The 68,916-nt window shown below is 51.7% G+C and overlaps 4 protein-coding genes across 5 annotated transcripts; all 4 read left to right on the top strand.

The window, feature by feature from the left end:
* Window positions 1–9,753: 9,753 nt before the first annotated feature.
* Window positions 9,754–20,456, top strand: LOC125919073 (keratin, type II cytoskeletal 75). The gene is made up of 9 exons (XM_049625516.1): window positions 9,754–10,317; window positions 10,833–11,047; window positions 12,170–12,230; window positions 12,586–12,681; window positions 13,527–13,691; window positions 15,578–15,703; window positions 15,846–16,066; window positions 17,414–17,448; window positions 19,836–20,456. The coding sequence occupies exons 1-9, from the start codon at window positions 9,820–9,822 to the stop codon at window positions 20,072–20,074; spliced, it is 1,656 nt and encodes a 551-aa protein (XP_049481473.1). The 5' UTR covers window positions 9,754–9,819; the 3' UTR covers window positions 20,075–20,456.
* A 1,635-nt stretch (window positions 20,457–22,091) lies between these two features.
* Window positions 22,092–34,724, top strand: LOC125919075 (keratin, type II cytoskeletal 5-like). Its single transcript, XM_049625521.1, has 9 exons — window positions 22,092–22,680; window positions 24,484–24,692; window positions 27,418–27,478; window positions 28,554–28,649; window positions 30,692–30,856; window positions 31,624–31,749; window positions 32,425–32,645; window positions 33,207–33,241; window positions 34,522–34,724. The coding sequence occupies exons 1-9, from the start codon at window positions 22,201–22,203 to the stop codon at window positions 34,722–34,724; spliced, it is 1,596 nt and encodes a 531-aa protein (XP_049481478.1). The 5' UTR covers window positions 22,092–22,200.
* Window positions 34,725–38,415: 3,691 nt separating this feature from the next.
* On the top strand, window positions 38,416–49,630 carry KRT82 (keratin 82). The gene is made up of 9 exons (XM_049625525.1): window positions 38,416–38,820; window positions 40,790–40,998; window positions 43,275–43,335; window positions 44,017–44,112; window positions 44,470–44,634; window positions 46,399–46,524; window positions 48,081–48,301; window positions 48,516–48,547; window positions 49,095–49,630. The coding sequence occupies exons 1-9, from the start codon at window positions 38,416–38,418 to the stop codon at window positions 49,334–49,336; spliced, it is 1,557 nt and encodes a 518-aa protein (XP_049481482.1). The 3' UTR covers window positions 49,337–49,630.
* Window positions 49,631–58,282: 8,652 nt separating this feature from the next.
* KRT84 (keratin 84) lies at window positions 58,283–65,649 on the top strand. Of its 2 annotated transcripts, XM_049625515.1 has the most exons (10): window positions 58,283–58,484; window positions 58,620–58,834; window positions 60,010–60,218; window positions 60,823–60,883; window positions 61,368–61,463; window positions 62,394–62,558; window positions 62,730–62,855; window positions 62,960–63,180; window positions 63,632–63,663; window positions 65,306–65,649. In XM_049625515.1, exons 1-10 carry the CDS (start codon window positions 58,283–58,285, stop codon window positions 65,647–65,649), a joined length of 1,671 nt encoding a protein of 556 aa, XP_049481472.1. The 2 variants fall into 2 exon arrangements, with proteins under 2 accessions (XP_049481472.1, XP_049481471.1); XM_049625514.1 differs by having other exon boundaries at window positions 58,283–58,834.
* The last annotated feature ends 3,267 nt before the right edge of the window (window positions 65,650–68,916 follow it).

Here is a 68,916-nt window from a genome sequence, read left to right as displayed (position 1 = left end):
TTTATTTATTATGTATATGATTTATTAAAAAATGTTAACATGGAGGGCACCTGGGTGGCCCCAGTTGGTTAAGCATCCAACTCTTGATTTTAGCGTGGGTCACAATCTCATGGTTCATGAGATCGAGCTCCGCATCGGGCTCTGTACTGACAGCACAGAGCCTGCTTCGGATTCTCTTTCCTCCTCTCTCTGCCTCTCCCCCCACTCTCTCTCTGTCTCTCAAAATAAATAAAACACATTAAAAAAAGATGTTAATGTGGAAAAAAGGATGAAAGCAAGTAAGTTAAAATAATAATAGTGATCGATTCTAAAAAGTGGGAATTTGGTAATTGCTCTTTTCCTTTTTGTGCTTTTCTGCTACATGAAGATAAACATCCTCATTCCCACTCACACATATTTTTTAAATAAAGTAAAAATTAAATTTTACTTTATTTAAAAGTGAAAAATACCATTTTTATTAGATGCTTAATTTATACATTTTCTCTTCTGGTCATTGGTCTCTTTGTATGACCACACCACTGTAATTACTAACGCTTCCTATTCCATGATGCTTTCTAACCCAGCAATTTCTACTCTTTGTGTATTGTTTGCTTTTAATGTTTTCTGGTTATTCTTGAGCATTTTGTTTTATTGTAACTGTTACTGTCAGGTATCCCTAGGTACCTCCAAGTTTTTGTGATGAATGAGAACCCTTTCTTTTCTGTCATATTTTCTAATTACTGAAAGGCAGTGCATGAGAATTACTGATTTCTTTACTCACTTACATCACTAAACTTTATCCTGGTTATAGTGATGACATTAAATGAGTAAGAAGTAGAACCAGCATCCAAGGAACGACCTGCCCCCTTTCGGAACCTGTCTCTTCGCTGGTGTTAGGGAGGTACGTGCAGTCTTGCCCAGGACTCCAGCTCCATCAGTTCCCCCTCTGGCCACAGGGACAGGTGCAGGAAAGGAGGAACTGACCTGGCATTCCCCCACCACTCCAGCCCTTCCTTGCTTTGCTCGCCCTCTGGTGGGGGTGCCACTACCCTGGGGTGCTGCCTCACCTAGTTGGGGCATCTGCCCCCATCTACCATATGATGACATCAGCTAGTGACATATTCACAGGCTGAGGGCAAACACCAAGCAGTGCTGCCCTTGAGCTTGAGAATCCCAGCCCACATTGGAAGGAAGAGGAATGACTGCTTTTGCCCAAGCTGGCAAGCTTACTGGTCTCTCCTCCCCCAGCTCTGGACTCCATCCAAGCTTTATTTTGCCTTGTCTTTTCCTGAGAGCCCTTACGAGTCTCTAAAGCATTATGTCCTCTACTCAGACTTTTCATTCATTCTTTAGTGATGAGGGAGTGATGAGTGGAATGTGACTGTCTTTAGCCAGTGTTACCCTTGCCTCAGATAGTGTCTTCCAAACCGTATATATGTCCCATGTGACTCAGCAACCCAGCAAAGTTACCCAGCCATACAGTTTAAGATGATCTGTGGCATAGCTGGGTTGTAGACGCTGCAAATAATTTTTAAAAAGGCGGATACACATTAAGTTCATGTTGGATTCAATGGAATTGTGTGCTTACCTTTCAAAAAAGCCCCTCTTACTCAGAAGAGAGAGAACACCTCCCCCCCCACACACACACACACGTGCACACATGCACACACACACACACACACAAACCAGAAGGCAAGGACAATATGTGCAAAGTATGAAGGTGTGTGAGCCATGGCAGATCCACTTTGGAGAGGCCAAGTGGAGGTCGGTTCCTTCAAGGGGGAATTTTTAAAGATGTAGGAAAATCATATTTTAAAACTAAATCCTTAAATACCATGATGTCTAAAGAACCTTATCAGGGTACAGAGTATAGGTACTCATCTTATAGAGACATCAAATGCTTCGAAAACTAAACAAAACAAACAAAATTCCATTTGTTGCAGAATCACACCTTCTAAATCATTCCAGAAAGAATCTACAGAAACCTCACCCCTTCTCTGGAGAGAGGATTTCCCTGTTTACCATCAAAGCACAGAGGCCCTTTGATTCTGAGTTGAATTCTTCGCACTGAGGTTTAAGTGTATTCACTGGTGGCTCAAACAACAACCAAGAAACTGACTGGTCTCCTACCCTGATGTCCTTCCCTGCTCCCCACACCTCCCATTTCCCAATTCCCTGCTCATATTCATTAGACTCTGGGCTCACTCCAAGTTGGTCAACTCTTGCTTAATAAACCAGTCCTCACGGGGGAAGGGGAGGAGGGAATGAAAAGCACTTTGACACATTCCTTTAAAGGAGTTAGTGTCTCTCATTGGCCCCATGGGAGCATATCCAGAATACCTACTGGAGGAAATCACTTGGAGGCCACTGAGACACCTGCCTGTGAGGTCACACCCCTTTTCAGTCCTTTTCCAGGAAGGGAGGTGACAGCAGTGTCCTGGCTGCATCACACACGGTGCTGGCCCATTCAGTGGAACCTGCTTCATCCCATTGGATTCCAGAAATCTGCCTGGTTTTGCACCCAAGAAGCCCCTCTGCAAAGCTACATATCAATCCATTGCTCTTTGAGTGCACACAAAGAGAGCCAGCTAATTCAGAGTCCTCCGCTGAGTGGCTCCTCAAAGAGATGAATTCTTTTGTAATAATGAGTCATTAATTGGGCCTAAATTTTCACCCCCTGTCTCTGGGCTTTTGAATGTTTACCCCTCTTAAAACAGAGCACAGAGAGATACCCACTCTCCAGTTTACCTTGAGTCAATCACTCCCAGGTTAATGGCTCTCGGTTTCCCGACATCATCATTGTCACTGTCCTCATCATCCGTGTGTGCTCACGTGGGGCCCACAGGTCAGCTGGATGTCAGGCAGCCCAGCATGACACACATCATGAGGCAGGGACACCTAGGCCACAGATGGATGCACCATGGGCCCGGCCCTCCAGAGGATGGTGGAAAACACAGTCCCACATCCAGAAGCTCCTGCCCATGGAAAGTCCCAGGTAAATGATGCATCAGAGATGTCTCAGACAGGAACACAGCTTTACAGACAAGGTGGGTGTGTGTTCAACAGATAAATGCAATCCCACCTTAAGTATCCATGGATGGATTCACTCTGTGATTTATCCATGAGAAATGTTAAACCAAGCCAGTTCCCTCAGCCTCTCCCTTCGTGCTCAGGCTGTATCCTCATGTGTGTGTGCCAGAAACGTGGCCTTTGGAGCCAACAGGGAGAGTAAGGCACATGTGAAACCCTCAAGGTCCATCCTGCGATCGATCAGGACACTCACTGTCTGGACCGCATTTTTTTAAATATAATTTAATGTCAACTTGGCTAACATACAAAGTGTACAGTATACTCTTGGTTTTGGGGGTAGATTCCCGTGATTCATCACTTACATACAACACCCAGTGCTCATCCCAACAAGTGCCCTCCTCAATGCCCATCAGCCATCTTCCCCTCTCCCCCACCCCCCATCAACCCTCAGTTTATTCTCAGTTTTTAAGAGTCTTCTATGGTTTGCTTCCCTCCCTCTCTGTCTGTAACTATTTTTCCCATCCCCTTCCCCCACGGACTGCATATTTTAAATTCTGTTATATGGCATCTAAGACGACTTTCACTGTGCCATATGTGTCCATCTTACCTTTCTCACAGCCCGAATTAAAATATTGTCTCCTGGTTTTGCAAGTTATCCCAAGAGGTCAAAATTTTATTTAAAAAATATAAACAGGGGCGCCTGGGTGGCTCAGTCGGTTAAGCCTCCGACTTCAGCTCAGGTCACGATCTCACGGTCGTGCGTTCGAGCCCCACGTCGGGCTCTGGGCTGATGGCTCAGAGCCTGGAGCCTGCTTCCGATTCTGTGTCTCCCTGTCTCTCTTCCCCTCCCCCGTTCATGCTCTGTCTCTCTCTGTCTCAAAAATAAATAAACGTTAAAAAAAAATTTTAAAAAATATAAACAGAATGAAGATATTGTCTCCTGGTTTTGCAAGTTATCCCAAGAGGCTAAAATTTTATTTAAAAAATATAAACAGATTGAAGATATTGTCTCCTGGTTTTGCAAGTTATTCCAAGAGGGTAAAACTTTATAAAACAATATAAAAAGAATGATCTTCCTTGAAGCCCAGCAGGCCCCTGGGGGTGAGAAGCATACAGAACAAGGACTGTATGTTTGGCACACAGGGAGCATTGTGGCCCAAGCTCTGTGCGGGGGGCAGGAGACAACAGTCTCAGCTCCAGCTTTACTCTCAATTCTTTATGGGACTCTGGGCCTCACTCTCCTTATCCAGAAATAGAGAACCTCTTTAAGGTGCACTTTGTGAGCTTTTCTGGAGCTGAAGGTGAAGAGCAAGGGCCTGGGATCTCAACCCCAGATCACACCTGGCCTCTGAGGAGGACGTGTCCCTACCAGGTGTCTCTGAGCTCCCCATGCACATGCTGCACCTACTCGTATGCATATGGTAACCCTCTGTCATAATGGTTTATTTCCCTGAAACAGTGCTGATGATGGCGCCTCCTTCACGGTCCTTTTCCAGGACCTCACACATCGTGGGTCCCCATGAAGATTTGTTGAATGAATAAATGAGCAAATGAACAGATGTATGTTGTATGAAGTCTCCAGTCAGCAGTGCCTCCCAGGGATCACTCGGGGTAAGAGAATGACACTAGAAAGCAAGAAGGAGGGAAGAGCTTCTGTAATGTCCAAGTTTATGAGATACAAAGGTGATGCCAAGCCCGGTATGGCTTCTGGCTGCTACTGCCCAGCAGATTACACACACCCCAGACCTCAATGGGCACCCCCGAGCCCTGGAAGGAGCCAGAGGATGGTGTCAACAGCCTCCCGCCATGCACCAGTATCACCCAGACCACCCAGCCTATGTCCACAGGCCAAGGCTGCAAGCCATGTCCATCTTGCCGGGGTCTCTAGGTATCGAGTTCTCTGTTCACAGAGGCCCAGGAAGAGCTACAGGGGTATTCCTTTTGTCCCCCACTTTCCTCTCGCAATAGTGTCCCTGTTTGGAGGCTCCTCTTCAGCACCAGCCAGAGAGACTTGGTGAAGCACCCTGATCCTGGGAACAAATGAAGCCATTAAAGTGGTCGGAGGCAGCTGGCCAAGACACACCTGAAGCCGTTCTTGTCTAAATCCCTTCACCTGCTTTCTGCGGGGTCCCACGGCGGGGGGGTGGGGGCCCTTGAGACGCTGGCATCACACCACTCCCTCCCTCCAGGAGGGGCCCCAAGTATGCTTCCCAGGCAACAGGTGATTTTTGCACTGGCTATGATGTGAGGGAAGCTCCAGGCAAATGTGAGCGTCCAAAGGAATCAGAATTCCAGCCTGGGTACCAAATGGCTGCATGGCTTTTGACAGTTCTTGCCCTGGGTTTCCTTCCTCATCTCTAAGGTTCCTTCAGGCCTCAAATGCCTGACTCTGCCCCTTCATGTCACTTCTCTACCCAGATGCACCCAACTGCCGCCATGTTGCATCTAGACCGTTGTTTTGTGAACATTCTTAAGACATGTGGGTCCATGTGTCCATGCTTTGCATGTCTGTTGGATGTGCCTGAAGAACTTGATTGTGGAGGGAAGGGGGCTGATCCATCTTCTCTCAGCCACAAGCTTGAATGAAAAGAACACCCCATTTTCTTGCTAAAATTGACAGAAGGGGACTTGAGGGCTGCCTGCCCACCTGCACAAGGCTATGCATCTGCCCATCAAACCACAGCCTGGTTATGTTGGCAGAAGGGAGCAGGTCAAATGAGGTTTTGTCCCAAGTGGATGTCCCAAGTCATGAATCTTGGTGATTTCTTAAGATTGACTGCCACATGCAGTGCCCTTTGGAGAGCAATTATTGCCACTGAATGCAGGAGCAAAGGGAGCCGTGGGGTGGAGGGTCTGACCACCTTAGAGGCAGGTCAGGTGGTGCCTCTTAGAGGTACCAAACATGAAGGAAGTCAGCTGCCCTGGCATGCATGAATAGCTAAGGTGGGAAAGTGTTCCTGCTTGCTTTGTCTCAGGCACTGCGACAACAGAATTATCTTTTCTCCTCTCAGCCCCTGGGGGCTGTAACTGGCAGAGCCACCTGTGACTGCCCCTGCAGCCTCAGCTCCCCTCTCTGCCTCAGTGTATACTCCAGGAAGAAGCGATTGTGCCTGCTTTGTTCACTGATGTACCTCCCATGCATCCGGCACGTAGTAGGTACAGGGAGCATCTGGCACGTGGTAGGGACTAATAAATAGTCATTAACTAAAGGTGAGACTCCCCAAGATAGTGGGAGTGGTCCATCCCAGTGTATTGAGCCATGGGGGCTGGGTGGCTTGGGGCCTGGGTCCTCTGATACTGTACGTAGGGACTTGGCTCTGTGCATCAAAACAGTCTGCCCTAAGGAATGACTTAATCCTCTCTGTCCCCATGCAGCCTGCCCTTCTCTGACCTTGGCCTGGTTGGAAGCCAAAGCTCCTTGGGGTGCCCCTCTCCCCACTCCTTTGGCCTTGGGAGGCGTGCCTCCATGTCTTCCTCTCCTTCTCTACCCAACTCCACAGCCCAGGTTGCCACCCCAGCCCAGTTTCCTTGAAATTCACCACAGCCAAGGGCCTCCGTGTCACCCAGGGGATGGGAGAGACCACCCTGAGCAGGATGGGCAGGGAACAGGGAAATCAAAGAGTTTGGCCTCCCAACCTGGGGCACCAGAGCACACACCATAGCTCTTGATCCAGCACTCCCAAAACTTCAAGAAAATTCCTCCGGACAGACCCAGTAACATTGAGTTGGAGAGACCCTGGAGAATCACAGAACAGAGACAAATATGTAGCTCTTCTCTAAACTAGAGAACCTAGGGGAGCCTGGGCAGTTCAGCGTCTGACTCTTGATTTCGGCTCAGGTCATAGTCTCATGGTCATGAGATCAAGCCCTGTGTCGGGCTCTGTGCTGACAGAGTGGAGCCTGCTTGGGATTCTCTCTACCCCCCCCCACCCCTCTCTTTCAAAATAAACTTTAAAAAATAAAAATAAAAATAAAAAAACTAGACAACCTAGCTTGGGTGAACTTCTGCCACATTCCATTTAGGGTGCTAGGAGGCAAGTTGGGGAGAAAGAAAAATACCCTTAACCCTCAGAGGTAAACCAGCCCCCAGATCACCAGAAAACCATAGCAGTGGAAAAATACACTGACCTGCAAGCCAAGCACAGAAGGTCTCAGGAAACAGGCATAAAGGGGTCAGTACTTGGGTGCAGTTTATCTGAGAAGCCTTCTTGGGGGTGAGTTTTGGGTGGAATTATAAACGAAGTGAAAATCAAAACAGAAAACTTCCCTTGGCAGAAAGGAAAGAAGACGGTATTAATAGTCTCAAGTTCTGAGGCTTTAAAGGGGACGGTGACGCAGGCCGTCAGGGAGTCCGGGGTGTCCTAGGTATTCATGTCAATGTTGTTCACTGGGGAAAAATGTCACACTGAAGGTCAAAGGTCATAGACAAGGGAGTGAACCAGGAAGAGAAGTGAAAGACTTATCCATTTCCTTCTATGTCACCAAAGTCAGTGAGCGAGACAGTCCAGCTCTGGAAACAACAGTCCGAGTAGAAAAATTAGAGAGAGGAGGAAGAGAAAGAAGTGGGCAGCCCTGGATGAGAGGCAAATGGAAACAAAATGTGAGGGCAATGCCTGGGAATAGGGCTCCCAGGAGAGAGCATGGGGAAGAAAGGAATGATCCAGGAAGGAAGGCAGATAGGAGTCAGCTCCCACACAGGAAGCGTGATGGGAAAAAGCGGTGGTGGGACCCGTTCCCATGGGCATGGGCTAGGCACTCCCTAAGCCCTGACCCTCCACCGGCCTTTGTTCCATGGAAAGCTCTAGCTCTGAAGGGCTTACTCAGCACAGGTCAGGAAACAAATGCCTCTTCTCTGGGAGAAAAATTATCATGCAATGAATACAGAAAACAAAGACAATTATTTTTTCCGCCCCAGATGCGTGCACCACCCGGCTGGGACCTAGGCACACTGGCAACCAGGTGAGAGAGCGCCTATGCTCCTCTTGCCCTGTATCAACAAAAGCTATGATTCATAGGTTCCCTGTGGAAACTGAGACTCTCAAACAATCTCTCGATGGAGGCGAGCCTCCCCCCCACCCCTCCCGCCTCAGCCCCAAGGAGGAAATAGCTCAGAGAACAGAGAGCCACCGCTCCAAGTGCCAAGCTGCCATTCCAGGCAGGTGAGAGTCTGCCAAGCCATCATCCCATGCGTGTCTCTGGAAGGACACCTGTGTGGGAAGATCATGGAATCTGGATCTGCTTCTCCATAGCTAGGCACCACAGGTTCTGCTCGATTTACCATTCAGGGGCTCAGTTTCAAGCAGACTGAATGCATTTCGGTTCCTCTCTCGCTGTGCTATCTCTCAAAACCACTTCAAGTAGCAAGAAGCCAGCAAGATCAAAGAAAATCGAACAGTTTCTCTGTCTGGCTTCCCCCTGCGGTAGAGGCAGGGAGATGAGGCACAGGAAAGGAGGAGATAAGGAGCTTGGAGACTTCCTATTGGTTTAGACTGACGGGGAGGTGCAGCTCGGTCAACAAGATGAACAGGGGAAACAACACAGGTGTCTTGGGCCCCCTCCACGCTGCAACCACTGGAGCTCTTCTGGTGAAGATTGAGTGCCAGGGAGCAGGGGCCAGTCTGGGAGGCTTCTGGAATAAGGCAGCCTCAGACAGAGCTGGGTGGGGGGGGTGGGTAGAGCTTTATAAACACCTTTATTGAAAAAGCACCTTTTTATACATTAATGTGCTTCAGTTCTGTCTTCCCAGCAGGACCACGGGCCTGTTACTAAAGAAAAAGAATGTATATTGTGTTCCTTTTGAATCCCCACCAGAATTGCCATGGGATGGGCTCTCCTCTCATCTGTGCTTGATGGTCCCAGAGGGAGAGAAGACTCACCAAGCATTCACTCAGCATTTGCACGCCCCTAGGCCTTGCAGAAGCTGTTTTCGCACATGAATCCTCATCACAGACCCCACTTCACAGACACCAGCACTGAGACTCGGAGGAGGTTCGTGACTGGCCCAGGGTGTCACAACTAGTAAGTGGCGGGCGGGATTCAAACCTATCTCGGTCCACCCACAACCTTCCCCAGCAGACAGAGGGTCTGTTCCCCAGAGCACCATAGTGGAACAGACAGGACGTACGTGTGCGTGCACGCACAAGCTCCTGCTCCAGAAGGTCAGGTGTGACCTGCACAATGGAGAGGGCAGCTTCTGAGGAAAAGAAAGGGGCAATCAAAACCGGGTGCCTTCCCAAGAAAGATGTGTGCAGTGGGCCTTTCAGGACCTGGAAGGCCAGCTGCGGGAGGGGGCGCAGGCGGTACTTCCCGAGGAAACGCTCAGGAACAGGACACCGGGCCAAGGAAGAAGGCCTGGGAAACGGGGAAGGGGAATCGCAGTCACTTGTTTTGACACACAATGTTTGCACAGGAGGGAGTGGGTCCCAGGCCTAAGAAAGCGGTTTAGAAATGAGGTGGTGTTTTTAAAGCCCATTAGGAGATGCATGATTAGGACATGACTGAAAGCAATTAGCGTGCCTCTCATTCGTCTGCTGATCAAGTTGCGACTGGAAAGCAGTTTCCACGTGGGGGAGGGATGCCAGGGGAACCAACCAGTGGCCTTGCCGGCGTTTCCGAGGGGCGCTGAGGGTGAGCTCAGGGTTGGCGAATGCCTGGGGGATGCCATCAGAGGCCTCCATCAGCAGTGCCCGCCCCTCCCCGAGACCCATAAAAGCCCGGGCGGCCCGGGGAGCCCCAGATGCCCGGTCTCTTCCATCCCCCTTCACGCGCACCCGTGTCGGGAGCTCTCGTTGCCAGCCTCGCTCAGCCACCATGTCCAGGCAGTCCAGCATCACCTTCCAGACCGGCAGCCGCAGGGGCTTCAGCACAGCCTCGGCCACCACCCCTGCCACCGGCCGCTCCCGCTTCAGCTCCATCTCCGTGGCCCGCTCCACGGGAGGCAGCACGGGGCTGGGAAGAATGAGCAGCGCTGGGGCAGGCTTCGGGAGCCGCAGCCTCTACAACCTGGGGGGCACCAGGCGGGTCTCCATCGGGGGGTGCGGCGGCAGCTTCCGGAGTGGCTTTGGTGGCAGGGCCGGCAGCGGGTTTGGGGTCGCCAGTGGATTTGGCAATGGGGGCGGAGCCGGAGGAGGCTATGGGGCCTCGGGCTTCCCCGTCTGCCCCCCTGGAGGCATCCAAGAGGTCACCGTCAACCAGAGCCTCCTGACTCCCCTCAACCTACAAATCGACCCCTCCATCCAGCGGGTGCGAAAAGAGGAGCGGGAACAGATCAAGACCCTCAACAACAAGTTCGCCTCCTTCATCGACAAGGTGAGGCGGGGGGCTGCATCTGTGCCATTGGGTCCGGGTAGCAGGAACTCTTGGACAGGCCCCCACCAGCACACCCTATGGAAGAGCCGTCCGCTGGACAGGTCCCGTGCGAGTGGGGCCAGATCACCCCACAGGTCCTTGTGGAAATTTCCCTCATCCTCCCTGGGAGCCACCTGGCTGGTTCAGCCAACTCTGAAGGAAGAGTTAACTTGTTCTCCACATGAAGTTTCCACTGAGCAAACTAACCTAACCCAGAGCAAGTGTTGTCCAGACCCTCAACCCAAGAGTAGAGTCTCCCCAAAGAGACCTCTGAGCTGAGCACACCAGTTCTATGGAAGCCCCAGAGAACTGTGGGGGTAGCTTCAAGGGCTCTCTCATTTCCTTTTGGAGATGTCAATTATATAGCTGACAGATGGGTATCAGGTAAAAAGCATATTTTTCTTCTCTCCCTTATTAACTGGAGGGTCTGGCTCTGCCTCCCCAGTTTCTCAAGATTTCCTGCTCCCTCCCTGCAGGTGCGGTTCCTGGAGCAGCAGAACAAGGTCTTGGAGACCAAGTGGGAGCTCCTCCAAGAGCAGGGCTCCAAGACGGTGAGGCACAACCTGGAGCCCTTCTTTGAGGCCTACATCAATGACCTCCGCCGGCAGCTGGACAGCGTCACCACTGAGAGGGGCAGGCTGGACGCCGAGCTGAGGAATATGCAGGATATTGTGGAAGATTTCAAAGTCAGGTAAGTGGGAGATGGGCTCCTGGTCACACACAGTCATCCCAGGGCTCCTTTTTATAAGGACCAGCTGGGTGCAAAGGAGCCAATGCCAGTGCCAGCAGGGTGATTTGGAACCTGCAGTCAATATCCCGTGAGATGAAGACAGCATGGTGTGGGATAACAAATGGACTCCCATCTCATGCATCACTATTAACAAGAAGTCTATTTTAATCTGTCCACATGACCTCAAAGGGATGTGTGCATCATCAAACACAACATTGCTACTCTGGAAAGCATAATACTATTTCACAGCCAGCATATTCTTTAGTTCTGCTGGATGTGGGCTCTACTATTGAAATGGTGCATTTCCAGGGCAAACGCTTTTGAGTGTAAACAAGGCGATCCTCCTGGGGGAGGCAAAAGTTCACTGGCCATCATCCAGGCTGCAGTACTTGAGGTATCCAACAAAAAGGGATGATCCTCCCTAACCCTTTAGCTGGCTTACCCTTGGCTTCCGAGGTGGAGCTACTACTCTACTTACTAAAAGCATACTACTTACACAGCTGCTCTGAGGTTTGGTGAAGATTCATCAGAATCTTCCAGAAGTTTCCTGAACAGACAAATTTTACCTCATAAAATTAATTTTTTTTTCTTTCAGAGAGAGAACAAGCAGGGGAGGGGGCAAAGGGAGAGAGGAGAGAGAATCTTAAGCCCGACGCGGGGCTCCATCCCACAACCCTGGGATCGTGATCTGAACTGAAATCAAGAGTCAGATGCTCAACTGACTAAGCCACTCAGGCACCCCTACCCCACAAATTGTTTTTAAATATTGGAATTGTGCATCTCTAAGACGATGGAGTTGCATAAGTACACATTTCTGTTCCTATAAGTTCCATGCTCACCTTCTAGTCTTACAAAAGAAAGAAGAAAAAAAACTTCTGGCAGAAGAAATGATTTCCCCTTTTACAGAAGGAGAAATAGAGGTTAAGTGAATCACCCGAAGTCACACACAGGTCAGTGGAAGAGCTGGAAAGGCTTTGAGGTCTCTGAACTCTTGCTACACCAGAAGCAAGGGAAGATTTCAGCCTGGAAGAATTCAACCGAACACTTGCTCAACATCACGCCTCCTCTTCTCTGTGCTTACAGGTACGAGGATGAAATTAACAAGCGCACCACTGCTGAGAATGAGTTTGTGGCCCTGAAGAAGGTAGGTGGAAAAGTCTCTCAAAGGAGAAGATTCGAAACTGAATCTTGGAGTGTGGGGTGACTCAACCCTTGGGACTCCCAAGAAATGTCCCATAACCCTTGACAGTATCTGGAGAGCTCAAACCTGCCAAAAGCCTCCCTCTGTATTTATGGTCCCACTGACCCTGCTTGGGTTTCTGTGAGCTCAGGGAACTCAAGCTCCCATTCTCTGCAGTCGCCCACCCCAACCCCAAACCCCAGACTCAGAGTTTGCTAAAATTCAACCTGGAAGGGCCAGGGAGGAGTCCGTCCAACTTCTTCTGGACTCACTGCTTGGGGCCGTGGTGTCAGAGAAGGATCCTGTGCTGTTGTTCTAGGACGTGGACTCAGCCTACATGAACAAGGTGGAACTGGAGGCCAAGGTCAATTCTCTGACAGATGAGATCAACTTCTTACGGATGCTCTTTGAGGCGGTAAGAGCCTGCAAATGTTTTTGTCCCTCCTAGGTCTGGAGCCTGGAAAGAAAAAGATGCTGCAGACAATGTTATCTATATAGGGACTCCACCCAGCATCTTGCCCAGATACTCTAAGATGGGGCTGGGGTGATCATGGGGACCTGGGAGAACTGCTTGAAATCTTGCCACCTTAAACCCTACTCCAGCTCCAAGGCTTCAAACCTCCACCCCATAGCATAGCAAGGAGGGAGTGCCAATTCTCGAATCCCAAGTCCCTGGGTAGCATTCCCACAGAATTAAGACCACCTCTCCCTCTCCCCTCCCAAAAAAGTTCAAAAATGCCAACTGCCCCTCAGCTCATTGGTCAGGGTGCTTCTTGCCCTCTGAAGATGCCTCATTCTCAGCACTGCCACTGTGAAGGCAGAGACCTGGGTCTTTAAAGGGGAGAGAGAAGTAGAGAGTGATGAAGTCACATTGTATGGGGGGCAACAGGGTCCTAAACCTCACTCTATCCTAAAGAAACATTTTATGCTGGCATATCAATCAACATGTCATATTCAGCTTAGTATAATTTGGACCAGAGAACACTGAGCCACCCTTCATGCCCAAGGAAAACACACAGGTAGGGGTCTTGGGAAGCTATGCTGGGGGACACACCCCCATCACACTGATCTGTGACCCAGAAACTTCTCAGCGATTGGCATAGGAGTCCATAAATAGCTGTGAGTGCCCAGGGAAGGGTTGGAAGAATCCCTGCCAGGGATGCCAAAGAAAGGATTCTTGACCTAGATGGGTAGTCAATTGTGTGATTTCAAGATCCCTCCTTTTCATGCCTTGGTGACGCTGAGTTTACTGCTCTGCAGGAGCTGTCCCAGATGCAGACCCAGGTCAGTGACACATCTGTGGTCCTGTCCATGGACAACAACCGCAGCCTTGACCTGGACAGCATCATTGCTGAGGTCAAGGCTCAGTATGAGGACATTGCCAACCGCAGCCGGGCCGAGGCTGAGTCCTGGTACCAGACCAAGGTGAGTGTGGGCACCTCTATGATAGGTTCCGGGACTAGTATTATCAGAAGCCCCAAATAAGCATGTAACTATTAGCCACAAACCTCGGGAAATACATGAGCATTTCTGTTCATTTCAACATGGCAGATGTGTCTGGTGCTATGCAAAGTCAACTTGAAATGCGTATGGAAACCCAACCATACACATTAATATGTGGCCAGGCAATGTTGAGTGCTCAGGACAGCCATCGTCCCCACGTCACTTATGATTTTGTTGGGGCTGGGTGAGACTCCGAAACAACCAAGAAATAGTCATAAAGCTATTTCTAAATGGCTTATTCATTCGACACATGTATGTCAAGTAGGGTTACAGAGTTGTAACTAAATAAACTGCAAACAGTTTATTTTTGGTGTGAGAGACCATGAAGTAAATGGAAGGGGAGGCGTCAAGAAAGGGAAAAGACCATGTTAATAAAAAGCCTCCAAGAAGAGGTGGGTCTTCAGTCCATTTGGAAGCATCCAGGGACAATAGCTTACCAAGGACGGAGATGGTATTTAAGGCTGAATAAGCAGTCCTGTGGGGCTAGAAGGCAGAAATGGGCACTTAGCCAAGCAAGAGAGGTTGTATCAGGAAGAGGGGTGTGGGGATGACCATGGAGAGCTACTGTCCAAAGTCACAGATGGCCAGAAGAAGGTTTGGCTTTGGAGGGTGTGGTAGACTGGATAGTCCAATCCATGAGATCAGCTCCCTGACAAATCCAGACCCCTTTCAGACTCAGGAGCTCACTTGCATGTGGCATTCCATCTTTTGCCACGCTCAGTGCACTGCCTTAGCCCCTATCCTTGCAACATGGTAGGAAGGAAGGAAGAGGGTGTCAGGTGCCACGTGTGCACAGAGTGGAGGCAGAGACAGACAGTGAGTGGAGGTGGGATGCGCTTAAGCTGAAATTCATAGTAGCTGATTTACAGTGAACAATGCTCTTTGGGGGCGGGGCCTGTTGTTCCCTTTAACTGTGTATATCTAGAAACAGAGCAGCTGGGCCACTCAGCGCTTTCAAAGCCAGACAGATCTTCCTTCCAGCAGGGACTCTTCTTCCTTGGTAAAGGTGTGGGCAAGAGACAGGGGGCGTTTGTTTCTCCTAAATGACTGCATCCTGGATATGCACCACCAGATGGAGAGCTCCCTCAGATGCGGGATTTTGTTACAAAGTCTTCAGAACTGTGCCCCCCAGCCCGGCTCCATCCAACATGGATTCCCTGCAGCACACCCCTGCTCCCCCAGCACTGACATCTGGAGGGCTACCAAAATTCATGGTCACATTGGTCTGGATGTATGCCCCTTGACTGAAAGCCCCAAGGACAGTGACCAAGTCACCTTCCCACTCCTACAGTTCACCATGCTCTTTCCTGCTGTAGGGTCTTCACACAGGCTATTTCCCCTGTCTGGAATGTTTTCTCCCCAGCCTGTGACTTAGGTCACCCCTTCCCATCTTCCAACACGCAGCCAGAGCACCTCCATCTTTGGAAGGACTTCCCTGGGCCCATCCCCACAACTTCCATATCTGGGTCAGATTCCTTTGTTACACTCCCCTGTTCACTTCCTAAGGGGAACTTATCCCAATTTGGAAATATCAACTCAATAATATGCTAATTTATTTAAGGTCTATCTCCCCCAATAAACTCTAAGCAAGGATCTGATTATGCTGTCTTTGATATTCCCAGAGCCTAGCACATGCCTGGCAAGTAGATGTGCCTAAGAAGTAGCACCTCAGTGAATGAGCGAGGGAATGTGTGAATGATTAGTGAATGGGTGGGCCTGCTGGTGGCACTGAGAGCCAGGCTGTGCACACAGGGAGTGCCCAGCCCAGGCATCCGATGCAGTGACTGAGTCTGCTCTAATTCCATCAGTACGAGGAGCTGCAGGTCACAGCAGGCCGGCACGGGGATGATCTCCGCAACACCAAGCAAGAGATCTCGGAGATGAACCGGATGATCCAGAGGCTGAGAGCCGAGATCGACAGCGTCAAGAAGCAGGTGGAGTTTGGGCAGAGCCAAGAGCTCCTTGTACACTCATTTCTCCTGGGTCGTTCTGCCATGCTTCCAGGACCCCTGCCCAAGAAGCGCTGCACCTCCAGGGGCTGTCAGTAAAGCTCACGGCTTCCTCCTTTTCTTATAGTGTTCCAGCCTGCAAACGGCCATTGCTGACGCAGAACAGCGTGGAGAGCTGGCCCTCAAGGATGCACGAGCCAAGCTAGTAGAGCTGGAGGAGGCCCTGCAGAAGGCCAAGCAGGACATGGCCCGGCTGCTGCGGGAGTACCAGGAGCTCATGAACGTGAAGCTGGCCCTGGATGTGGAGATCGCCACCTACCGCAAGCTGCTGGAGGGCGAGGAATGCAGGTGGGGGGCTATGCACCTGCTCTATTCCAGCTGCCGGAGCATTTCTAGGGGCTCGGGTTGCTGTGGCCCCCTTCCCTCCTGGAAAAGGGAGCAAAATGCAGGTGGAACTGGACTATGAGGAAGAAAAAGAAAACAGGCATAATTTCTTTCCAGGCCAGTAAATCATTATTTTAAGTACAACTGCTTTGGGCACCCTGTAGAAATCTAGGATCTGATCAGGTCCTAGGTAATCAAATTCTATCAAAGGAGAATTTGGGTTATGTGGCAGGTCTGGATATGTGGTATGAAAGGCTCTGGGCTGAGAATAAATTGTCCCGGGATCTGGGTGTACAGACCTACCACAAACTAGCTGCATAACCTTAGGGAAATTAGTATCCCTTCCCTGGTCCTCAGTTTATTCAGTGATGGAATAAAGAGGCCAAACCATCAGAGCCCCAAAGCTCGGTGGGACCTTTGCGCTCTGCCGATTACCAGCTGTGTGACCGAAGGCAGATTACTTTACCATTCCATTCCTCACCTGTAAAATGAGGACAACCATGGTTTCTATCTCGTACGTTATTCAGAGGGTTGAAACAAGGAAATGCACATAAAGTTCTTGGAACAATGCATGGTACATAGTAAGTGTTGAGAAAATCTTAGCAATCAATCAGTTTAGTGGCCGGAGATACGGCTTTGGACCCAAATGAGTCTGGCTTCAAAACTGGGCAACTTTGTCAGCTTCTCTGTGCTTCCATTTCCCTATCCATCAAACTGAGATCATAATACCTACTTAATGGGGTCACTAAGAGAATTAAACAGCATAATGTAGGTAACAGGTCCTTTTAATGTTCTAAGTATGTGTTTATGAATGAATGCCAGTTCTGTCCTTAGCATGGTAAAACAAAATTACTCTAGTTGCTACAATAATAGGCTGATTATTGTTATTGTTATGTTTATGACTCAGACTCTTCTCCACACCTATAATCACTTCAGCACTGCCCAGTGCATGACAACAGTCCATTGTTGAGAGAAAAATCTCCTTGTTCCTTAACAAGCCCTGCCTTTCCAACTGACCCTAGTGTATGATTAGCTTTAATTTTCTCCAGGTGTCTACCTAGTTTGAACCAAAAAAATGTGTCTTTGAGATTACAGGGTTTACTCCTAAGAACCTCAAACTCCACATTATTTCATTCATTAGATTATTGTTTTCAATACTACTAGTATTTAAATAATTTCAACCTCCATTACTTCTGCAATAAAAATAATAAAGGGTTCTTGAATGCACTTAATTGCAGAAATGTTGTTTCAAATGCCCACAAGCTGCTGGACGTAATAGTAACCTTCCTTCTCCCCCTTCCTCCCAACCAGGCTGAGTGGTGAGGGTGTTTCTCCAGTTAACATCTGTGAGTATGACATCCTCTCACGTCATTCGGTGTGCATGTGGTTGGGGACAGGCATCGTGTGGGAGGGTGGAGGGTGTGCATGTGGCATTGGAGGGGAGCCCACGAATCAGGTTCATTTTGAGGTCTGAGGTCTTAACTTCTTTAAAATGAGAGCCATATTGGGAGTCTTTTTTTTTTTAAGAGAAAGTGTGTGTGAGCATGCAAGGTGGGGAGGGGAGGAGAGAGCAAGACAGAGGGTCCAAAGCGGGCTCCCCACTGACATCAGAGAGCCCAGTGTGGGGCTGAACTCCAGAACCATGAGTTAATGACCTGAGCTGAAACCAAGAGTCAGATACTTAATGGTTTGAGCCACTCAGGCGCCCCTGCAATTTTTTTTTATACTTATTTATTTTTGAGACAGAGAGAGACAGAGCATGAACAGGGGAGGGCCAGAGAGAGAGGGAGACACAGAATCTGAAACAGGCTCCAGGCTCTGAGCTGTCAGCAGAGAGCCCAACGCAGGGCTCGAACTCACGGACCGTGAGATCATGACCTGAGCCGAAGTCGGACGCTTAACTGACTGAGCCACCCAGGCGCCCCTGCAATTTTTTTTTTAAGAGAGAATCTTTGATGTCCCAAGTCTAACCTCTTTGCAAGTGAAAGACACCACAGAGAGGGTGATAGGAGGTTTGCTGGAACTCTTCTGCATGGGTTTAGAAAACACACAGCTTCCACCCCCCACCTCCCGGGATTCCACACCTTTCTTGCTGGGGGTGCAGGTCTAGCTCAGAGATGAGCATTTAGCACAGACGGAATTTATGAAACCCTGGTCTGCCCTTGGCCCTCAAAGGGAGCCTTCGCACTGGGTCCAAGGTCCTTGCTGTAAGGCAGCCCCTTTCCGGAACAGTGTAGAGAGAAGCCCTACCACTCAGTTATGCTCTGCAGAGGATAAACGACAGAAGGTTACCAAGGTTTTCCAAGGTAGCGAGAGCACATAAGACAGGGCATTTGGGTGCCACTGCTCAGGAACAAGGAAGGGTGTTGGCAAGCTGGAATGGCCCGGCAGTGTGAAGAACACTCATTCACAGAGCTCAGTGCTGGCATTGTGAGGCTAACAGACATGACTTTCACAGTGTACGAGTGAGTTTGGTTTTCATTGATGCGGGATTCACAAAAGCACTGATTATTGTAACCGATGATTCTAGAAGCCAGAGCCCTCTGAACTACCCAGGTGTGCTCCCTCACTGATACCCTTGGCTAGTGGCTCCAGAGACCCCCAAAGCCAGTTTTGGGGATGAATGGTGTAACCTCTAAAGTTTCTTTTCTCTTGAAAGCACCTGAAAGTGTTTGTTATCTAGGGCTGCAACACAGTACCACAAACTGGGTGGCTTAAAACAGAAATGTAGGGTCTCATGGTTCTAGAGACTAGCAATTCAAAGCGGAGGTGTCAACAAGGCCTTGCTCCCTCTGACACTTGGAGGGGACTCCTTCCTCACCTCTTCCTAGCTTCCAGAGGTGGCTGTCAACTCTTGGTGTTCCTTGCCCTGCATCATTCTGATTGCTGTCTCTGTGATCACCTGACCCTTTCTCTATGTGTCTGTCTTCACGTGGATGCCTTTCCTCTTCTTAGAAGGACACCAGTCATACTGGGGTAGGGCCCTCCCTAATGATTTTCTCTTAACTTGATTCTGTCTGCAAGGTCCCATTTCCATATAGGGTTTCATTCACAGCCATTGGGGTTAAGATTTCAACACATTTTTTTGGAAGACACAACTCATTCTATAGCAGAGTCCATTTTTATTTTAGTTTCCCTTCTGAAGAGCCCCAGATAGGGTACTGAATATTGAAGGTGATTGGGTGGTTATAAAAGTTAGGAAAAGACAGGTTGGGGGTAGAATGGGAGCAGAGTTGGCCAGCCAGTGGCTCATCTGTCCCTCAGTCTATCAAGATGACTCCAGCCCCACTCTGGGATTCAGGGTGTGGGGGCTGGGGACACTAAGGGAGGCATGTACATGCCGTTGAGAAGGAAAGGAGACACCAGAGCCAGGCCCACGGAGAGAGACGGGGACAGAGCCACAGGCGAGTGTGATGGGATAGCGGCCTGGAGGACAGAAGTCTCCATTAAGTTCTGGAAGGAAGCAAGGCACCAAAGTAGCAGAGGGGAGGCAGGAAGCCATTCCAGACTGGAAGGCTGCCTGGCATTACAGCCCAGGGAAAACCGGGCTGAGCACAGGACAGAGATCTCACCAAGTGGGCAGGGAATAAAGCAGCCGCCTGACCAGACAACCCTATCCCCACCCCCACCCCCACCCCACCCCCCACCCACAGACTTAAGGGCACAGGCCCTGACACCCTAGGTGTCTTCTCTCCTGCCCTTGATTCTAACTATGTCTCCTCTCCTCTGGCAGCTGTGGTCACCTCCACCGTTTCCAGCGGCTACGGCGGTGGTAGCAGCACTGGAGGTGGAAGCCTGGGTCTAGGTGGGGGCAGCGGCTACTCCTTCACCACCAGCACCGGGCACAACTTGGGTGCAGGCCTGGGTGGCTCCAGCTTCAGTACCAGTAGCAGCCGGAGCCTCGGGGGCAGTGGCTCCAGTGTCAAGTTTGTCTCCACCACATCCTCCAGCCGGAAGAGCTACAAGCATTAAGTGCGGCCACCTCGCTTCCTCACCCCTGCCCTGAAGCCTGCCTGCTTGCAGACCTGGCCTGCCTGCACTCGTAGACAGGATACCTGGGTCCTTCTCCTTCTTCTCCCCTTCCACAAGGCCTGCCCGTGCTGCTGGGAAGGAAGCCTGGTGCCCTGGCTAAACCCCATTCCCCAACTTAAGCCAGCCTCTGCCCTCCTGGCAGTCCCCACAGTGCTCCTGTCCCCTCCCTGTGCCACTGCCCGCCCTCCTTCAAGATTCATATTCAGCTTATCATGCAGAAACCTCCCCCGCTTCAGCTCCTCCTTCCTTCTCCCTACCTTCCAGTTGCAGAGTTAGGGAGTCAGTGTTTTCCAGGCCATCTCAATGCCAGGTTGTCAGCCCCACCTGTCTCATGGTGCTTATGAGCTGCCTGCTGGGAGTGAGACACATTCCCTCCCTGGAATGTGTCTATTAAATGCATGTGGAATGTGTTCGGTGTCCAGCCCTCTGTTTGGAATGGGGATGCAGTCCCCAGTGCACATCAGACCCTCCCCATTTCCCTCAGAATGGAGAATGCTGGACTCGGGAGATGGGAGGGATGGAGGGGGCACCAACTGCTGGCTAGACTCCTTCCTGGTCTTTCTGCCCACTTCCTCTGGCCTCGTGCTGGGATGCTTTCCTTGAGAAGCCCAAGCCCCTGGGCAGAAGCTGTGTCCATCCTCCCTACTCTGTATGTCATTCAAGGTGATACTATCCCCTCCCAAAACCAGACTGTTTTCTGAGGACACTGACGTAGGGTGGGCGGCCCAGCCCTCCTCCAGCAAAGGGGCTGATTGTTCCCTGACAGCTTCAAACTTGCAGACCTGAGCAGAGAAATAACAGGCCAGGAGAGGAGTTAAAAGTCAGCCCTGGGGGCAATGCTTTCACCAAGCAGGGGAGCCATTTAGGCCCATAATTGCAGGCAGCAGTGAGACATCCAGGATGTCTAACCCACATTCCTGAGTTTAGTCTGCTGAACCCCTCCCATAAGGCCTGAGCCCGGCATCACCCAGACTAGGGACAGCCCATGTGGGCTCAGAGGAAGTGGGCTCCAGGCTCAGGACCACGCGAAGGACTGGTGGGAGCTAGGAACTGGGAGTCTGAACCACAATCAATGAGGGTGCTGTGCAAGAAGTTAAGTGGCAGGAGGGGAGAGGCCATGAACCAAGACAAGAGAAGACGAGTCTAAAACCAGGGGCTAAATAAAATCAGGAAGGGCTGGGAGGGATGGCAGGAAGAAGAGAAATGACTCTGAGGGCAATTGTTAAATGTCCCTGGTCCTCACGGATGAGAGAAGACAAGGGGACAGGAATGTGGCAAGAAATCCTGTGCCTGCTACCCTCAGATAAGCCATCTCTCTTCCACCAGTGTCAGGTGCAAAGATCCAGAGTAACCTGCTGTCAGACCACTGCGCCCTAACATCGGCTCAGCAGGCATGAGCCACGTGACCTCAGCCAAGTTTCTCAATGACTCTATGCAGCTTCATGAGCAAAACAAGAATAATAACGGCTACCCCTGGTGCTGCATGGTGATTAAATGAGAAGACAGGTGTAAAGCAGCCACCTCTAGCAGCTGCTCAATACACATTGGCAATTATTACTCTTGTCATCCACACTCACAAGGTTATTATGAGAATCAAGTGACATAATGCTGGCAATGACCAACCACGTGGCCTGGCACAAATGGAATCCTCAGTAAAGGAGGTTTCTTTTCCTTTCCCAGTGACAGGAAGGGCCTAATCAAGTTCAGAGTCTAAGACCTGGGAATCCAAAGAGAGGAGCAGCTGGGAAAGAGTGGGAGTGTCTGCAGCGTGAGCCTGAGAACCTGGGTGGGTGGGGGGCTCGGGACCTGGTCCTGAGCAGGACCTAGACCAGGCCTGGTCCTGCCCTGGGTAGGGTGTTCCCCATGATGATTAGGGGGCAGGAAGATGGGCTGTGACCAGACATGCCATTGAGATGAACTCAACAGAGTGGTCTTTGATGTTCTCTGGCCAAGCCCAGTTCTCAAAAGGCATAAAAGTGAAGGAGAGCCTGGGACAGCTAGACTTGGAAGGCTCCTCGTTCCTTTGATACTTTCGCTCCTCTGCCTCTTTGGCACCAGCTCCCACCATGACCCAACGATCTTCTGTCACCATCAAGTCAGGAGGCACTCGGAACTTCAGTGCTTCCTCGGCCAGCCTCCTCCCAGGCTGCCGGCCCAGCTTCAGCTCTGTCTCTGTCTCCCAGGGTGGAAAGAGCTTTGGGGGTGGCTTTGGGGGTGGCTTCGGGACAAAGAGCCTCCACAACTTTGGAGGCAGCAAGAGAATCTCCATCAGTGGAGGCTACCGCTCCAACCGGGCCAGCGGTGGGGGCGCTGGCTATGGGCTGGGTCTCGGAGGCATGGGCTACAGGGTTGGGGGAGCCTTCAGTGGGTATGGATTTGGAGCCGGGATGATGCCTGGCTCTGGGGGCATCCAGGAGGTCACCATCAACCAAAGCCTCCTGACCCCCCTCCACCTGGAGATAGATCCCTCTCTCCAGCGGGTACGAAAGGAGGAGAGGGAACAGATCAAGACCCTCAACAACAAGTTTGCCTCCTTCATTGACAAGGTGAGAGGCAAGTGGTCCCCACTGGGAAAGTTGCTGGTACCCAGGGTATGTGTCTTTTCTGTGTTTTTCTGAGGTCTACTGTGACTTGCCCAGGACCTGTGATCCTGGGGGCTGGGGAGACTGCCGGCCAGATGAAGGAGGGAGTGATTTCCCACCTTGTTGTGGTGGGAGCAGAAAAATGTTCATCTCTGCACTCTAGAGCTGTCTGACCTACTGCAAGGACATTGTTCTTTTGATGGATAATGAATGTGTACTTGGCTTAAAATTAGACAGCAAAAATGGATCGTTTTGAAGGGAAAAGGACAAAGGAAAGAAAGGTTATGAGTTCAGCTCATGGAAGTGGGCTGGGGTCACTTTATCCTGTGCAGTTAATAGAGGCAGTTCCTCCTGTGATGGCCTCCCTGGTGATTTGGGTATGTCTGTGACTGGCGAGGGGCCGGCTTTCCCACTTTTCTTCTGGTGAGAGCTAAGCTGTGATATCAGCCCTGAGTGCACCCTGCTGGATGCCTGGACTCTTAGGGGTTTCCCCAGGTCCAGGGAAAGAAGCTATTTTGTTTTGCACCACCACCGGTTTACATCTGAGCTGGTTGCTTTTGTTTGGGAAGAAGCCGTTCAAGGGTCTGGAAAGAAGAGTGCCAGACTCTTCCAGCCCAGGCTCTACTGCTAGGAGAACGTTCCCTAACTTCTTGGGCCTCAGTTGGGTTGGACAGACAGACTCCAAGGTGACTGTGCAGGTCTAACAGGCTATGAAATGCTTCATCATATGGTCCCATATCTAACCAAAGGGACTGTTGAAGCAGTGCTTCTTGAGTTTTATCACCCATCCCAGCCCACTTGGCCTGGGGTTTGCACCAAAAGATGTGAGATTTCCAGGAGGCCGGCTCTGAGGGGGACCGTGGGCTCTCCTTTTCTTGGTTTATCTGGAGGATAGTGGAGAAAAAGGGATGTGCTATGGAGGGACTTGGAGTCAGGATTGCCCTCTGGCCTGTGATAAAGGAAGAGAAAGGTGGGAAGGGGAAGTAGGGTGTTTGTTAGAGGCTCTCTGTAGGCACACTGCCATCTTCTCTGTTTGGGAGGCTCCTCTGTTCCTTCATTCTGAGACTGCGTGTCATTCCAGCTGCTCCCAAAGGAAGGACTTTGTTTAGTGAGAAAGTATTCACATATTCACAGGACTGCCTCCCAGACAAAGGAGCAGATGAGTGCAACTTAAGAAAACCAAATAAGTAGCACAAGACCACAAGGGACCTAGGTACAGAGGGGCTTGGCAAGGCCACACAGCTGGCTGTCGACATGGCTGGGATTGTGCCCAGTTCCCCTCAACGCGACGTTAGAATGACCCATTTCAGCATTCTTGGACTGTATGGGCAACTGAGTTCAGATTCTAGATCTAGAGAAATCACGTAAGAAAGGAAGTGGACAGATTACACTTTCTGCCAAGAACCTCCTGCCCATTTAAGGGGAATCAAAATCCCACCCAGGAACATGGTGGTGGAGTGTTCTTTCCTTCAGCTACCACACATCAGCATGATTTGGTGTATATGGATGATTTCTAGCCTCTCTGGTCCTGGTCTTACTTCTCCCATCTCCAAACCAAGCCACCACCTGCCTCCCAGGCCATTGCACCAACATTTGGGTGGCTTTTGACATTCCAGGCTCCTTCCAGAATGAAGAAGAGGAGCCTGATACCTGGACTCCAAGGTCTTTCAGGGCCTCTCTGCACTGTTGGTGGGTCCTGTATCCCAGAGCCCTCTGGGGAGGCTGCACAAGGCAGCCCTCACAGTTTCTCTCCTCTGGCTGGGACAGGTACGGTTCCTGGAGCAGCAGAACAAGGTCCTGGAGACCAAATGGAGCCTCCTGCAGGAGCATAAAACCACCAGGGCCAATATCGAGCCCATGTTTGAAGCCTACATCAGCAACCTGAGGCGGCAGCTGGACTGCCTGGGTGGAGAGCGGGCACGGCTAGAGACGGAGCTCAAGAACATGCAGGATGTGGTGGAAGACTTCAAGAACAAGTGAGTGGACCCTCCACCAGCTTCTGGGAGGTCCCTGCCCTGAGGCTCCTGGGAGGCCCTGCTCTCTAGAAGTGTCCAGTCCAGCAGAGAAAGGGGACACAGGCTCAGGGCAGTGAGATGGAATCAGAAAAAGCAAGGGGACCCTGTGGTCAAGAATGTTGAGGCTCTGGGGAGGGGTGGGGCTATAGAGGGTGGTAACTGACATGGTCACAAACAGCAGGATTTGAACAACAATCTGGTAAAGTCTGCAGACAGGAAAGTAAGGCTCTGAGATAGCAACTATTTTATCCAATGTGATACAAGTGGCAACTCATGAGTTAGGACTTAAACCTCTAGAATCTCACCATCACATTTGTTCCACTTAGTCCCACGGCTAACTTGCACAATGTTTGGGCATCCACCCCAATCCTGGCCAAGACCAGGATCAAAGCAAGAGGAGACCTATCTTCTGCCTCCTCCACGGAACCACACACACACACACACACACGCACACACACACACACACCACTAAACATGATGGCATGCTCATGCCTATACATTCAAGCAGCTCCTTATTTTTATTGATTTCATTTATTTCTGATGTTCTTAGTCCACACAAAATAAGTAATTTCATAAGCAGTTTCGGTTATGCTTTGTATAATGTAATGAGAGTTCAGGTCTGAACTGAGTTGAAATGGTAGCCACTACCCGCATGCAGCTATTTTAATTTAAATTAATTAAAATTAAATAAAATTTGAATTTAGCTCCTCAGTCACACTAGCCACATCTCAAGTGCTCAGTTGCCACACGTGGCTAACGGGTCCCGTAGCGGATGCAGATATAGAGCATCTCTATCGTCGCAGAAAGTTCTACTGGACAGCACTATAGACTCTAGAGTCAGTGGATTTAGAATCTTGGCTCAACTGCTTACTAACTGAATGACCTCAGACTCTCTGAACCCAGGTCCTTTGTCTGTTAAAGGGGATATTAATAGTGCCCACCTCATAGGGATTGAGAATATTATATCAAAACTTACATATGAAATACTTGGTAGGATGACCAGTGCCTGGCACATAGTAAGTGTTAACTATTTTTATTATAGAGATGATTAGGTATGTAATGATGCAGACATAGGCAAGAGAAGCAATTGCAGATGGCTAATTTATAACATGTATGCAAACACGAGGTAACCGTGTTTCAGTCCAAGAAGGCTTCCCGGAGGAGGAGATAGAAAGGTGGAGAAGGAAAGAGACACAGGGGAAAACTACTGGGGCGGGCGGGCTGGGGATCTGTTGAAGAGCATGCTCCCGGCTGATGGACAGCCATGTTCCTGTGGCAGGTATCTAAGAGGCCCATGAAGGGAGAGTGACTGTGAGCTGGAAAACACAGAAGACAAGGACAGTTGCGTGGAGTTAGGTGAAGAAAACATGTTCAGGGGCACCTGGGTGGCTCAGTCGGTTGGGCAACTGACCTCGGCTCAGGTCATGATCTCACAGTTTGTGGGTTCGAGCCCCATGTCGGGCTCTGTGCTGACAGCTCAGAACCTGGAGACTGCTTTGGATTCTGTGTCTCCCTCTCTGCCCCTCCCCTGCTCGTTCTCTGTCTCTCAAAAATAAATAAACGTTAAAAAAATTTAAAAAAAGAAGAAAACATGTTCAGATTTAATTAAAAGGCAGCACGAGGAAGCAATAAGGAAAACCACAACAGTTCTCCCAGAGGACTTGGGAGAAGGCATAGTATTGGAAATTCAACGGCAGGAAAGAGCTTCCCTCAGATCCTACTGGACAGCTGAGGCAACATCAAAGCGGGGAGATTCTGGTTATATACATAAGGCGGGATTGTGCTTGGTGGTTTTAAAAAAATAAGGACAAGCCATTCAAAGATGAGAAAAAACCTCTGAGAGGTTAAGTGACCTGCCCCTGGTGACTCAGCTGGTAAGTGGAGGAGATAAAGCCCCAACCCCAGCTGCCCAGAGCTGCTAAAAAGGGTGGGGTTCACTGATGCTCAGGAGGGTTGGGAGGAAAAGGATCACCTAGAGCAGAAGGGGAGCTTCCTTCCCAGAGGCCAGTGTCCCCAGGGGGCAGGGCGAGTGGGGCTGCTCTCGAGGGCCAAACTGAAGAATGAGAAACCTGGGCAGCTGCTGGTGGGAGGGACTGCTTCCTCTCCATGGTTCAGTGCAACTAAGAACAGAGCGGCAAGGCCACATGAGGGCAACACAGGCCACAGGAGCCAGCCAAGGCCTGGGACTGTCTGCCCTGGGTCAGACCATCCTCTCTGTTCTCTTCTGTTTGGCTTGGGGCAATACCAAGGGGGTGAAAAAGGAGGCATGCTGGCCCCTTTATGCAGCCTCAGCACTCTAAAGATCAGAGCCCTGAGAAATGCAATCTCAGGAGGAATGAGGGGGTGACTCTGCTTCATTGTTGTTTTGGGTTTGAGTTTTGTTTGGGCAGAGGTGGTTGTGTGATCGATTTGGGATGGGAGTGGGGCATGTGTAACACAGGAGCTATGCTTCAGTAGCACGTTCTCCATGTCCGTTCTGGAGACCCACACTATCTACCCACCTACAGCCCCCACTGTTTGACCTCACTCCCAGAACCCTGCTCCTAACACCAATCCACTTTTTTTAATTGATTTATAATTAGTATACAATATTATATTAGTTTCAGGTATACAACATGTTAATTCCATATTTTTATATGTTACAAAATGGTCACCTTGACAACCCACTTCTTGATCCTTCCCACAGGTACGAAGAAGAAATCAACAGGCGCACGGTAGCAGAGAACGAGTTTGTGGTGCTCAAGAAGGTAAGGGGACAGGGTTTCTCCCTCCTGGCCCTGAAGCCCAGGTAGCCCCTTCTGGGAGTGACAGATGCCACTGAAGCCAGTGGCCTTACAAGTTTTAATCTGTGCAACTAATTTTTGAAGCAGGTTTTACTTCATTTTTTAATGTTTTTTAAAGAGAGGGAGAGATTTTGTGTGGTGTGCACACTCATGGTTGCGTGTGCACGCACGTGCACGTGTGAGTGAGGGAGATGCAGAGAGAAAGGGAGAGAGAATCTCAAACAGGCTCCATGCTGTCAGTGCAGAGCCAGATGTAGGGATCAATCCGACCAACTGTGAGATCACGACCCCAGCCAAAATTAAGAGCCAGACCCTTAACCAACTGAGCCACCCAGGGGCCCCAAAGCAGGTCTTACTTTAGAAGTGAGAAAACTCAGGCTCAGGCAGGTTAAGTAAGTTGCCCAAGTTTACCCAGATCATCAGTAGTGAGTCAGGATCTGGGACTCCAAAGTCCCAGCTGTAAATCATGACACCAGCTCCTCCCCATGTGGAGTCCCTGTGGGGAGAAACAAGCAAAATGGACCCTGTGCTGAGCTGAGTCTCCAGGACATCAAGTCAGGCTCAGGAGGACAGGGGCAGGACAGGGATCAGCTCCATGGAGTTATGGATCTTCCTGCTCAGCGGGGGCAGGCAGAGGGAAGGGATACCAGCCAGAGCAGGGAGAATGGAGCAGCGGTGTGTAAGGTGCAGGGAGCTGCTGAGAGTGTGAGGAAGGGGGGAGGCCACGGAGGGCATGGGGAGAGACTGAGAGAGCCCAGAGGCAGCAGGGGCCCAAGGAGCCAGGATGGAGTTGACCTGATCACATGCAGGTGACAAAAGATATCTGTTCATGTGGCACCAGCTGATGAGTGAGTGGGCATTCCCCAAGAGCCCTGGTCCCCACAGAGTATGGGCCCTCCTGCAAGTTCCACTCCATATCCTGGAACAAAGAAACACCCTCATCCCCGGAAGATGAACTTCTCCAGCCTAACTCCCAGTCAGAGAGGCTGGCTGACCCACGAAGGATGGGATTCAGAGTGACAGCATGTTCTGTGCCCAGGACGTGGACGCTGCCTACATGAATAAGGTGGAGTTGGAGGCCAAGGTGGATGCCTTAATGGATGAAATCAACTTCCTGAGAGCTTTCTATGATGCGGTAAGCAGTGCCAGGTGCTCTCCCCACAAGCGTTGGAGGCTGGGGTCCTGGGCTGGGCACAGAGCCTGACACCTCCTTCCTTCATCTCTTCTCTGCCCTCCACCCCATCCCTGGGCTGGAATTCATGGAACAGATGCTGCCTTCCCTACTAAGGAACAAAATTAGGTTCCCTAGGGCAGCTGGGGGCTCAGATGAGGTGAGAAATTCCACCTTGACCATTTGGACCAAACATGTCTGTTGGTCAGACAAAAAATCCCTATCATTGAATTATACGTGATTTCCACAGACATATCTGAGCAGCCAGGCTCACCCACTCCAGCTCAGACTTATCAGCTACTCTTCCTAGAGAGGCTGTAGGGTGATGCAATTTCACAAACCAGGTGGCAATTAATGAGCCCTTGGGTGCTTCTAGAAGCACACAACACAACTGCCTGGTTCTTCTGAAGACACATGTTGTCATGCACTGCTGTATGCCAGATACTGTTCTGGGGCTGTGGGCTACAGGGGCAGTGCTGAGCAGACACAACAAGGCGCCTACATTTTTGGAGCTTCTGTTACAGTAAGAGAGACAGGCAGCACAGAGAGGATCGAAAACTATACCATTTAAGGCATAGCAGGGGCAATGGAAAGAAACAACAAGGAACCGTAGCAGGTAGGAGGTGGGTGATAGTTGAAGAGAAACTGAAGAACTGAGGATCAAAGAATGCCAAGAGGAGGCCATGGTGGCTGGAGGAGAGTGAGTGAGGTAGAGTGGTAGAGATGGGGTCAGTGATGTCAAGGCAGGGGTGCAGGGTGCATTGTGTGCCTCCAAGTGGGCCTGGTAAGGACCCGTGATATGCCTGTGCATTGCATATGTTTGGTGCCCAACAGAAGTTGGTCATGTTCTGGGAGCAGAAGCATGGGCTCCATGTATTTGGACAGGCTCAATGACCACCCTGCAGCCCACATAAGGCAAAAAGGCATCATTTTTCTCTTTCTTTCACTCACTTCAATGCTGACAGCTGCAAGCATGTGGGCTGAGACCCCCTGAGCTAGGTCAGCTATCAGAAAACTACTTGGGAAAAACAGATTGTGAAACAACAATGAAATAATAATTTCTTAAAGCAGGAAATACATGAGCGGGGAGAATGGAGCAGTGGCGCTGTTTAATAAACAAAGGAAAGGAATAGTTTCACTTAGATTTCTGCTTTGGACCGATGACTTTCAGGTTTCAAAGTGTGTCAGAATCTTCTAGACATCTTGTTAAAACACCAGTTCTGATTCAGTAAGTCTAGGGTGGGACCCAAAATGTTGCGCTTTGAGCAAGTTCCCAGGTGATGCTGCTGCTGCTGCTGCTGCTGCTGCTGGTCTGAGGATCCCATTTTGGGAACCACCACCTTAGATGATCCTGGAAAGTGATCATTAACAAACTGATTGTGGTTTACCTTTTCAAAAATCGTGTTATGTGGATATGAGTTGATTTAATCCTCACGGAAAGCATATGAAGCAATTCTAGGATGAGCCCCTCTGAGACTCACAGAAGCCATCTAACCTGCTTGGCAGACCTGAGACTCGAATGTGTTGTTCCGGTGCCCTTTCAGCTGTCTCGAGCTGATTTCCATTTCCCATCCCTGAAGGGAGGAAGGAGCCAAGTTGGGAAACAGGATTGAGATGCAGCAGAGTTTCTGGCTCCTCCTGACTCAGTGTTCTGTCATGAGAGGATTTCTTTATCTGGTGTGAAAGGCTGTGTTTTCTCAGAACATGAGACATCCTGGCACTGACAGGTCACAGCAAGGTGCACTCCCTTGATAGTGGGAGTGACTTCTGGAGGATGCTGGCTAGAGTTACTGTAAGGCTGCTCTCTGTCTGGAGATGAGGTGATGATAAGGCTATGGCATAAACTCAGCCATCTCCCTAATGTCCCTCCCATCCCTTCGGGCCTAAACAAGGTGCTGCACCCCAACAGTGCAAGTGAGGTCCTTGATGCCGGGGCCTGTTCCCCTGGCCACCATCTCCCAACACACACACCCTGCTTCAGCTCTTTATTTTGGCCCCCAACACAGGAGCTGGCTCAGCTTCAGGCCCAGATCTCAGAAACCTCCGTGGTGCTGTCCATGGACAACAACCGCAAGCTGGACCTGGACAGCATCATCTCTGAGGTCAAGGCCCAGTATGAGGACATCGCCAACCGCAGCCGGGCCGAGGCTGAGTCCTGGTACCAGATCAAGGTGAGGGGTCAAGGCCATGAAATAATCTTAGAGAACTGGGATTTCAAAGGCGAATTAGGTCAACAGCCTTGTCCTCTCAGGTGTCCCAGTCTGATGGGGTCAAAGGGATAGGCGTTCAGCCTGGGGCTGTCCCTCCATCAGGAGCACCCCTTGGGCAGCACTGTCAGGACCTGAGGGAACAGCCAGATGAAGGCAGGAGGCAGTCAGTCCTCTTCCAGGGAGGAGGATAGACACACCTCCAATGCCCTGTGGAGGACAGCAAGGGACAGCTGGATGGTACCACCCATCAGCGCCAGCAGGAGCAAGACAGGCAAGATGGAAACAAGAGCAAGGCCTAGTCTCCTGGATCCAGAGAAGAGAGGTTCAGCTGGCAGTGGCTGAGGGACTGGGAGCAAAGGCTGGACATGGGCTACACAATAAGATCTTCCAGGTTAGAGCTGGGTGGGGGTCACAAATGTGAAAAAAGCTTTAAAATCAGAGAGTGACAAGCACCCCTGTATGCTGCTGAGCTTCTGAGGATAAGACCCCTGATGTGGAGGGTCTTCCAGGCACAGACAGGAAGGGTCCAGCTGTGGGCTGGAGCCCGCAGACATGGAGAGTAAAGGACAGAGCCAAGAGACCATGCAGATGGAATTAGATGGAAAGTAGCAGTGGGGGCAAAAGGAGGCACCGCCAAGCAGTGTGCTGGAAGCTGTTGGGCCCTGAGAAGCCACGGCCATGCTTTCTCTGGCCTGACGGCCCCTGCCTCTTGACTCCCCTGCCCCCAGTACGAGGAGCTGCAGCGGTCTGCTGGCCGCCACGGGGACGACCTCCGCACCACCAAGATGGAGATCTCCGAGCTGAACCGTGTGATGCAGAGGCTGCGCTCTGAGATTGATAACCTGAAGAAACAGGTAAAGCTGAGCTCCCAGAGGACAGTCTATTCATGTACCTGCCCGCCGGCAGACCTGGGCCTGGTCCCAATTCAGCCCATGCACAGAGAAGCCTCCCCAGATACGTGACTGCCCAGGAATGTAACTGTGCAGTCTTCCACCACTCCGGGGATGTTGGGCCCCCCTCTAGGGAAGAGTCTGTCCTCTGGGGGCATACAAGACAAAACTATCCAGAGAAGTGTGGCATTGGAAAGGACCCCCCCGCCAAATCATTTTATCCATTATAGCTAAGTCTCAGATTATCCAAGGAGGACAGAGATTGCTCTCATTTTTATTTTTTATTTTAATTTTTTAATGTTTATTTATTTTTGAAAGAGAGAGATAGAGCATGAGTGGGGTAGGGCAAGAGAGAGAGGGAGACACAGAATCCAAAGCAGGTCCCAGGCTCTGAGCTGTCAGTACAGAGTCCAACACGGGGCTCGAACTCACAAACCACAAGATCATGATCTGAGCCAAAGTCGGACACTCAACCGACTGAGCCACCCAGATGCCCCAATTATTTTTAAAGATGATGAGGCTCCCACTTCCTTTCCATGAAATCCATTTCAGGAAATCCTACCATATTTTTAACCTAAAACGCACATCTTACTGCACTGTCTGTGGGCGAGCTCACAAACCCCTGTGTGCTCCTGGCAGTGTACCACGCTCCAGAACGCAATCGCTGATGCCGAGCAGCGTGGGGAGCTGGCCCTCAAGGACGCCAAGCACAAGCTGGCCGAGCTGGAGGATGCCCTTCAAAAAGCCAAGCAGGACATGGCCCGGCAGCTGCGGGAGTACCAGGAGCTCATGAACGTCAAGCTGGCCCTGGACATCGAGATCGCCACCTACCGCAAGCTGCTGGAGGGCGAGGAGTGCAGGTGAGAGGCTCAAACAGATGCCACTAGGGCAACAAACACCACAGACACCAAGAGCCCTACAGTGTCGGCCCCAGACAGAAAGTGCAAGGGCAGAAACGAGGTTAAAATGCAGCTGCTCCCCAGAGGCACCCTGCAGTCTCAGCCATTCCCATAGTTCCTTTTGGACCCACGGCAGAGGGTCGAGGAGACAGGTGTCGGGGAGAGGTGGCCCACAACTACCTAGAAGGCCATAAGCAGAGCCGTTCCAGCCCACACCCATGACAATGACGCCACACAGTCATTGAACCTCAGGGGCTCTGTGTTTGCCCAGAGATACCTACAATCTGACTGTCCCTTTCTAGTGAACACATGTCCTTCCCCATTTCTCTATGTACTTTCCCTTGGTCGGTCTTCTAGATTTCCCTCATGGATTCATATTAGCTAGATGAACAAAAGGCTTGCTAAGCACAGGGCCTGGCACACAGAAAGCACTCCGTGCTGACAGCTATAAATGCAAAGAGCCCAGGGCTCATCAGCTTCTCAGCAAATTAAAATGTCTCTCTCTCTTCCCCCCTGCAACAGACTCACTGGGGAAGGTGTCGGACCTGTGAACATCTGTGAGTAAATGTCTTGGGATAATAGAAAAGTGGGAGTCAAAACAGAAAGCAGTAACATCAGTACCAGGGATTTGGTGATAGATATGGGCAGGGATGCCTTTAAGACCCTCTCAAGGGCTCTGTGAAGACCCCTTTCTTCTTTGGCCTTTCCTTTCTGGGGGGTCAAGAGAGACCTGTGGTGATACCTCACCCCCCAGGGCCTGTCCCAGTGTGGTCACGTGTCCACAGGAAGGACTCTACTGTGGTCTCAGAGGACCTGAGCTACAGGACAGGACAGACAACTCGCAGAGTGGTGGCTTAGCTAGTTCTGGCAGGAAATCAAACGCACCCAGCTAACAAGAGGCTACCAAGCTGGTTAAATGGAAGGAGGCATATCTAGAATTGAAGCAAATTCACCAAACAAGTAGAGCAGTGACTGACCCGGCTCGGCCTCGGCTCGCAGAGGGGAGAGCAGGAAGAATCATCTCACGGAATAGTCCAGCAGCATGAGGGGACATTCAGGGAGCACTGAGTCCTGGGCATGAGAATTAGAGTCTCCTTGGGCCCCGTGTGGCTCAGACCACCAAGGGAGGCCAGAAAGCCAGGCTGGGGAGAGCTCAAACCCAGCTGATAACAGGGACGGGTTTGCTTCACCTGGAGAAATGGGCACACAGAGGGGAGGTCAAAGAGGCATCTTCAAATGTTTGACAGGCAGTGGAGAGCCACATCCCAAGGTAGTGAGCTCCCCATCACTGAACATATTTGAGCAGGTACTACAAACCATTGACTTTCAGTGATGTGGCAGAGGTGATTCCAACTGGGGGAGGTGCATCTGGATGGCCTTTGGGCCTGTTCCAGTGGGGAGCTTAGGATCCCGCCTAGGAGAGGAGAACTCGTGCTCCATCCAATAGGAGAGGCCCGTGGAGAGGAGGAAGGAGCACAGAGCAGGTGTGACCCTGGGCATGCTGCCTGATGTCTCTGCACCTCCGTTTTTCCTCTGTGGCACGGAGGCGATGGGAGTAATAGTGTCCTCTCGGGCACGTTGAGATCAACGTGCTCACAGCTGTGAAGGTGCTCTGAAAACTGCGCAGTCCCTCAATTGGAATGCTCAGTGTGGAGCAGCGTGTGACGGGGACAGCGAGTCCGTGCCCACCCTCTCTGACCCCTGCCCCGGGTCCGAGGAGTCTCCTGTTCCCTAAGAAAGCACCGCAGGAGGGAGCCCACCTGGGCTGAGAGCCAGGGAGGGGGGTCTTGGGGACTCGGAGGAGAGTGCCAGCATGCCCTGTGCCTTCTCTCCACAGCTGTGGTCTCCTCCACCGGAGGCACAGGCTACAGTGCAGGTGGCGGTGGCCTCTGTGTGGCCGGAGGCGGCTACAGCAGCAGCCTGGGCTACGGCGGGGGAGGCGGCTTTAGCTCCACCAGTGGCCGCAGCATGAGTGGCAGCAGCTCCAGCATGCGTATCATCTCCAAGACGTCATCCACCAAGAAGAGTTACAGGAGCTAAAGGGCCCCGCCAGCCTCGGCTGCCCCCTCAAGGTCCCCAATGCCCAACCCTAAGGCCTGCCGCTTTGCTGATGCTCCATGCACACAATCAACAGCCAGAGGCGAGGGGAGTGGTCTGTGAATTCTAAGGTCACCTTGCCCATCCCTCTGTCTCAAGGAGGTACTCCCCTTGCTCCTCATCCCAGAGCCCTCCAAAGTCCCCAGGCATCCAATCCAACTAACGCTGACTCAACTGCTCTGTGCCAAGACCCAGGCTAGGACTTTGCCCGTCGGTGGCTTCCAGAGCAAGGATGAAGAAGTAGGGTCTTCCTCTCCCCATCCAAGCCGAGTCCACTGCACCCATACTCCTTTATGGGGGAGGGGTGAGTTTAGGATTGACCTTGGTACCCCCAAAGAAGTTGAGTGTAATCTCGGCCAGAGTTCACACGTGTGTGCTCTCTCACCGCACACAGAACCGTCTCCTGCATGCCCCCCTCACACCAGGGAATGTTGCCAACCTGGCCGGCATATTGTGTCCTCACCTCCTGCCTTCTTGTCCCCACCCAGCCACCAGCCACTTCCCCTGACAACTCCCACCATCAGAATATTGGAATAAGAAATCAACACCACACAAAACATTACCAACTCAATTATTCATGCTAGAATAGAATAATTTTATCAAGAACCCAAAAGTTCTCCATGGCCTAGGACTATGTTCCATGATCGTTCATAGCCAAACGCCTTCAAATCAGCCTCATTGAAGCCAATATTAGAATTACTGCCCCACACAGAACCGCCCTGCTGCTGAGTGGGAGGGAGGCAGGCTCACGCCAGGCTGTGGGAAGGCAGTGAGGCAGAAGGTGCACCAGGTAAGGGAGTCCAGTTGGCCTGTGTTAGAACTGCCCTGGGAGAATCCCCCTGCAGAATAATCCTCCGGGCTCAGGAGTCTTTCTCCATGCTCTGTGGTAGCCATGTCCCTTTTCTGGAAAGTTCTCTTTCCTGCTTACTTTTCTCTTTCCACCCTCTCATCCACCCTCCCTCCTTATTCTCCTCCTTCCCCACCATATGTGACTCCTCTCCCGATCCCTCCTCTCCGCGCCTTTCTTTTCTCCCTCTCCCACTCATCCGTTTGGCAATAGATCTCCTGCTCCGTCTCTCCTGACCTTTCTTTCTCTATCTCCCTGTCTCTGAAATATCTACAGTGTGGATTTTCCTGTCCCCAGCCTTGGCTACAACCACAACTCTTAAGGCAATCCACCAAACCCCCTGCCCCACAGGGAAGACCTAAGAGGGCATACACGGGAGAGGGGCAGTCCTCCCCCTGTGTCTTTCCTCACTCTCAGAGGATGCTTGCTCAGGCTGTGAAGGAAGCAGAGGTAGGGGAACAGTGGAAGAGGGGAGCCACGTAGGCACAGAGATCTTTCCCTACTTGAGGAACTGTGAGCCTTCCCAATACCTGCCACGTATTCAAGACCAAAATGCATTCCAAAAGCAGGCAGGGACTGGCTGCCAGCTGTAGACATGAAGACAGGAGAGAAAAAAGTCACCCCGCTCTGATCGTCTCAAACCCTTCTGAACTGCCTGCTCCCCATGCCTGCCTATTTCCTAAAATTGCTTCAATAAAGTGTCACCGAGCTCTCTAGGTCTTGGTGGAGTCTGCGTCCTATCTCACATTCTGGGCAACATTGGACCTGGTGTTATCCTGGAGCACTTGCCTTCCACCCACAACAAATCCAGGGAAGCATCCTACTCTCTGTTCCCAAGCTCTGGTCCTGGGCTCCAGGGAACCCAACGCATCATGGCAACATACTCTGGTCTACCTGGGGGTGGAGGGGGAAGGCTCTCCAGTCTGGCTTCTTGGTGTCTCCAGCACTGTCTCCTGGGCCCACCTCTGGGACTCTTACCCGAGGGTGGAATGGGAATCCCCTTTTTCTGACATCATGCAACAAGACCCACCCCACCCCACCTCTGCCTCCCACCATTGCCCACAGCCCCTTGTTATACCCCTGACATCCCCAAGCCCTGCTTGCCCTCCCCAGCACTCTAGGACCCAAAGTTAAGACTATGAAAAAAGGAACTGTGTGAAATGTCACAGTTAAACCAAAACTGTGGGGTCCCAATCTCCTAATTTACAGGTGGAACCAAGAAGTCATAGGCATATTGGCAGGAGCTTGCATTCTTTTTTTAAATGTTTATTTATCGTGAGAGAGAGAGCACATGTGGGGAAGAGACACAGAGAGAAGGAGAGAGAAAATCCCAAGCAGACTCCATGCTGTCAACACAGAGCCCCCATGAGGGGCTTGAACTCACAAACTGAGATCATGACCTGAACCGAAATCAAGAGTGGGACACTTAATTGACTGAGCCACCCAGGTGCCCCAGGAGACCCCCATTCTTAACCAGGCTTCTCTCCACCAGAGCAGCAGAGCATGGTGATGTCAGAAAGAATAGGATCGAATCCCAGCCTACCACAGATAAGCTGTGTGGTTTGGGGTACTTTAATTAAGTCCTTTAATCACTCGGCTCCTTACTTTCCTCATCAGTAAAGCAGAAACTGCTTCATGACGTCATCATACAATTAAATGAGATAATGGATGTAAGGCTTATGGTGGTCCCAGCACACAGTAAGCACCCAATAAGTTGCTTTTATTATTGTTGGCTTGATTTTGACCTGGAGAACAGCCAGTGAGGGAGGGAAAGACAGCTGGCCCCAACGGAGGTCTCACTGATGGAACTGACAGAAAGGGAGGAAGGAAGAGAATCGGGGGGCATTTCAAACATCTCCAAAGAGCTGTGACCTGGGTGCTGGGGAGAAAGCCTGTATCCCGCATCCACCTGAACAATTCCTGAGGGCAACAAATGTCCCCAGAAATGTCCTCAGGCCAGAACAGACTCTGGTCTACCTCAGGGAGGCCAGGGATGGGGTGAGGAGAAAAGGCAAAAGAGTAGTGACACAATAGTATTGATCTGATGGTTGACCACAATGCGTCCTTGAGGGCCCAGAGATTCTTGGGGAGAGCATCCCTTCCTCTCCCCTCCTCAAGCACAAAGCATCTCCTCTGGAGTCCCCTGTAGGCTTTTTTTTTTTTAACTAAATGGGCCCAAAGACAAGAGTCAATGTCAGGAGCCCTCGTGGCACTGAGTCGGAACCAGTACCCACCTGGCCTGAGCCTGTTTGTGGAGGCTTCCCCCACCCCAAATCCTCCCTCCCAGAAAGCCTCTAGGATCACCTAGGAGCCCATGATGAGCCTTGCACATGAGCAGAGAAGCAGAAAAACAGCCTTGGGGAAATAGAGCATCCCCAAGCATAGTTAATTTGGCCTCTAGTCCTGGGGCAACCGGAGGGTATAATTCATCCCCCACATATACCATGAAGTGATGTAAAGTCCCAACTCTCCCTTTCCTTGAGGCTGAGACACCCAATATGCCCACCGTCTGTCTGGCTGGCCCCTTTCATCACCCCCATAAACGAGGAAAGGGGACACCAGCACTGCCCACTGGCTCCCTCCCTTTGCTCTCTGCTACCCTAATTATCCACCTTGGTACTTAGCTGCTGCCAACAGCCCAAGCTTATAAACCTGTTAATGGTGGTTTGGGCTTTGACCCTGCCCAGCCCTCCATCTCCCACCAAATAAAAGGGCAGAAGCTGGGCTGACTTGGTAACTCACACCACCCGCTCTCTGGGCCAGCCACCTCTCTGCCTCTGTCCCGCCATGTCGTGCCGCTCCTTCCAGCAGGGTTCCAGGTGTGGCAGCCGGAGCTTCAGCTCGTGCTCAGCTGTCCTTCCCCGGATGGTCACCCACTACGCAGTGAGCCAGGGGCCGTGCCGGCCCGGGGGTGGGGGGGGCCTCCGTGCCCTGGGCTGTCTGGGCTCCCGGAGTCTGTGCAACGTGGGCTTCGGGAGGCCCCGGGTTGCCTCCAGGTGTGGCCTGCCTGGCTTCGGCTACCGCACGGGGGCCGCCTGTGGGCCCTCAGCCTGCATCGCCCCCGTCACCATCAACGAGAGCCTGCTGGTCCCGCTCGAGCTGGAGATCGACCCGGCCGTGCAGAGGGTGAAGACGGATGAGAAGGAGCAGATCAAGTGCCTGAATAGCCGCTTTGCATCCTTCATCAACAAGGTAATAGGCAGGCCCCACACTCTGGGGCTGTGGGATGCAGAGAGCACCTTGTGTCAGGTCCAGGCAGGCAGGGACAGACCGGTGATGGAGAAGCCACAGTTGATTGATTGGCTCTCCTGAACTGTATGACCGCTAATCGTTGAAAGCTGCTTACATCAGGCTCAGCACTAAACATCTCTGCCTGCTCGCTCATTCTTTTTTCACGATGTCATTTCTCTCTCTGAATATTATCTGGTAACATCACCAAGGCTGCCTGAGGTCAGACTACAAGAGGAACTTCCAAACAATGACAGATACTGAAAAGAAAAACCAAGGAGGTAGATGAGGCTTTAACAATAGAGCCACCTTCTGGGGCACGTGGGTGGCCCAGTCGGTTAACCATCTGACTTCGCCTTAGGCCATGATCTCCCAGTTCATGGGTTCAAGCCCCATCCTGGGCTCTGTGCTGACAGCTCCGAGCCTGGAGCCTGCTTTGGATTCTGTGTCTCACTCTTTCTGTCCCTCCCCTGCTCACACTCTGTGTGTGTCTCTCTCTCTCATACTCTCTCTTAAAAATAAATAAACATAAAATTTATGAAAAATACAAGAGAGCTGTCCTCTGAGTGCCTGAGCTGGCGCGAGACCCTTGGGCCTGGATTTACCACCAGCAAAGGCCCAGGGTGAGGAGAAGACGGAGAAGTCAGAGCTGGGAACACAGGGAGCTAGCTGTCACCAAAGCCTTGTCTCTTTCGTCCTCAAAGCCACAGCTCTAGAAGACTACAGGGAATAATGGTGTGCTGCCTTTGAAAGGCACTGAACTGACCAAGTGGAAGTTCATGCAGCTGCCTCCGTACCTGTCCGCATACCCCAGGGAGGCTCTCGGGATGACGATACATGCCAGGGGCTGAGCCAGCGTTTCTGCTGACCCCAACGTGTAGGGCAAAGAATCCTGGGTCAGCAGTCGGGAGGCCAGGGCCCTGGTGTCGGCCCTACTCCTGCCTGACCCCCTGAGGCCCCGTGCAAACCTCTCACTTCCCAGCCTCAGGGCCCTTGCTGCCCAGCAGGGAAGGGGGCCGTGATGGTGGAGAATCAAAGGTGGTAATACACATAAAAGTGCTCCAAAAAGAAACTTATTTCAGTAAATGGGAACTGTTACACTTACAGTTTTATCTTTAAAGCTCCTTAGGTTCTGGGCTCTGAGCTTCAGCAACATCACTCTACCTTCTGTAGGTCCGGTGACCAGAAGTAGGGCAACATTTCTTCCTCTGCAGGTTTCTTTTGAGGATTGGATGCCGTCTTCCCTCTGCCAATGGCTAATGGGGTGGCAGTGATCAGCTCACCCAGCTCCTACTGATCTTGGTTTCCAAGCCACCGAAAGGGAGAAGCTGAGCCAGCAGATCTCCCCATTGCTGTGACAGGGACACTTTTTGGATGCAGCCACGCAGGGTGCAGCAGAGTCGGGGAAAAGAGCTTAGAGCCCTAGAACGAAGCCTTTAATCTGACCTCCCTGAGTGCCCCTGGGCTGTGACCAAAGAAAGCCTGAACTCCGAAGCATAATGTCACCAGCTGACATTAGTAGGAAGATTTCTGAAGTGCTTCCCATATACAATACCAAGCAGGAAGCTTAGGACCAGGATGTCTCGGCCAAGGTTACCAGGCTAGTGGGAGATAGGCAGGCAGGGCTGGAAGGGGGACCTGTCCCAGCCCTCTTGGGACAGTAGCCCTCCCATGACAATATGCAACCCCTGGGTGGAAGGTGGGGGGGGGGTCCCATAAGCTCCCCGAGGCAGGGGAGAGATGGAGATATGCTGTGGTGCCAGTCTACGAGGAGAGCCTCATCTGAAAATGTTAGCACACTGGCAGCAGTGTGTTGGGAGTAAGAGCACACGCTGATCCCACCGCCCGTCCACCCCACCACCACCGCTTACTCTCTCCCAGCCGTGGTCCCCAGGCTCCCTGCTCTCCAGTGATAGCCTGTTCTTGGCTACAGGTGCGATTCCTGGAGCAGAAGAACAAGCTGCTGGAGACCAAGTGGAACTTCATGCAGCAACAGAGGTGCTGCCAGAGCAATATAGAGCCCATCTTCGAGAACTACATCAGCACCCTGCGGAGGCAGCTGGACTTTGTGGCAGGGGACCGGGCCAGGCTAGAGTCAGAGCTCGGCAGCCTGCAGGACACGCTGGAAAGCTACAAGAAAAAGTGAGTATGGCCCACTTTCACCCTGCCAGGGGACCTGGAGCAAGCTACATAAACCACCTGGGCCTCAGTTTCCCCATCCACAAGATGAGAAGCCTAAAGCTTAGTTGATTAGGTGGAGGAACAGTGCAGTGGATAAGACAGGCAGGGCATTTAGACACGGCAGAAGCTCTGAAATGGTGTTTGCCTTCACCACCCTTCCCGCCACCTTCCCTCAGTTAGGCCCTCCTCACGTCTATGTGATACAAGCTCTTTCTCCTGCCTTCTTCCCACGTTTCAGGGCTCTGTTCTACCACTCATCCTGCCTTATCTTCCATCAGTCCCCATTCAGATCCGGAACTACTTCTTATTCCCCGAACAGGCCCCCAAACCCTCTTCCCTCCAAACTTTTCCTCCCGTTGTCCCTTCCCCCTGATAGGCCCCTCTCGGCATCTCTTCGGACCACATCCAAGCTAACGCAGCCCACAGTTCCTCTCACTCCCCGACGCTCAGCTCCCGGACTTCCTGCCCACAGCTGGAAGCCACCACCCATCGGGGCTCCACGTCCCCAGTTCTTGTGGTCAAGGTTATGTAGACCTGCTACACTCGCCCTCCCTGAGGGCAGCTCCTGGCCTGACTCACAGGAGAAGGCAGCTGAGAAGCAGATGTTAATTAAGGGTTTGCAGGCTACTAGGTCCAATGCCCGCAAGAGGCTTGAGGCCCAGATAAACTGCCTCACGGGTCCTAGGTGGGTCTATCCAGGTCTAGGGTCCCATGGGACCACATGTTGGGGGGAGGGGGGTTGAGAGAGACACATTTCCATAGACAAGAGGCGGTGAAAATACGCTCAGAGCAATGGTTCCTAAGAGATGTGGATCAGTGGAACGGAGCCACATGGGGGACACTTGTGCTACAAGTGTCAGTCATATGCTTACTTGGTGCCAGATGTTGTGCTGAGCTGGCTCCTTCCCTCACGATACCCCAGTCCGGCACAGACCCCCATGCACCCCCACCCACAGCAACAACAGGGTACAAGGCAGAAAGAGAGAGGAATACCCAGAGAGTGAGAGAGCAGGCAGGGCCCAGGGAAGCTTCCCAGAGAAGGTGCCATTTGCTTGGGGCCTTGATGAAGTTTCATTCCAGTTGGGTCTTCCAAAATGGGAGTCCAAAGTAGACCCTAGGGAAGGGGAAGGGACAGGAGCAGGTGATAGGAGGGCCAGAGTGTGCCAAGTGACACAGGACAACTCAAGCAGACTGTGACAGGTGGGACATGGCAAGGCCAGCCCTCTCAGCAGGAGCAGTGCCTTTCTCGGTGGGTAAGACACAAGATGGTCAGGAGACATGGTTTGCATCACAGGATGAAGACTTTGGATTGGGAAGGTGGGGAAGCATAGGAGGAGTTAAATGGTGTTAACTCACAGCAGCTCTATGAGGCCGCACAAGCGTTCCTCTCTTGCTGTACATGATGAATGAGAGGCACCAAGAGGCCAAGTCCCTTACCCCAAATCACATGACTAGCACCTGACTGAGCTGGGGCTCACACCCAGGCAGCAGACTCCAGCTTCCGGTGGCCGTGCTAAGGCCAAGCTCTGCCACCAAAAGGAAGGATGGGGGTCAGGAAGCAACGTGAAGCTTTTAATGGATCAGTGTCGCTCATCAGACTGAGTCATTCCAGCCAGACTGAACCTAACCCTGATTCCACTGCCCAGGGGGGCACTGAGTGGGCGAGGAGCTAGAGGAAAAGGTCAGGCTGTCTCTCCAGCTCTGGTAAGTAGGTCATTGCTACCTCTGCAAATGAGCTGCAGGTAGAGGCCAGGCTCCGAACTCTCCTGGAGGGGAGGGGCCCCGGGTCGGCTGCAATTTCAGTGACTGTAGCCAACCCTCAGAACAACTGAGAGAGGACAGCAGAACCAGCAGCAGACAGCCCAGTCTGCACCACCTTCCCAGAGGAAACAACTCTGGGACGAAGTGGGCTTCCTTAGCAGCAAGATAGAATGCAGGTAGCCTTAAGAAGGACTTCCCAGAAGATGACTAATCATAGGAACAGGCTACTGGGGAGCAGGGAAGGAAGTAAACATGCAAAGTGGCTAAAAAGAGGCTATGATGACAACCATCTGTTCTGAGTGGCTGGAAGAGCCAGAGGTGTCCAGTGATGGGGACTGGACCTGGCGGTTCCTTAGGGGATTAAGCCAGTGAGAGGCAGATCTGTCCCAAAGTCCCCCTCCCTCAGGCTGGATACCCAGGCGGCTTCCGAACGGCCCCAAGACAGACTAAAACATTTCTTCCTGCTCACCCGCCAGGTACGAAGAGGAACTCTCCTTGCGGCCTTGTGCTGAGAACGAGTTTGTCGCCTTGAAGAAGGTGAGGGAGGGCGGCACAGGGAGAGAGAAGGCCCCCGGAGCTGGCCCAGCCGGCCTTGCCACACTCGGCCCCTGACCGTGTCCAAACATGCCTGCAGCCCACCCACCCACCCCCAACAGGGTCTCTTATCCCTCAGCCCCCGGGGGCCATCCCCAGTGACCCTGGGAAAGAGGAAGGCCAGCCCCCACCCACTTCTTGCAGAAGGGCAAAGATTGACCTGGCCTCCACCTCCCAACTCATGGGGGCCCAACCTGGCTAAGGGTTGTGTCTACACCTGCCCAAGAAGCTGGAGATATGGCGAATGCCAAATCAAAAGCAAAACAAGAACTCTGCCTCCAACCACAAAAGATAAAAACAATAGTGATGGTTTTTCAGACAGAAGCCTAGGTACTTTATGGCCCATGCCCTGCACGGTGGGCTTTGAGAAGCTGCATTCAGGGCTCCTTCAAAATGTACTCCCTCAAATCCTTCACCCTCAGGGTGCTGGGCCCAGGCATGGGGTCCTGGGACTGGGACCCCTCCCCCTATCCTTGGCTCTGTCACCCTTTCACTTCCACGTGGGCCTACACATGGATCCCACACTGCCACCAGCTTGCCTGGGAGGTGGCCCAGTTGGTGGACGGGGTGGCCTTCGCATGTTCCCCCGGCCCCAGGTTATGGCTGTCACTGCTCTGGCTGCAGGACGTGGACACAGCCTTCCTGATAAAGGCTGATCTGGAGACCAACGTGGAGGCTCTGCTCCAGGAGATCGACTTCCTGAAAGGCCTGTATGAGGAGGTACCCACAGCCCCGCTGCCCGCAGGTGCTCAGTCGGGGCCAGTTCCGTGGGCAGGACAGAGTAGGGGAGCTCCAGCAGGGACGGCACCGGGCTAGCTGACTCCAAAGTAAGATGGGGAGGAATCAAGCAGACAGCTTATGAGACCCCCAGAAGACACAGGGCCCAGACCTTGGCTCTTAGGTCTACGTAACTAGAAGGGGAACAAGGAACAGGTCGGTGATAGAAGGCTCAGGACAGCCTTTCAAAGGGCTGTGCAAATTTGCTATGGGAGGATCAGAGTTGCTTCCACCTCTCCCCCGCCCCCACCTTTATCCTCAAAACGCTCACACATTCCCATCTGGGGCCCCCACCCCCAGGAGATCTACCTGCTGCAGTCTCAGATCTCAGAGACCTCCGTCACTGTGAAGATGGACAACAGCCGGGAGCTGGATGTGAATGGCATCGTGGCTGAGATCAAGGCCCAGTATGACGACATCGCCAGCCGCAGCAAAGCCGAAGCCGAGGCCTGGTACCAGAGCCGGGTGAGGCCCGGGCAGGGCGAGGCCGGGGGGTGGGGCTGGGGGACCCCAGACCCCCTCTCCCCCAGGAAGTGAGTGAGGAGATAATGAAGGCAGAGGGAACCCCATAAACCCAGTTCCTGTTGTTCCTGCCAGGCCCCAGGCCAGGGCCCTGCAGAGCGTGTGGGAGGGGACCCCACAGACAGCCCAGGCCTGTCATCAGGGTGTCAGCACACCCCAGGTTTACCCACCCACGGACCTACTGCAATGTTCCTCTAAGCAGCATTCAAGAAACGCTAATTGGCAATGACTGCAAAGAGGGGCTGTGGGCACTAATGGCAGGGCAGGAGCCGTCATTAAGGCAGCCCCAGACTTAGGGAATTAGGGGCTGGCTGGGAGGGAAGGGGATGCCCCCAAGGGCAACTTGACTTCACAAATATTTTCATGTCTTTCTCACCTGCCCTGTCTGAGAAAGGCACCACACACTCATTCACTCATTTATTCATCTAGTAACTTTATTGCCACGCACTGCTCTAGATGCTGGATTCCAGCAGAGAACAGAATAGACAGCAATCCTTGCCTTCATGTCACATTCATCCCAGAGGCAGGGGCGGGGTGGCGGGTGCAGACAAGAAATGAGGTGAGTAAGTACAGTGGATGTACGTTAGATGGTGACGTGTGCCATGGCGTTACTGAGGCACGTGGCACCAGGATGATGCTAAGAGTCACACCATCCCTGTCCTCAAAGAGGTTACAGAAATAGACCATCCACAGGTGACACGGCGGCTCTATGTTGCCATCAGGAACACAAGCTCCTTCTAGCTTTTTATGCTGCCACCCTTAACATGGCTTTAATCCTCACTGTTGCCTCATGTCCCAAGAAGGCTGCCGTAGTGCTAACTTCACATGTTCATTCCAAGGAGGAAAAAGCACACAGGGCAAAAGAAGCATGCTGAATGAGTCATCTCCCACTTTAAACAGCTTTCCTGAAAGTATTACCCATAGAATTCATTATGAAAGGGCCAAGAAATACTCTCTTAACTGGGCTCACTGCCACCCCAAACAAAAGGAGAGTTCTGCTTGAAGAAGAGGAGAGTGGATATTTTTTAGACAGCTGCGGGCTTTGTCACAACAGCCAAACAACAAAAGAGCCAAAAGAGAGTGATATGTGCTTATCACTTGTTTTGCCTTCTCTATGCAAAATGCTCCCATCCATTATGTGCAGAAAATCTAAAGTTGGCTGCTTTTTTAATCTATAAGTGTAGTCGATAAGACATTATTCAGAAATTGAATTCAGAGTTGCATAGGTTTAAAAAAAAAAATGTTAAGCCAAAGTAGGAAGTAATATTGCATTTCGTCTTCAATTGTTTTGAAGGAGAATAGACAAAGGTACTCACCCTGGTGGTCCGTCCTCACTCCCAGATGTGTTAGGCATCCCAGGCTGAGCACAGAAACCCCTTCTCAGGTCCAGAGGGAAATCTAATAGGGAAGGAGCCCTCAGCAGACCCCCGGGGCGGGGGGAAGATGAGCCACAGAACAGCTAAAGAGAGAAAAGGAGAGCTTGGAGAAGCATTTAATAAGGCTGAAGGTTCAGGGCTGGGGAAGGAAATAAGGAGAAGCCCAGAAAAGGGCCAGAAATGGAAAAAGGAATGGGGGAGAGAGCAAGCATAAGAATCCAGAGAGCCCTGAGCTAGGAAACCACTGGAGAGACTCAGGACAGTGAGAAGGGGGGCTGTGAGGCGCTACAGGGTGGGTGTTGTGGCGTTCTGACCTCCCCGGTCCCGGCAGTATGAGGAGCTGCGGCTGACAGCGGGGACCCACTGTGACAATCTCCGCAACCGTAAGAACGAGATCCTGGAAATGAACAAGCTGATCCAGCGGCTTCAGCAAGAAACTGAGACCGTGAAAGCCCAGGTGAGGCCAGAAAGATCTTGTTTCCAGACCCCCGTTAGAGGCTGCCCTGCTGGCTGGTTGGGGGGGCGGGGGGGTGGGTCCACTTTCCCTGGGAGCCATGGAAAGAAGCCATGAACTTCTGGTGGCCATGAAGCCATGAACCACCCTCGCTTAAGAAGGAACAAGCCCTTTCCACGAAAGCTGACCGACAGCAGGAACAGCCTCGGGAAACAGCGAGTTCCCAGCATAGGCTAGGCAGCCTTTGGTCACAGATGAAATAGCAAGGGTGCTTCACTAGATGGGGGCTTAGAAAAGATGCTCGCCATGGCCCCTCCCTACCCAAAGTCTCCAGTCCTAGGATCCTACAATTCATGACTCCCAGGAGTCCATACACGTGGCCCCACTCCATTCTCCTAGGCTGGTGAAGACCAGCCAGACACTCCAAATCTATTAGCCTCTAAGAATTCGCTCGGATCTCCTTGAGGTGTTATAGATGGAACTGGCCCCAGTTCTCTGGAGTTCAGCAGTCACAATCCTAAGACAAAAAGCACAGCAGCTGTGAATCTGGCACATCACCATGACTGAGAAGGAAACCTCCCTCCTCCTCCTGTGTGTCCCTTCTACTGTCACATTACTCCCACATGCATGAAGTTGCTCTCACAGCCAATTCAGCCACCCCAGCTAGTGCCCAACAGTTCCATTCAACTCTGACACTACCTACCTGGAGAGAGGGTCAGATCCCACGGGGTTAGGGCTCAGTCCCACACAACTGGCCTTGTTTCAGATGCTGATTGTGGGTCCAGGTTGTCCCCTGTGCTTCTGATCCATCAGCTGTAACTAGGAGGTTCCCATGACCCCCTCTTCAGGTTCCATTCATTTGCTAGAGTGGCTCACAGAACTCAAGAAAACAGCTTGCTTATGTTTAGCAGTTGGTATAAAAGGATATGACAAAGAATACAGATGAACATCCAGAGGGAAGAGACGCACAGGGCAAGGGAGGGAGGTGGGAAGGATCCAGAGCTTCTGTGCTCCTCTCTGGGCACGTGATGCTCCCTATACCTCCTCACGTACACCAACCTGGAAGCTGCGTGAACCCCATACTTCGGGGACTTTTATGGAAGCCTCCTCTCGTAAGCATGATCCATTATTAACTGCATTTCCAACCCCTCTCCCTTCTCCAGTGAAGGCAGGGGGGAGTGGGGCTGGAAATTCTAAGCTTCTAATCATGGCTTGGTCTTTCTGGTGACCAACCCCCTATCCAGGAGCCATCCAGGACCCTCCCAGAGTCACCTCATTAGAACAAAAGACATTGCTCTCATCCAGGAATTCCAAGGGACTCGGGAATTCTGTGTCAGAACCAAGGGTCAAAGACCAAGTATTAGAACAAAGGATGTTCCTAATGCTCTTATCACATGGGAAATTGCGAGGATTTAGGAGTTTTGCACGAGGAACTGGGGCAGAGACCAATATACATATGTTTTATTATCTCACAATGGCCATGTTCTCCCTGTCCTTCCAAAAGTCAGCCTCAGGCTCCAGGGGCCCCCAGTAACGCCTTTCTGTGCCCGCTCCCCCAGCGCTGCAAGCTGGAGGCCGCGGTGACCCAGGCAGAGCAGCAGGGCGAGGTGGCCCTCAGTGACGCCAAGTGCAAGCTGGCAGGGCTGGAAGAGGCCTTGCAGAAGGCCAAGCAGGACATGGCCTGCCTGCTCAAGGAGTACCAGGAGGTGATGAACTCCAAGCTGGGCCTGGACATCGAGATCGCCACCTACAGGCGGCTGCTGGAGGGCGAGGAGCACAGGTTAGTCAAGGCGAAGCACCGTGTTCCCCTGCCCTCTGGTCGCTGGGGCTACGATTGCGCGTCCTGCTAGTCAGGGAACATCCGAGACAGTGCATAATCCACAGGCCCTTCTCCTTAACATAGTCCACAGTGGGGGCAGGAGAGGGGTGCCCCACATTCATTGACTTTGTTCTCTGTGATGCAGTGACCTTGTGCCTTCTTCTTTCCACTCCAGGCTGTGTGAAGGCATTGGGCCGGTGAATATCTGTGAGTAGACCAGCACTCCTGTGGGGCTCTGGGGTTGTGGGGGCTGATCAACCCAACAAGGACAGACCACTGTCTTGCCCAGACTTCAGAGTGCCTCCCCCACCCCCAAGGAAGGGCTCTGTCTGCCAGGAGCTCCTGGGCGGACGGAGAAGCTCTACTTCAGGACTGTCCAAGTCTTCGGGAGTCAGAAGTAGGAGCTGATATGCAGCAGGGCCTCGGTGCTTTGGGGCCCAGACGCTGCCAGGAACCATCATGACAAGGAGACGCCTCCATGGAGGAAATAGTTCTGAAGCAGGCTCAGACAAGTAGAAACTGACAGCATGAAGTGGAGGCCAAGGCTTTGGGAAACAAGGAGAGGCAGAAGGGGGGCAGAAGGGGAAGAGGCAGACGGCTAAGCACTTTTTATGGCTAGAGTGGGAAGTCGGTGGCTGGCACGGGGGTGTCCTTATTGGTGAGTGGCAGCAGGTGGGGGGCATGGCCTGGTCTAGGGCAACGCCCTTCCAGCCGCCCAGTGCAGGACCCTGAGCATCCTTCTCTGTTCCCACAGCCGTGAGCAGCTCCAAAGGCGCGGTCCTCTACGAGCCGTGTGTGGTCAACACACCCGTGCTGAGGACTGAATACTGCCCGGGGGGCACCAGTGTCCTCAAGAGCAGCGGGGGCTGCAGCGTCGTGGGCACCGGTGAACTCTACATCCCCTGCGAGCCCCAGGGGCTACTGGGCTGTGTGAGCGGGAGGAGTTCTGGCATGAAGCTGGGGGCTGGGTGCGGCTCCTCCTGCCACAAGTGTTAGCATTGCCCCAGAAGCTGCAAGCCCAGTGACAGGGCGCTAGCCCCCAGCCTGGATGTTGTCCACCGATCAGCTGAAGACAAGGATATTCCTAAACCCCTTCCTGTATTGACCACACGTTTCCCTCCTGTTTTCACACTGGAAGCCGCCCCTTGGGTATCTTTAAGGGTCACCTTTCACTTGGCTATGTGCAGAACCTCAGCTAGGCCTTGGGGGTGGACACATTAAAGTTCTGCTTTGTGGACTATCCCCTGGAAGATTCCCTACAAAGCCAGTCTCCCACCCCCTACCCCTGGAACTTCCCCACCTCCCTTACCTCTGGCTCTCATGCACTTAAGAAAAGAGAACTTCTTTTAACCCCCAGCTAACACATGCACTGTCACAATTATCAAAAAGAGGCACCCCCAAATCTCCCATTCTAAATTCCAAAGCCAAGTGCCAGCATTTCAGGATCACTCCAGACCTGTCAACGGTCCTCTCTGGTACACAGAATCAAGAGGGGGTTCTTTAGGGCAATAGATTTACCTGCCCGTGTGTGCTAAACTCACACTATGAAAATACATTTTTTTCCTGAACCACATCGGCAGCTGATGGGCAGGGAAATGTCTAGAACAAGGGCAAGGGAACAAAGAATACTTACTAGACGGAGAGAGTCAAGACCTCTTGACTTGACAAGAGTCAAGGACAAGCCCTTCCCCCACCTTCTGTATATAGCCCTCCCCCCCACCACCCCATCTACCTCCAGTCCTGCTCCTTCTCCCCTTAGGTCCTCTTGCTTTGGGTCTGTTATAAATGTGTTTTCCTGGCTACGGTGATGTGGGGCTGCCCAGAAACTTGGAGGCTTTGGCTCAGGGGCTGTCACAAGGGGTTGTGCTGATCCTCTCTCCCCAGAGGCCACTAATGCTGCATCAGGCAGTAGCATCACCCATCTAGGGAGACACCACCTCTGCCATGAGCCTCTGGGTTTGTCTGTTCCCAATAAATGGACTGTTCACAGGCGGCAGGAATCAGGATTATTCCCCTTGCCCTGTGGGGTACGAGAAGGCTGAAGGGGAACCAATGAGCAGCCTTTGGGGTCTGGGTACTGGGAGGCTTGGGAGTGGGAACCAAGGCTATTATACAAACGGAAAAGCTACCTATGAATAATTTGCGAGTAGCCTGTGGAATAAAGGTGGATCCACACAAATCACATTTAAAACCGGCATATCCCACCCCTATAGACTGTGAGTCACTTGCCTTGTTGAAAACCATGGCCTTGTGCACATAGGCTTCCTCACCACATGGTCGCCTGCACACCTCCTAGAGAAAGCCTGTGGGCCCCTATCATAGCTACACTCGGTGGCCTCCAAGCCTTAGGCTCTGTGCCCCGCCCCATCCTGGACCAGTCTCTGTGCAGATCAAGTGATGGCCTGGGGACAGCAGTGCGGATGGGCAGCAGCCCACCCAGTGGGGAGGACCCCCTAGTCTCCTCTCCCTCCTAGGGAGCCCTAAGACCCGGAGCTGAGGCTTGGTGTTAGCATTTCCACCCTCTGTGGGGCCCCCAAACCCTTCCTGCTGACTCACTCATGCCCTGTAACAATCCCCCCACCACAATCCCCTCTCCTGAGTGTTAGGGTGCAGCTGCCCTTTCCCCACAGCCCCATGCAGAGCATCTATTCTGTGCCAACCCCTGCATTAGAAGCTGGTGATACAGAGGTGACTAAGACACTCTCTTAACCCTGGAGGGACTCTTGACCTCATTGAGGAGTCATAGATAATGAGAGGCAACGAGCATGGAAACAAGAAAAGACAACTAATGATCATGCCCAGAAAGGGGGTCAAGAGAGACGTTCACAGAGAAGATTGTAAGGATAGAGCCTGGGTGAAAGCGTAGGGCAGCATATTCAAGAGAACCCGTTCATTCACTTTTTCATTCCTTCAATACACACTTAGGAATCACCTGCTATGGGTCAGGCCACCCAGGGGTGCTGGTGACACAGTGATGAGCAAGACAGCTCCAGTCAGGGTTGACTTACTCAGCAGACAGGGTAGATACAGTTCCTAGAGCCCACAGCAGGGCCTGTAAAATGGTGCAGGCACTTTGGGAAACAGTCTGGTGGTTTCTCCAAATGGCAAATACAGACCTGCCATTCGACCCAGCAATTCCTCTCTGAGGTATATACCAAGGAGCGATGAAAACACGCGTCCACACAAAAACTTATATGTGAACACTCATAGAAGCGTTATTCACAACAACCAGAAGGTGGAAACAACCCAAATGTCCACCAATGGACAAACAGATCATCAAAATGTAGCGTATCCACACAATGGAGTATTATTTGGTCATGAAAAGGCATGAAGTACTGATCCGTGCTACCACACGGATGATCCTTGAAAACATCATAGTAAGGAAAAGAAGCCAGACACAAAGACCACGTGTTCTATTACTCCATTGCTATGAAAGCCCAGAATAGGGAAATCTGTAAAGACAGAAAGCCAACTAGTGGTTGCTTAGGGCTGGAGGGAGGAGAAGATGGGGGGCGGGGGGTGATAGCTAAATGCTTCCTTTTGAGGTGGTGAAAATGTTCCAAATTTGGCAATGGTGACAGTTTCGTGAGTCTGAGCATATACCACCACACTGTGTATTTTTAAGTGAGTGGATTCCATGATATGTGAATTATATCTCCATCGAGCTCTTTGGTTTTTTTAATGAGGCCCTGGCCCCAGTCCGTGCCTCCCAGGGCATACAGCCTAGCAGGGCATAGAGACCTGGAACGGGAGATTACACATGTGAGAACTGCTGTGGAGGGGGTCATAACTGAGGGTCCCACCCAGCCCCAGGTTTTGGGATGGTCCCAAGGAGGAAGGCAGACAAACTGGACCCTGAAGGGAAGTAAGACTCAGGGGAAGAAAGCCCGGTGGCAGTTCCAGGCCAAGGGCCCGGCAACTGTGAGACAGAGCGCACCGTGCGTGAGCCGGTGAGAGTCAGGAGAGTGGGACATCCGCACAGGGGGCAGGCAGGCGGGCACGCAAGAGCAAGGCCTCTCAGCATCCATTCCCACTTGCAGCCCCGTCGCTCTGGGCCTGGCCCTAGAGCCCTGCTAAGAAGCAACTTGCTGATGAATATACAAAGCTCTGAAAACTACAGGGGTGCTTTGGCCTGGAGTCAGCAAAAACAGAGATTCCAATAGACCACCCACCTCCAGCTCACAGATGGCTCCCTGAGGCCCAGGAAACACCCCACCGGAATAAAGGAGGGGACGGGTTCGCCACCCTCACTGTGAGGTGGGCTCCACATGCCTACGGTCCCTTTGGGACTTCCCTTTCAGAGGGCAGAGGCCCAGGGAGAGAGGAGGCTATCTGAACAGTCCACGAGGCAAAACTGGCCCCAGTGGTGGGAGACCCAAGCTCTGTCCTGGAAGGGAGCCCGGAGGCATGGGCCATCCCCCTCCAGACTGCCCACCATGCAGTCCCCCTCAGTGTTGTGCAGCACCACCCCCATTCTTCCTCCCTCCTCCCACTAGGAGCTGACTCAAGGCAGATGGGACAAAAGTGCCTCCTGGTGGTGGCCCGATGGTTCACATTCCATTCACCTAGGCACCTGCACCCAGGGCCAGCCCTGTGCAGAGAGGGTGCTGGGATACAGACAGAGAGGATCTGCGAGACCATCGTCTGCCTGATGTCTGAGTTTCACTGCATCCCTCTGGGCCTCGGGAATCCAAATCCTGGCCTCTTCCAGAGCACCCCTCTGAAGACAGGATGGGAACAGCCCAAAGGGGCCTGGGGACAGTGGAAATACCCAGAATGAAGCTCCTTGTTTCCGTGTCTGTCTCCCCAGAATGTCTCCCATTTCTTTGTCCCTCTCCTCACCAGGACCTCTCTTCTCCCCACGAGACCATTCCCAGCCCCACCTCCTCCTCCCTCAGGTCCCCTCTGCCCTGCCCCGACGGCCCTTGTCTGGCCAGGATCCCTTCCTCACCCCAGTCCTCTCAGTGGCCCCAGTGCACCCGCCACTGCTGCTCTCCACCAGGGCTTGGACTGGGGGAAAATGGCCTCCGAAGCAGCCCTGCGAACAGACCAGGGAACAGGATCGCTGTGTCTGCTGGAAGGCACCCAGCTGGGCCCCAGCCATCCCAGGAGCTAAACGCAGTGCCAGGCACACAGCAGTGCCCAGCAAGGCTGTAGAAGCGCCTTGACCGGTGCACCTTCCAGGAGCGGCATTTTCACCCTGGTCAGGTGACAGCTGCCTGGGCAACGTAAGGAACTGGGATTACACCTGAGAAAAATCCTCCTGCCTGGAAGAGTGGGGATCCCCAAACAAGAGGGGTGCTCTGTCTCTCCGGGGGAGGTGTTTAAATTCCATCCAAGTGTCATTAGTCTGAGAGGGTAGAGGGGTGGAAGGCCTAGGCAGGGGTGGGCTCAGCCTCTCCCCACCACTCCCCTCTTTCTGCTGGGGGACCCCCCAGCTTCCCTTCCCACGGGGGGGCTGCAGGTCCCAGCATGAACACCTCCCAGGGAGTGTCTTTTTCCAGCACAAACTTGTCTCGGGGCAAAACGGAAACATTTGGAAGAAGGCGGCTTTAAGCAAAGCCTCTCAGCCTCTGGGATTTCCCTGTCCTTCCCTCTCACACGCACACACAGCCACAGCATGCCCAGGGTTCCCAGACCCAGGACAGGGCCTCTCCCCACGCTTCAGGGGCTCTGCCTCCCCCCACGGCACAGAGGGCAGATCGCTGGCACCCATCCCACAGCCATCCTGGGAGGAGCCGTGGCTGGGCTCAGTCCCCAGATCTGGGGATTGCACCCGGACTGACTGACAGCAGCAGGAAGGAACTGTCAGGGCAGCAAAAGCTCCCGCCAGCCCAGAGTTTCCAGGGCACCTGCTGCCTACGTGCCATCCCCCTACCCTGAAGAACCTGCTGAGGGTTGTGTTCTGCATCATCTGGTGGAATGACACCTCAGAACTATAAACTGCTGATGGTGATAGCTCATTCCAGAACCGGAGTTATGCCTGACTGGTCCCACCTGCCCCGCCTGGTCAGGCCCGCAGGAAGCAGAAGCCAAGGACAGCCCCAGAATGGCTGGGCTGGCGGGTGATGAAAATGAAGTGTGACTGTGGTGCAGGAAGAGGCAGTTGCTGGATAGGAGCAGGGGTGGCCGTCTAGCAGGGAGGGGAGGCTTGTGCAAAAGAGACGGGAGGAGCAGAGAGAGGGAGGGAGGGAGGAGAGCGAGGGGGAGAGATGGACTGCAGTGACCACACCAGCTGCCACAGCGTTGCCCCAGACATTTTCACATGTATCTCCACAATACTGTGAAGGAAAAGGAGGTGTCAGTACATTTTACGGATGAGAAAACTGAGGCTTAGAGAGGTTAAAGGACTTCCCCCAGGTCACCGGTATACCCCAGAGGGGGCATGTTTGCTGCCCAACACTGTTCGAAATGGCCAGTGAGCAGTGATAGTAACAAGCAGACTGACATTCAGTCAGTTGTATTATAGTTTTGAAGTTCTCTACAGACAAGAACCCGCAGCAGAGCCCTGTTCCCCATCTGCCCTCGGTACACCACCGTCTAAGGTCACTCTGCTGGCAGGTGGCAAAACTGGGAATGAACCCAGGTCCATCTGACTCCAAGGACTGTGTCAAGTCCCTGTCGTTGGCCTGGCACACTCACGGGTGTTCTCAACTCCTCTTTCCCACTTTCACATCCCCAGGGGTCCTCCATTCTCCTTCCCAACCACCTAGATCCCCTTACTCACAGCCCCAGAGGCCAGACCTGGAGGACAAACTGGGTTGGGTCCCCAATAAGCACTTGAGATTCTACCCCGCCATCATCCTCAGGGCCATGCCTGTCCATTTTGGAGCCCGGAGTCTCCTCTTCATGAAATATCCCCAAAATCAAATGCTCAAATTCCTCTTCTTCCTACTTCCTGCTCCTTTCTCCCCCTTGTCCTGCTTTGAATCTTTGAGGTGTATTCATGCATTCTACAAAACTAGGCATTCTCATCATGTGCCCCACTCTACTAGGCCCTGGGGACACAGAGTGCACAAAATGCACAAGTGCCTGCATCCTGCAACTTGCATTCCAGCCAGGGAAGGCAGAAGACCAGCAAGTGGAGAAACAGCAAGTGGGAAAGTGTCTGAGGCAGGACTTTTCCTGTCTGTTTCATGGACAACCAGAAGGTCAGGGTGGCTGGAGCCTGGTAAGCACCCAGATGGATAGAGGGAAATGAGGTCAGTGAAAGGGGACCATAGACTTCTGCATGCCATTTACTCCATGGGATGGGAAACCAGGAGGGCATAGAAATGACATGATCTAACAGGTTTTTAAAGGATCACTCTGTGCTGTTAAGAAAGACTGAGGGGGAAAGGGAGACTAGCTTGAGGGCACACCAATGGGCCCTGTGAGAAGTGATGGGCTTGGGCAACATGGTAGCAGTGGGGTGGTGAGAGGGAGTAGGAAGCCTGGAGTAGGATTAGCCAATGAATTGAATGTGGGCTATGAAAACAAAGCAGAGGAAGCAGGATGACGCTCAGATTTTTGGCCTGAGCTACTAAAGGGATAGTGAGCTTGGCAAGTAGAATGTATTTAGTGGGAATGGCATTGGGAAAACAGCGTTGGATACATTAGATTGAGACACCTATTTGATATCCAAATAAAGATGTGGATTATTAAAATGTAAGTGTGAAGGACAGAAGGGATGTTCACCATAGCGATATGTCTTGGTAGTCATCAGTGGATAGACAGTTTTAAAGACATGAGACTTGGGGTGCCTAGGTGGCTCAGTGGGTTAAGTGTCCGACTTCAGCTCAGGTCATGATCTTGCGGTCCATGAGTTTGAGCCCTGCGTTGGGCTCTGTGCTGACAGTTCAGAACCTGGAGCCTGCTTCCGTTTCTGTGTCTTCTCTCTCTCTCTCTCTCTCTCTCTCTCTCTCTCAAAAGTAAATAAACATTTAAAGTTTTTTTAAGGCATGAGACTGTATGATGTCACCAAGGGAATGCATGTAGATAAAAATGTGAACAGGTACGAAGCTTGGGCCCAAGGATGCTGCAGTGTGTAGAGGTTGGGGATACGATAAGAAACTGGCAACTGAAAAGAAGCTGTCAGTAATATGGCAAGACAATCAGGATAGCATGGTGTCTGGAAACCAAAAGAAGAAACGATTTCCAGGAAAGGGGAATGATCAATGACGGCAAATATAGCTGAGAAGGTAAGTGAGGGCTGAGGACAGACCACTGAAGTTAGCAACATGGAGATCACCAGTAATCTTCACAAAAAGAATTCTCTCGTTATTACTTTCCTGCTTCTCTCTTTACTCATGCACCTGATAGCTGGGTCTATGGAATGGAGTAGTAAACTAGGAACAGAGGGAAACTTCCTCAATTTGATTTTTAAAAAATCTACAAAAAACCTACAACTAACATCATACTTCATGGTGAGAAACTTGAAGCTTTCCCACTAAAATTAAAAATAAGGCAAAGATGCCCTCTTTTACCCCTGCTTTTCAACATCATACTGGGAGTCCTAGCTAATGGACAAAAGGAAATAAATGCTGTAGAGATTGGAAAGGGAGAAAATAGTGAAGCCTCAAGCTGGATAGCTCAGGGCAAAAGCACACACCTCCCTCCAAGTAGAGCCCCAAGCATCCTAAAGGATCCCAAGCATCCAGTCAAGCACATCAACCACCAGGCACAGGGCAAGTAGAATGAACCATGTGTCACACTACAATAGAAATGGCAAACACTTGTTTTTGGATCCTGAAAGAGCTGCATTATTGATAACAATGATAATATCCAGTTGCTTATAACTTTCATTTTCTGTCCAGATGCTTATTCTTTGTCTCCCATCCAAGTACCAACCAGACCTGACCCTGCTTAGCTTCTGAGACCTGATGAGATCAGGTGTATTCAGAGTGGTATGGCCATAGGCCAGACACTTATAGCTTTGGATCTCTCCAGCCTAACCAAAGATTCATCAATAATGCAAGAAACCTGCACACAAGACTATAGATCAGCCCTAATGTGTATTTGGGGGGTTCAAAATCATGTGGTTAACTTTCCACACAGGTACATGGCCAAACCATTAGCATGCTTTGGCCTCATATTATGCCATGGAAGTATTGACTAGTGGAAGTCCTTAAGCTAAATCTTCCCCCACCATTGAGACTGTCTATCTGTGTTCCCTCAGCATCATGCACATTGCCTGGGACAGAGTAGGCAACTGATAATTTTTGAATGAACTAAAACTTAATGAATTAATCTCTTCTGAGTATCTCAAATCAGACATGCATCTGTACTAACCCAAATGAGCTTTCCTGAAGGTTCAACTCTTACATAGGCAGCCAGACTGGAGCATGGAGAACAGATAAGGCAGTACAAAAGGTTTTTGGCCTACTTAATCCATCTGTAGAGATGCAATAAACCGTATTCTTGCCATACCATTTGTTACTCGGAACTGTGCAGACCCTGTCTTTTCTGTACACTCCCATCTATTCAGGAGTTTATATCTGTATGGATGCATCCTTTTGAACCTCTTGCTGGAGTTGTTACCAACCTAACTTTCTGGTGGTTAGCCACAGTAACAGTGAAAAAGTCTATTGGATTTATGACCAAGGCAAATTAATGTCCCCATAATGGCAATTGTGGTGGACTTGTGGGAAAAAATAAGACCATAATGTTTGTGTTTATGTGTTTTTAATGTTTATAGGTGTGATGTTGTAGCCCTGATCTTGAGGAGAATAGGTGTGTCTGAGATTAGCTCATTATTAATAAACTTACAGGCATGAAGAGTCTCTGCTAACTACCCAAGCTCATAAATGTGTCCAAATGGATTTTTTTTGTTTTTATGGGGCCAATCCTCAGATCCCCAGACACATAAAAGGGGAAAGAGGGATCCACTAGCCTCAGAGGGACTCCCAGCTCAAGCTTGCCCCACTCTGCAATCCCTGCTCTGTCCTCACCCAGGAAGTCATCATGTCTTGCCGCTCCTACAGAGTCAGCTCTGGTCGCCGCATGGGCAACTTCAGCTCTTGCTCAGCAGTGACCCCCCAGAACCTGAACCGCTTCCGGGCCAGCTCTGTCTCCTGCAGGAGTGGGCCCGGCTTCCGGGGTCTTGGCAGCTTTGGTAGTCGGAGTGTCATCACTTTTGGATCATACTCACCCCGGATGGCAGCAGTATGCCCTCGTCCCATCCGCTGTGGAGTTGGCTTTGGTGCTGGCAGTGGGATGGCCTTTGGCTTTGGTGATGGGAGTGGTGCTGGTCTGGGGTTTGGGGCCAGCGGTTGTGTTGGTCTGGGATTTGGAGCCCACAGTGGCCTTGGTTATGGCTTTGGCGGCCCTGGCTTTGGCTACAGAGTTGGAGGAGTTGGAGTCCCAGCAGCCCCATCCATCACAGCAGTGACTGTTAACCAGAGCCTGTTGACCCCCCTCAACCTGGAGATTGATCCCAATGCCCAGAGGGTGAAGAAGGATGAGAAGGAGCAAATCAAGACCCTCAACAACAAATTTGCCTCCTTCATTGACAAGGTACTTATAACAGCTCAGTCTCTGGGTCTGGGATGGTGAGAACTAAAATGCATTGGGGTGTCCTCTCCCTTAAGAAGAAACAGCCCAGGCCTGGGGAATCAACCTTGACCCAGAACCTTCAGGCACTGCAGTATGATTTCTGGGTCACTCTGCTGCAAAACAAGGACAAACTTGAGGAAATGCTGCAAGGTGGAATAGACTAAGACAGAGGTTGTGTCTTCTTGAGGAGAGAGGAGCATCCAGCCAAATCTGAGGGAATCTGGACAAACTAAGTCCTACCATCTAGTCACTTAGAAATATCTCCCAAATAAGCTAGAAATTAAGACTTTGGCCAGATGTTGGCTACATGTTTAAAAGGTTTTATCCTTTGAGATCTTGGTGCCCTTTTTGAGATTGTCATAGCTTCTGAGGCTGTGTGACCACATCTGTTCAGGCTCAGGAAAGTGGAGTATGGAGTAATTTTTGCACAAAACAAATAACGTATACTCCCCATGTGGGGTACCCAGGTTCAGCTGAGTTGCCTAGATTGAGAGAAATAGTAGGGAACTACCAGAGGGAGTCATGATGGTCAGACTCATGAGAGAAACAATGATGTGGAACTGACATCCCACAAACCATGTCTCCATGGAGCAGGAATGCTCTGTGTCTGAGAATAGAAACTCACCTCTGTGAGCTTCAGGTTCCTCATCTCTGAAACAAAGTGTTGGAGCAAATGATCTCCAAGTTCTCCTCCAGCTGATGGAGCTCTTCAATTCTCAGCTGATGGAGTATCCGGGATGGTGGGTATGACTTATGACCTGAGAATTCCTACCTCCTAATGCTTTATCCCACTTCAATATACTTTGCTCCTCATTCCCTGTGAGAGATGGCCAATATCAGTTTTTAGATACAGGTAAATCCCTGCTCCCCTTTCTTGGAGGGTAGAGGCAAAATGGTACTGTGGTGCTTTGGTTCGAAAGTTTCTGTTTAGCTGAGCCTGGCTGAGCATGAGGAGGGGGTCACAGACCTACTCTTCCAGCTTTTACTGAGCTAGAGGATGAATGAAAAGCCAACAGGCAAGAGGATAGTGTCAACATGGGGCTGAGAGTCATCTATGGCCACCTGAAGAGCCGGTCAACGTGTAGGCGACTCTATCAAGCTCTTCAGGTGCCATTTCTTTGACCCTGTGGATTTAGGTGCGGTTCCTGGAACAGCAGAATAAGCTCCTAGAGACCAAGTGGAATTTCCTCCAAGAGCAGAAATGTGCCAGGAGCAACCTGGAGCCCCTCTTTGAGAACTATATCACCAACCTGCGGAGGCAGCTGGACATAGTGAACAGTGACCGGGCCCGGTTCGAGGCTGAGAGAAACCACATGCAGGATGTCCTAGAGGGTTTCAAGAAGAAGTAAGTGGCATCTGGACTGCATAGACCAAGGATAGGCAGGGTTTGGTCCCCAAAGCAGCTGCCAAGTTCAGATAATAGCAGCTGGACAGATCAGAGTTGAATGCTGGTTTCAATACTCAGCCTAGAGATAGGAGTGGGGAAAATGATATGTAAGACAGGAGGGGGACGCCCTCTGTGGTTCCTGAGTAAAAACTAGTCTTGGTATTGGGCATGATTTGTCCCTAGTCTTGCCTGTGGGAATGGGTCCGTTGACTCCAGAAAAATAGTACTCAGGTGCAACAATGAGTTGGGTCCTACATCCTCTATGTTCAAGTGCAATGACTCCAAGTCTTTTCTAGCAGAGGAGCATAGCAATGGTCCACATTTTCAGACCCCAAATCTAATTTGAGAAAGTAAAAAGAATTTGGAAAAACTGAGGGTCACAGGCTCATAAAAGGTCTTAAAGATGAGACAAAGATGAGATGTGAACATGTAGGTGCCAACAAGGACCTGTGCTCCTGGATGCAGCAGAGATGTTTTAAGAGGCTCACTAGGAAGAGGAGAGTAACTGGCTCTCAGCTCAGAATGAGAATGAGAATTCACCCTCTCCATCCTTATCATCCAGGTATGAAGAGGAGGTAGGATTCCGGGCCAACGCTGAGAATGAGTTTGTGGCTCTGAAGAAGGTAAGGGAGAGCCATAGGTCCAAGCAAACTTCTCCTCCAGACAGCAGAATGTTCCAAAGACACCTTCTGCCCTGGAAACTGCCCAGGCAGCCCTGTGGAGTCTGGGACCACTCGCACAGAGTGGGACCTCTAAGGTCATAACAGGTTCCCTTTGGAGTTCCGATTTGGCCTCAGATTATTTAGGACTGGGTCTTCACGAGAGCAGAGGTCTGAAGAGATGACCTTTTAAGAGTCTTAGATTATCCAGATTCTCCTTGCCTCTAAATAAGGATCAGAAAATGTCTACAGCCCCCAGGGGAGTTTTCATGTTGTAGTAGGGAGAAGAACAGTGGTCACTAAGCTGCATTCCAAGGACTCCACCATCCATCGCAAAGCTGGCCTGGCCCAGTGGGGACTGGCCTGATTTTTCCACCCATCTCCAGACCCTGCCAAGCTTAAACGGTGTACAAGTAATGGCCATTTTATCCTTCTTTCTTTTATGTAGGATGTGGATACATCTTTCTTAAATAAGTCTGATCTAGAGGCCAACGCAGATACCCTAACTCAGGAAATTGACTTTCTCAAAGCCTTATACATGGCGGTAAGCATTCATCCCCTTCTGAGCTAAACAAGGAGATCAGTGCTTGGCCTGAACTCCCAGGAGGAGGTGGCGGGGGGCGGGGGGTTCATCTGGACTGGCATAATTTCTAACATTTGGTATTACACATCTTCCTCCCATTCAAATCTATATCCTCTATATGTTGATGTGTCTACAAATGGATAAGGGAAGGTAAGCAGGCAGGCTTCTTGGCTGCCTGACTCAGCTCTATGATAAATTCCTTGGATCTATGATCCAACTCCTTATTGGCCAATCCAAAGACTGGGGTCTAGGAGTTTCACTTCCTCTCTACTGGTCAAAAGACTCCAGAAAACTGATTTGCTAGGAGGTGTAAGAAAAATTGTGGTTGACCTACTTAGCTGGATGAATTAGTTACGTTTTGCTTTGTAAGTGGTCTGTTTGGTCAGGTACAGAGCCAGCCAGTGCTAATGTCTGGCTCCGAGTGGAAAGGCTGAAGAAAGCTCCCTCTGGAGCCCTTATAGTCCAAGCCACTGGTTCTATTAACGACTTGGGATATAGGAATTCCTAGACCACCATGTTCTAGAATATTATCAACTCTCAATGATCCATGAGCAGCACAGCCACTTTGTGGATATGCCAGGGAGAAGTTTCGGCCCTAGCACGGCTCTCACTCCCCTCCACTGAGCTCCTAGGCACCGTGTATTCACCTAAGCAAATGAAGTGTGAAAGGGAGTCTTCAAGTATATAATGAGCATTTAAATTCAAACTGAAATGGTTTGCAGTTCATGTCCTTTCCTTTGCCCTCGGTTTGGATGGTCCACTCCGTTGCTTTGATCTGAAAAAAAGGAGCAATGCTCTCTGCTCCTAAAGCCATTCCTGGGGCCCCTGGGGCAGAGTCCCGGCCACTGATGGGATGCTGAGCCCATCTGTCTCACTGATCCCCCAACACAGGAAATCCAATTGCTGCAGTCACACATCTCGGAGACATCAGTCATCGTGAAGATGGACAACAGCCGGGACCTGAACTTTGATGGAATCATCGACGAAATCAAGGAGCAGTATGAAGAGGTTGCCAGGCGGAGTCGGGCTGATGCTGAGGCGTGGTACCAGAACAAGGTGGGTGGCGGAATGGAGTGGGGGGCACTGAGGAAGAGGTGTGGGCAGCCTCAGAGTAAGACTCATGTACAATGGAGTGGATGCAGCGGAGGTCTCAAGCCCCCATCTCAGCTGGGGCTGTGGTCTTGACTCAGACTTTGGATCCTCATAACATCCCTCGCTTGCCCCCAGTACGAGGAGATGCGGGTGACAGCCGGCCAGCACTGTGACAACCTGCGCAACACACGGGATGAGATCAATGAGCTGACCCGCCTGATCCAGAGACTGAAGGCAGAGATTGAGCACTCCAAGGCTCAGGTGGGCAAAGGAGAGGGGAGGAGAAGGAGGGGCAGTGTTTCTAGCCCCACCTGGGGATCTGCTAGTCTCCGCCAAAGCCCACCTGCACCCTGCCCTTCCTGCAGCGGGCCAAGCTGGAGGCCGCGGTGGCTGAGGCAGAGCAGCAGGGCGAGGCGGCCCTCAATGATGCCAAGTGCAAGCTGGCGGATCTGGAGGGCGCCCTGCAGCAGGCCAAGCAGGACATGGCCCGGCAGCTGCGAGAGTATCAAGAACTGATGAACGTCAAGCTGGGCCTGGACATCGAGATTGCCACCTACAGGCGCCTGCTGGAGGGCGAGGAGATCCGGTGAGAGTTCTCCGCGGGAGTGAGGTCAGACTTAGGCATCTAGAAAGACTCAGTGGGGGAGGGGACCAGGTGAAGAACCGCTAACTTGAAGTTAACAGTCTCTTCTCTGCAAACATTAGTCCCTTTGCCCTCACCAAGGAGTTAGAAGACGGTTCTAGATTTTCGCCCCCCAAATGAGAGTTTGTAGACAGGCTGCACCGGAATCACGGGGAGTTCTGCTTCACTGATTATCTGTTTAAAAACAATAATAACACATTTCCTCAAACATTTTGATTCAGTGGTTTTGGGGCAGAGTCTAGGAACGTGTATGTTTTTTCAAAGCTCCCGGGATGCTTGTACAGCTAGGGGTAAGAACCACCGGTCCACTCTGCCAAGAAAGCCCTTTGGAGAGCAAGCGGGTTTTCAGGGAATAGCACTGGTTGTGAGCTGACTTATTCCTTTCCATCCCCAGGATCTGCGAAGGTGTTGGACCAGTAAACATATGTAAGAACCTTAAGTCTTTTCCTCTTCACATTTCTCTCCTGGGGCTCTGCAAATTTCCTTTCAACCCAGGCCCACCTTGGGATCAGGAGCCCATGTCTGGGCTGGCCATGACAGTCAGGGAAGCAAGGACCAGCAAGCCCCTGGACTGGGGACATCGCCTTAGCTGAGGTCCAAGATCTCCCCAGAGCCTTCCTTCCCCAGGGTTAAGCAATCACAAAGGTTTGCAGGGCTTAACAGATGGGAGAGGGTTCTGGAAGAGAGTCAGCCTTTTTTCTTTGAGTGGTCTTGCCCTTCAGGGACAAAGGCCAGAGACAGAATGAAAAGATCTGTGCCAACGAGTTGCCCCATGCCCATGGCTGGGGATGGGACAAAAATGAGCGGATGTCTCCCTGCTGCTGCTGCTGCTGCTGCTGTCAAAGTATTGTTTGTGGCCAAGCGTACAGGGGGTTATGCTGGGCACTGCAGGGTGGAGGCACAAAGACCAGGAAAGACCAGCCCCTGCTCTCTAAAATTACAATCTTCTTTGGAAGACGAGCCCTCTCCACTGTCCACCTAACCCTCAAAGCCCTGAGGAGATGAATAGGCATTAGTACCCCTTTTTTATTCACTTAGAGAAAATATGTGGTTTGCCAGAAGCCACAAAGCTAGATTTCTGATCCAAAGGTTTAAATCTACACAGGTGCATGGTGGAGCTGAATGCTATCCTGGGTGGGTCAGGTAGTCACAGCTACTTGTCCTCGGATGTCCCTGCCCTCAGAGAGGGGGAGGCAGCAAGGAGTGGCTTTCTGCAAGAGGTCAAGCTTGAGTGAAGGTCACAGATGGTAGGAAGGATTCTGGTAAAAGGAGAGGAAAGGAGGGGCACCTGGGTGGCTCAGTCAACTCAGCATCTGACTCTTGATTTCGGCTCAGGTCATGATCTCATGGTTCATGGGATCGAGCCCCGTGTCAGGCTCTATGTTGACAGAACAAAGGCTGCTTGGGATTCTCTCTCCGCCCCTCCATCTCTCTCTCTCTCTCTCTCTCTCTCTCTCTCAAAAATAAATAAACATTAAAAAAATAAAGGAGAGGAAAGGACCAGGAGCCCTCTCCACAGATGGGGCTGAGCTAAGGAAGCTTTAGTTGGATTGGCATCCTGGGGTACAGAGGCAGGCCCAGGGGATACCAGAAGGCTACAGAACAGAGCCATCAGTGGGTGGGAAGAGAACTGACTAGCGACTCTTGTTGGAGGGACAATGTGGGGACCACCAAGGGGCATGATATAATCGGGAGAGAGAAGCCCCAAGCTTTATAGGAGCTACTGCTCCGGTATCTGGATAATCCAGCTCATGCCCAACCTGACTTCAGCCATATATAAATGACAGCCAATTTATGGCTATATGCAACCTGGGGGATTGGCTGAATTCTTCCATTTTAATCTGAATGTGCAACTTCAGTTGAGTCACGGCCTTTGAGTCACCCAGACAAGAGAAGGGAAAAATGGGTGTCATCTGTGTGGACGATAGGGACCACTTGCCCAGGCCACTTCCCCTGATGTCGCCAGTCCTGTCCCCTCCTCCGCCCCCCTCAGTGGGGAGACCACTGGAGGACTGGGCCCCAGGAGTGGGCAGCCCACCTCGCTGACAGTTTCCCCTCTCTCCTACAGCCGTGAGCAGCTCCCGGGGTGCCGTGGTGTGTGGGCCTGAACCCCTGGTCGCCAGCTCCACCCTCTCCCACGGTGGGGTCACTTTCTCGGGCAGCAGCAGCATCCGGTCCAGCAATGCCTGTGGCTCCAGCCTGGGTGGGACCCGGATCATCACAGCTGGGGGGGACCTGCTGAATGTGGGCTCCCGGGGTGGCTCCGTGCTCACGGGCGAGGCCTGCGTCCCCAGCGTCCCCTGCCCGCTGCCCACCGAAGGGGGCTTCAGCAGCTGCAGCGGGGGCCGTGGCAGCCGCAGCTCCAGCATCCGCTTCGTGTCCACCACCACCTCCCGCCGGACCAAGTACTGAGAGGCCAGTGCCAGCCAGCCACTGCCCAGGGAAGAGCCATCTCAATGTCACCTGCTTCTGTCCCCAGAGGCATCTGGACTCTGGGCCAGAGGGGATTCCAGCTACCCCTCCTGCCAGGAGGCCGACACTGCCCTCCCCAGGGATTGATCCGCCCAGCCCCTGTCCTCTGGGGGGATTTTCTCACTACCTAGACGCTCTGTCTGCAGTCCCAGTACACTGGCTTCTCCCTGACTCCCCATTCCTGTCCTTTGAATCACTCTCCACCATTGAACAGCCTGAAGAAATGCACATTCAATACAGTCACACAAATCAGTGCACCAGGGAGAAAAGGAACCGTCCAAAGCCAAAAAGAATGTGCTTGGGTAGCATTGCCACCTTGGACTAATTTGGAGAATGGAGAGTTGGCTGTCCACACTGCAGGCATCTTTAGCCCACTGTCCTTTGCTTCCTTCTTCTTCCTTTCCCTGGCAGGAGAAGGTTCTTTCCTTCTCTTCCTCCCCCAGAAGGACTCTCAGTCCTTCGTGGCCCGAGGATCTCTAAGTCCCCTGAGATGGTTCTTCTCCAAGTGGCAGATGTCCTAGCTGCTTCTCTCCCAGGGTCATTGGTTTAATTCCAGCATGTGATTGCACGAGGTGGGTGGGGTGCAGATGGGGAGGTGGGCTCTGCTGTGCTGCATGTGCCCCGTCCCTGTGGGTGGTGTGAAGGAGGCCCAGCCCTGTCCGCTGTAGCGGGGTTTATGTCTACAAGCTGCAGGGAGGGCCTGGGTGGGGGCACAGGGTGCCTGTTTATACTTTTCTTTGCGTTGCTGGGTTTTCAATAAACTTGCCAAGCTAACATCACCAGGACTCTGGCCTCTCCTTCCAGATCACACTGCTGATGGGGGGAGACTGCCTCCTAGACTCCACCAGCCCAGCCCCCTGGGGACTTGCTGAGGGCAGAGGCTGCTGTCATGGGCACAGAGGAGGCACAGAGGAAAGAGGGCTCGGGACCCTCCCTGGAGGACCTCGCAACTCAGGGAGGGAGAGGAAAAATGCAGCAAAGGCCCTGAGAACAAGTGCCCAGCAGCCCACTTCTCTCCCGGAGAGAAGTGCCCTGTACCTCACGACCAACACAAACCCTTCTACCTGTTCCCCAGCCTCCCCAGCCCCGCTTCTTCTGGAATCATTACAGGACCCTCATCCTTCTGTCCTCACTCTTGTCTCCAACCGGCTCACTCACCATGGCACTGTTAGAAAGCCCTTACTCACATAGAAAACTGATCATGGCTCTCCCCTACTTATAGCCCTCAGTGGTTCCCCATTGTCTTCTAGTGAAAGCCCAAACTCTTTAACATGGCAGAACATGAGCGTTCTGCGCATATACTTCCTCCCTCGCCATCCGTTCCATGCACCCCACGCTGGCTCTCCTCCTTTATTCATTCATCCAGCAGACTTTTGATAAACGCTTAATACACGTCAGACACAATGCTGAGAAAACAGCAGTGAACAAGACTTCGTCCCTGCCCTCAAAGAGCTTATAGTCCAGGCTGTGACCGGTAAAGAAGCACTTATGACTTGATATGCTAAGCGCTGGGTTAAGAGTGGAATCCATGCTGCGATGCACGGAGGAGAGGCCCAACTTAGACCAGGAGCATTATTAAAAGCTTCCTGGAAGATGTCATGTCAGAGCAGAGATGTGAAGGATGATGAATTAGCCGTACTGACAAGGAGGAAGTACTCCAATCAGAGGAAACAAGGTGTGCAAAACCCAGGAGGATGGAGAAAGCACGCCCAGTTTGGGGATCTCACTGGGGCTGAATATAGCATAGCCTGCAAGGGACAGCACAGGTGGGAGCAGGAGGCAGCCCAGGTGCGCTCTCACCTTGAGAGTCCTCCTTCTCAGAGAGCAGGAAGCACACCCTTCACCTTTATAGATACTGCCTTGCCCACTCCTCAGCCAGCAACCTGAAAGCTTGCATGTTGCTCTGCTCACAGCTGAAGGCCTATCTGGCCCTGGACTCACCAGCCACCCACCCTCCTGCTTACAGGAGCTCCATACCACCTCCACACCGGTAGGCATTTCCAGAGACACTGGAGGCACATTGCAGGAGTAGGACTTTCCTTCCATTGAGCTCTCTCAACAGCTTCTCTACTGCCAGATTCCTGCACCCAGACAGCTGCTGTAATGTCAGCCTCTCACAATGCACAGCAGCAGCACCCAGCAGCCAGGAGCTTCCCCAGCACCCTTCGTGGGAAGTTTCATAGCCAGTGCCCCCTGAAGAACACCTCTTCCTAAAAAGCTTTCCCCAGCACCCTAGAGGGTAGATTTCTCCTAAGTTCTGGGTGGGAGATTTCCAGCAAGTTCCATTGATGTGGCATCTCAGTGACTTCCCTGGAATACAGTGAGCAGCAGCTGTGCCCTCTCCAATGAGACCAGGAGCTCAATAATGGTTTTTCCTTGGGGCCCTAGAGGTAGTGACTGTCCCTTACATCTGTCATTCTATACTCTCTAGAGTTCTCTGGACTTCTTACTAGCCACTCTCTCATGACTCCAGTCCTAATATTATCTATATTAAGCTTCCCCTGTTCAAGTTGCTGTGCAGTATTATCCCCCGATTGAACCCTGACTAACACATGCCACTTGGACAGCATGGCTTCCAATCTCTAAGACCAGACAGCAAGCCAACATGTGGACTCCTCAGGCTCCAGTCATTAGTTTCGTCTCTTCTCTTTCTATCCTACCCCATAGGTGATCTCACCCAGTCAGTGTTATGGCTTTAAATGTCATCCATAGGTCAATGACTCCTGAGTTTATATCTCCAGTCCACACTTCCCATTAACTACAGGCTGGTATATAACAGATTGCTTATTGACATCTCCATTTGTGTATCTAATGGGCATCTCAAACTAAACACATCCAAAAACAAGCTCTTCTTCTTCCTTCTTCCCCCTCCATACTGTTCCTTCCATATTAACAGCATCTCCTTTCAATTGCTTAAGCCAAAAAAACACTTAACAATCATCTTTAAACCGTTTTTCTATCTTGTATCCCCATATTAAATCCATCAGCAAATCCTGTCCGCTTAATCTTCAAATAATATCCAGAATCCAACTGCTTCTCACCACCTCCATGACTACCACTGAGATCCAAATCACCACCATTCTTGCCTGGACTGCTGCAGAAACTTCCTGTCTGGACCCTCTGTTTCTCTTCTCATCTCCCCTCAGTATGTTCTCAAAAAGCAGCCAAGGTGATCCTGTTAAAACTAAGTTGACTTTCAGTTGCATC

The sequence above is a fragment of the Panthera uncia genome, chromosome B4 (assembly GCF_023721935.1).
Source record: "Panthera uncia isolate 11264 chromosome B4, Puncia_PCG_1.0, whole genome shotgun sequence".
Classification (NCBI taxonomy): domain Eukaryota; kingdom Metazoa; phylum Chordata; class Mammalia; order Carnivora; family Felidae; genus Panthera; species Panthera uncia.
This window is presented reverse-complemented; position numbering and strand designations above follow the sequence as displayed.

What these genes read in the sequence shown, in the direction of transcription:
- KRT84 (XM_049625514.1), top strand. Translation starts at nt 58,283, where the DNA reads ATGTCTTGCCGCTCCTACAGAGTCAGCTCTGGTCGCCGCATGGGCAAC. An exon ending in AGTTTGTGGCTCTGAAGAAG is followed by an intron (nt 60,884 to 61,367) that starts GTAAGGGAGAGC and finishes TCTTTTATGTAG; the next exon opens with GATGTGGATACATCTTTCTT. An exon ending in TTGAGCACTCCAAGGCTCAG is followed by an intron (nt 62,856 to 62,959) that starts GTGGGCAAAGGA and finishes CCCTTCCTGCAG; the next exon opens with CGGGCCAAGCTGGAGGCCGC.
- KRT82 (XM_049625525.1), top strand. Translation starts at nt 38,416, where the DNA reads ATGTCGTGCCGCTCCTTCCAGCAGGGTTCCAGGTGTGGCAGCCGGAGC. An exon ending in AGTTTGTCGCCTTGAAGAAG is followed by an intron (nt 43,336 to 44,016) that starts GTGAGGGAGGGC and finishes CTCTGGCTGCAG; the next exon opens with GACGTGGACACAGCCTTCCT. An exon ending in CTGAGACCGTGAAAGCCCAG is followed by an intron (nt 46,525 to 48,080) that starts GTGAGGCCAGAA and finishes CCGCTCCCCCAG; the next exon opens with CGCTGCAAGCTGGAGGCCGC.
- LOC125919075 (XM_049625521.1), top strand. Translation starts at nt 22,201, where the DNA reads ATGACCCAACGATCTTCTGTCACCATCAAGTCAGGAGGCACTCGGAAC. An exon ending in GTGGAAGACTTCAAGAACAA is followed by an intron (nt 24,693 to 27,417) that starts GTGAGTGGACCC and finishes TCCTTCCCACAG; the next exon opens with GTACGAAGAAGAAATCAACA. An exon ending in AGTTTGTGGTGCTCAAGAAG is followed by an intron (nt 27,479 to 28,553) that starts GTAAGGGGACAG and finishes TTCTGTGCCCAG; the next exon opens with GACGTGGACGCTGCCTACAT.
- LOC125919073 (XM_049625516.1), top strand. Translation starts at nt 9,820, where the DNA reads ATGTCCAGGCAGTCCAGCATCACCTTCCAGACCGGCAGCCGCAGGGGC. An exon ending in TACGGATGCTCTTTGAGGCG is followed by an intron (nt 12,682 to 13,526) that starts GTAAGAGCCTGC and finishes ACTGCTCTGCAG; the next exon opens with GAGCTGTCCCAGATGCAGAC. An exon ending in TGTTTCTCCAGTTAACATCT is followed by an intron (nt 17,449 to 19,835) that starts GTGAGTATGACA and finishes CTCCTCTGGCAG; the next exon opens with CTGTGGTCACCTCCACCGTT.